This window comes from Aedes albopictus, chromosome 2, assembly GCF_035046485.1.
Source record: "Aedes albopictus strain Foshan chromosome 2, AalbF5, whole genome shotgun sequence".
NCBI classification, from domain to species: domain Eukaryota; kingdom Metazoa; phylum Arthropoda; class Insecta; order Diptera; family Culicidae; genus Aedes; species Aedes albopictus.
In genome coordinates, this window is record NC_085137.1 from 326,957,693 (window position 1) to 327,010,096 (window position 52,404).

The 52,404-nt window shown below is 39.6% G+C and overlaps 1 protein-coding gene across 2 annotated transcripts; it reads left to right on the forward strand.

The window, feature by feature from the left end:
- Window positions 1–11,692: 11,692 nt before the first annotated feature.
- Window positions 11,693–47,060, forward strand: LOC115270450 (integrin alpha-PS3). Of its 2 annotated transcripts, none has more exons than XM_062852480.1 (7): window positions 11,693–11,945; window positions 23,430–23,900; window positions 37,032–37,399; window positions 37,473–38,195; window positions 38,271–38,985; window positions 39,058–40,354; window positions 46,692–47,060. In XM_062852480.1, exons 2-7 carry the CDS (start codon window positions 23,704–23,706, stop codon window positions 46,734–46,736), a joined length of 3,345 nt encoding a protein of 1,114 aa, XP_062708464.1. In that variant the 5' UTR covers window positions 11,693–11,945; window positions 23,430–23,703; the 3' UTR covers window positions 46,737–47,060. The 2 variants fall into 2 exon arrangements, with proteins under 2 accessions (XP_062708464.1, XP_029736043.2); XM_029880183.2 differs by having other exon boundaries at window positions 11,693–11,908.
- Window positions 47,061–52,404: the final 5,344 nt, after the last annotated feature.

Sequence of the window (52,404 nt, forward strand, 5' to 3'; positions counted from 1 at the left end):
AACATACCATTAACTATTATATTGTATATTTCAAGCATAACTTTTCAATTCGACGTATCTCGCAAAAGTAAATAAATCCGGATTCTCAGCTGTGTGTTTGGTCCGCAATGGATTCTATTTGATGCACATCAATTTATGTTAATTTAGAACTCAAGCAATTAAAAAGTATACACAAAATAAAACTGTTTTTACATTGATTGATGAACTAAAATTTTATTGAAGAAAAAAAAAAGAAATAGCTCATTTTACCTTTCTTCTGCTACTTTGAAATAATAACTGAATATACCATTATTTTAAAATTGAATTTGAACAACTAAACCTACCATTGTTTTGATCGCCACATAAACAGCTAAATTTGTTCTTATTCTGTTATCAATAACTCAAGAATGTCATATTTTGTTATTCACCGATAACAATTAATTTGGGTCTTATTTTGTTATCAATATCTCAATAATAACTTATTTTGTTCTTCAATTTAATCCGCATGCTTTACCATTACTTTGTTATTACAATGGCAAAATAAGTTATTTTTAAGTTTTCCTGCTACCAAAATTTTGTTATTATTTTTGTTATTTTAACTCTTATTTCAAACAAACAAATAACACATTTTGCCATTCAAACATTCTGTTTTAATGGTAAAATTTGCCATTCTTTTGCCATTTAGCTCTACTCGGGAACACAAATTCTTCAATAATTCCAATGGACCCAAAAGACGTTGTTGGTATATTTGTACTAATTAACGTGCATTAAAACTGTTTCAAAATTTTTACATTCCATATATTATGCATATAATGAAAAGTGTAGCAGATCTTCATTTACTGCGTTTCACGGGGCAAGTGAGACCTATTCAGAGTTTTTGTTCAAAGAGCTTAATATAAGTTGCTACAAATAAGGTAACATAAATCATAAATCTCTTATATGAATGACTATGTTTAGAGATTAAAATAAGAAGAGGTTTATGGTATCACGCATAAATTACGTAACACATAAAAAATCGCTGGGGAAAAAACTTAAATCAACTCTAGCAGCTCATACAAAATAAATTGATTTTTTTATACAAAAAGCGCCGTAAAGTGAAGAGACAAAAGATTTCGTAACTTGGTCTATATATTATATAATTGATGAATCTCGCCAATAGTAAATCTGGGGTTTCGAGATTTTCAGTCATATCTTCTCCTTTACATAATCTTACGATCATTAAATAATGTTTTTTTTTAATCATAAATTTTGAAAAGGCCATTTCCCTATTTTATTTTTTTATGGACGATTTTTGAATGCTTAGAAGAATGCATTATGCAGCGTTAAGTGGAAAAATATTGGAAGATATTTAGAATAAAAAACATGCTTTTGTTTTTTTTTTTCTGTTTTGCCCAAGGTTTCACCATTTTAAAAGCAAGAATTTCTAAATAGAGGTAATAAAGTATAATTCGACAGTAGATTACTTAACGCGTCAATTTTTATTGACTTCTGTGTTGATTTCATCTTAGGCTGAACAAGGCGAGATGAACCCATAAAATTGTGTTTGTTTATTCTCATAGGTCCCACTTGCCCCAGATAGCGAAAAGCACTGGGACAACTGAGATCAGTAAACTAAAGGTAATAGATAAAAATAAAATACAGGTTTTTTAGAATAACAAATCTATTTTTAAACGACGAATGTAGTAGAGCACGTCAATCTCACCTAGTGAATTGAAAACTACATATGAACTACAATAACGTATACGGTCTCGTTATGGTTGAAACAATAACATTTTTTGTATTCAAAATATCCGTAGGTGTGATACCTATGTTTTCCATGAAGAATGTTAGTCTTAAAAATAAATAATAAAAAACTACTAGCTATAGGTCTCACTTGCCCCCGATTCTCACTTGCCCCGGGGTACCTTACCGTTAATAGTTAAAATAACAAAAAATCTATAAAATCTTGTTCCAATACAAACAAAAATATAACAAGTTGAGATATAATCACAAGATTATATCAAATTTTGTTAGGCTAAACATGCGAAATCATAAAAAAAAGCTATAAACAAGTTCTGTTATATATTTAAGAAAAAAAATGTTACAAGTTTTGTTATAAATCCACCAAAATAACAGAAATTATCAATCTTTTTCGCGACAGCACCAAAAATCTTATAAATTATGAAAAAAAATTGTTACAGAAAATATAACAAAGATTGCAATAAACGTGTTACGAAGTTTTGTTAAAGACAATTATAATAAAATGTATAATATATCAAATGTTATTATATATTTGTTTTAATAAATGAAAAAAGCTGTGTTATAATTTTGTACAAAAATTATGACATTTGTAATTATAAATTTGTTACATGGAAAAATCAGCAGAACAGAACCATATCAACTATGTTATTTCTAACAACAGTTGTCATAATTTAGTTATGATCTTGTTATATGCTTCTAGTCGGGAAGCCATGCTTTTGAATGGTAGATCCAAGGTATATAGTGCTCTCGAGACATGTCTCGAGAATTCTTTGAAGAAACTTGAATGATGATGAAGATTTTTAACGATTAGCATTTACACTACATATTAGTTTTCGAAATTATTAGGCAGTTTCGCGGAATTTCGTTTTGTTTCGTCGAAAAGTAATTTTTGAAGGCGAAATTTTTAGAATTTGACGAAACGAAACGAAATTCAAAATCATAAATTTCGCCTACTTGAATTCCATGGAATTCCGCGGAATTTCGTTTCGAGGGGTAATTGGCGAAACTTTTCGGTATACCGCATACCCTTAGCAATTTATGCGTACGTACTTTCATAAAAGCAGGTCGAAAAAAGTTTTTAAAGCGTGTTTCTACAATTTCCAAAAAATCTTTTTTAAGCAAATATTATTTTTGTGTTTATCATTTCTCCATCTTCTATTATGGAGCCTCGTAGCCGTGCGGTTAGAGTCACCAAGCTTCTAATCGCACCATGCTGTTGGGGTGAAGGTTCGATTCCCGCTCCGGGCGATGAAACTTTTCGTAAGACTAGTTTCTTCCCCGTATCCACTGGTGCATTGTCCGTGTGTCCGTTGTCTAGTGTTAAGTTTCGTTCAGTCTGTACAGCCTCTGGCTGAAGACGGTGCCCATGTCTTTTTTTGAATACATTTTTTAAGATGCATAATTGTTTAATAAGTTTTATTCGTGTAATCCTAGAGATTGCCATTGTTTCCTTAAAGCTAGTATGGAACATGCATCCATGAATCATTCCGTTCATATCGTTCGAACCCACAGGCCTATTTTCGTGATCATAATAATTTTGGACCTGAAAAATTCTTCAAACGCCTCGATTTCATCACCGTCGATAGAAATTCGGGGTGGCGGGCGCGGTGATTCCTCCCTGGAGCCCTTTGTCATCATGTACTTTGTCTTCGACACATTAGTGACTGATCCGATTCGCCTGGCTTCATTCTTCAGTAGGATGTACGTTTCCGCCATCATCTCAAATTTACGAGCTATAATATCAATATCATCAGCGAAACCAAGTAGCTGAACGTACTTCGTAAAAATCGTCTCACTCGTGTTTATCCCGCTCTCCTTATTACACCCTCTAATGCAATGTTGAACAGCAAGCACGAAAGGCCATCACCTAGCCGTAAACCTCTGCGAGATTCGAAGGGACTCGAGAGTGTCCCTGATACTCGAACTACGCACTAAGGGTATGCGGTATACCGAAAAGTTTCGCCAAATACCCCTCGAAACGAAATTCCGCGGAATTCAACTATGTAGGCGAAATTTATGATTTTGAATTTTGTTTCGTTTCGTCAAATTCAAAAAATTTCGCCTTCAAAAACTACACTTTGACGAAACAAAACGGAATTCCACGAAACTGTCAAATAATTTCGAAAACAAATATATAGGGTAAAAGGGTATAATACGCCCCACCGGGGCAAAACGCCCCCCTTCATTTTCTAGCGATTCAAGCGCTTTTTGCATGCGGGATCGAATGGAAATCTCAAATATTGATGATTAATTGCCATCAAGCTGATCCGTTAGTTGATTGGTATAGAAAAGCAATAAAAATATCGAAAAGTCTGAAATTGAGGCTTTTGGCGTAATATTTTACCTCTTGCAAGCTGGCTTCATTGTAAACGAAGCCAGTTCTGTTCGCTTATGTTATTTTGCAACTTTTATGCAGTTAAACACTTGTTAAAAGGTCCTCCTAGGATAAGCATGTGGTAGAATTATCCCCTGGTACAGTTTTATCACGGGGCTGGACGTTTTCCTTTGGATGGGGCGTATTGCCCCGTTTGTTTTGATAAGGTAAATTTTGGAACGTTTTCGGAAAACGTTTCAAAGCTTCCATAGCCGCCCCTCCAGAGGTAAAGTTCTCATGCAACACTTCACTGACTTTAGAAACAACAATTTGCAGTGGACAATAGATGGGATAAGGCGCCAATTTTAGATATATTGCCATTTCTGCTTAGGGGGGGCATATTATACCTGTTTACCCTAGTGTGAATGCTAATCGTTTAAAAATCTTCCTCATCTAAAGTTACTGATAAAAATTATAACAATGTCTCGAAAAAATTGAAGTGATAGGATAAAGTATAAAATACAGGATAGAAGATAGTTATTGTTCTAAGCCAATTTCATGAATGCCATAAAGAACTCAACCACGTGGAAACGCACCTGGATTGTTCTAAGAAATGCTAGATGACAATAGACAGGGTCGCGAGGCTCATGTTTGGGAAACGATGCTATTAGAAACGAATCGCACCCAAGAGATGAGATATCTTTGGGAAAATATCTTTGCAAATTCAAAAAAACCGCAGTTGATATTATAAAAGTTTTCGATTCTGGAAGGAATATTTTGACAAAATTGCAAAATCCCGGAAAACTTTATGTAGGGACTTATAAAAGTAAAAACGCCCCCTAGTCACCTTTGCAATAGTTCCCGTCATTATTAAATATTCCTATGCACAATATTGTTTCTGAGTAGCTTTCCCCAGGGCATAAAAAGGTGCATAAATCAAAAGTGCATAAGAAGAGGTTATAGTGTATATTTTGACAGGAAGCTCGAACCAAATGCAAAAAAAAAATGTTCAGCGGACTTTCAGGAATATTTTATGTGTATTGCGCATTTCCCACCCCACTCACTGGACCCCCTTCGCAGTTAGTATAAGTGCGGGATCGTGAATAAAACTCCGATTTTGCATCGAATCATTTCGGTGTCTTCTGCGCACTTATTCAGCACCTTGTAATGCATAAGTGCGCAGAAGACATCGACACGATTCGATGCAAAATCGGAGTTTTATTCACGATCCCGCACTTATTATACTAACTGCGAAAGGAGTTCAGTGGGGTGGGAAATGTGCAATATTTTACCGTCGACTCTCCACATGTCGATGTTCTACATCTCGATATCTCTCTCTATCTCGATGGTTTGGTCGGTCCCTTCAATCTGCATAGGGGCTGTCCATTAATTGCGTAAGGGCTTATGGAGGGAGGGGGGGTTTGAAAAATCTTACGCGCCATACAAATTTTTTTGGGTTCTCATACAAAAAATCTTACAAAAATTGCTAAAATTCCCTTACGTAATTAATGGACAGCCCCATACATGTTACCTTTCTACATGTCGATATCTTTTTATCTCGACATCTCTCTATCTCGATGCGATCTCGTTTATTTTTGCTCCAGATTTTCTCTCCATATGTCGATATGCCCGTTTTTACAGGTTTTTACAGATTGCCAGATCTAATTTCTTAGGTGCAAAACATTATGGGAAGGCAAAGTGACATCTGTTTGTTGACGGTTTTTGCTAGTTACGGATGATTTTTCAATCTAGTGTGCATTACAAATTGATTCTTCAATTCAATCTCTCCCTATCTCGATGGTCCCTTCAACATCGAGATGTAGAGAGTCAACTGTAGTAAGATAAATAATGACAAACGCGAAAAACCTACTGAAATCGTAAGTTGATCGTAAAGTAGGTTAAAAAATCGATCATTTATAGGTTAACAGTGAGGTGACGGTAGATTAACGACTGATACCAAAAGGAATGGCTATATAACACAGCTGAGTACACTTTGCTCCATGAAGTATGGAGAATTAGCTTCAGTTAAAATTCATGAATAAAAAGAAATAAAAATAATTGCTCCATGAATACCACATTGCTCCTTTTCTTTCATCAATCATGTTTTAGAAAGCATCAATCTAACGGTTAAGAAAAATGTAAGTACACAGTACCAATTTTCACAAAAAAAAGATTATACTTACAATATTCCGCGAAATTTTTACAGAAATTTCGTTTCGTTTCAAAAAAATGCCGAGTGAATCCGAATTTCGTATCGAACTCACGAAACTTTTTAAAATTTCGTTTCGTTTCGTACCGCATCGTCCCAAAAAATTTTCATACCGTTTCGTTTCGTATCGCTTTGAAAAAATCCCATACCGCATACCCTTACCAAGAACTCTCTTGCAATAGGTGATAGACGGCGGCATAAAATTTGAGAGTGTACCTTGTATGCAGCGCTCAGTAGTGTGATCGCGCGATAGTTCCCGCAATCCAACTTATCGCCCTTTTTGTAGATGGGACACACGATACCTTCCATCCACTCCTTCGGTAATACTTCCTCCTCCCAAATCTTGGTAATGACCCAGTGTAGTGCTCTCACCAGTGCTTTTCCACCGTATTTTAGTAGCTCGCTTGGTAGTTTATCAGCTCCAGCGGCTTTGTTGTTTTCCAACCGGCCAACTTCCTCCTCATTGACACCAATGCACCATAGCCAAATTGGGTGCCATGACAGTTACAGGACCAACAAAAGTAGAGCTTCACGCCACTTAAGAAAAAAGCTAACTCCTATTCCCTGAAGAATGTTAAATAAATATAACCGAAATGTCGGATGTAAAAGCAAAACAGCCTTTTGCTACCCAATCAGACTTTCAGAGCTGAGAAATTCCTTTCAAGTGTAGAATCAACAGTCGTAAACCTAAACGTTTACATTTACAACTTAATAACCACACAGTTATTGAAGTTGTACGTAGTCGCTTAATAACCACACAGTTATTGAAGTTGTACGTAGGGCTGCAAAACGGTGAGTCGATAAGGAGAGCGTCCAATATAGCTCTGGTCCTCACAAGTTCCTACCTCATGCTTCCACGGGTCAAACGATGACAAAGACCGCCAGCTAAGAGTTGTGTGCTTAGCTGGTAGCGCAGCCTGGGCACTGTTGTCCTTCTGACTTCAGCTAGATTGAGGAGGTACGATCCGAGTTCACCAAGGAGGTGCGGCTCAAACAGCGTCTGTTCTGGCATCCAGCGGCTGAGTAAGAAACGCTGCACCACGCCCAGCTAGATCCAAGGTGGTAGCCCCATCAGCGTGGTCGTCCCAGTGTTGGTTGGGACGTTAAACAGAACTGGCACGATGGCCCTCCGGCGAGACAGGAGTGTTGGCGTAGGCCCAATAAGCCACCCGTAAAAATCCCCATTGCGAATAACATAGGAGAAAATACGACTCGATACAATCGGCAAAGACCCACGCGACGAAATAAGGACTACGATTGGAAACTTGGAACATGGAATTGCAAGTCACTAGGTTTCGCAGGATGTGACAGGATAATCTACGACGAACTACATCCCCGCAACTTCGACATCGTGGCGTTGCAGGAACTTTGTTGGACTGGACAGAAAGTGTGGAAAAGCGGGCATCGAGCGGCTACCTTCTACCAAAGCTGTGGCACCACCAATGAACTGGGAACAGGATTTATAGTGTTGGGCAAGATGCGACAACGTGTGATCGGGTGGCAGCCGATCAACGCAAGGATGTGCATTAGCGTGGTTCAAAAAATCGTTTTTGCTCCACACCGCTTATTCGATTCCTAACCAGATTATATGCCTTCTCACAAAATTTGAGCTCATTTGGTTGAAAATTGAGACTGCACAAGCCCGTCAAAGTTTGTATGGGAATTACTATGGGAAAACGATGTTTTTTATTCAATCAACCGTAGCATTTCCCCAAGTGCCCTAGTGGGTTAGTCGACCCTTGGTAATCCTTGGCTACTCTATCAGCTACAACTTTGCCGAAGACCGCATTCCAATCGGACGCCTCATTAATTAGTTACCGATTTTTATCCAGAATCGAAATCTTTACTCATGATGGTTAAACTATTCGGTGGGCATCACTGCATTCTGCAGTGGAACATAGTAGCCATGATTTCAGTGTGCTATCTTTGGCGCCATATGCAGCAATGTTGCCTGCTGGGAAGCTGCAGGATCATAGCTTAAGTTTGCCCAGTTGGATACAAATCGATAACTAATTAATGAGGCGTCTGATTTGAATGCGGTCTTCGGCAAATTTGTAGCTGATAGAGTAGCCTTGTATAACCAAGGGTCGACTAACCCAATAGGGTACATGTGGAAATGCTACGGTCGATTGAATGAAAAACATCGTTTTCCCATAGCAATTCCCATACAAACTTTGACGGGCTTGTGCAGTCTCAGTTTTCAACCAAATGAGCTCAAATTTTGTGAGAAGGCATATAATCTGGTTAGGAATCGAATAAGCGGTGTGGAGCAAAAACGATTTTTTGAACCACGCTAATGTGCATGTTGAGAGTTAAGGGCCGTTTCTTCAACTACAGCATCATCAACGTCCACTGCCCACACGAAGGGAGACCCGATGACGAGAAAGAAGCGTTCTACGCGCAGTTAGAGCAAACATACGATGGTTGCTCGCCGCGTGACGTGAAAATCGTTGTCGGCGACATGAACGCGCAGGTAGGAAGGGAGGAAATGTACAGACCGGTAATCGGGCGAAACAGCCTGCACGCCGTATCGAATGATAACGGCCAGCGATGCGTAAACTTTGCAGCCTCCCGTGGTATGGTAGTCCGAAGCACCTTCTTTCCCCGCAAAGATATCCACAAAGCCACCTGGAGATCACCCGACCACCAAACAGAAAACCAAATCGACCACGTTCTAATTGACGGTAAATTCTTCTCGGATATAACCAACGTCCGCACATACCGCAGTGCGAATATAGATTCGGATCACTACTTAGTCGCTGTATGCATGCGCTCAAAACTTTCGACAGTTATCACCACGCGTCGAAGTCGAACGCCGCGGCTCAACATCGAGCAGCTGCGTAACGTAGAAGTGGCTCAAGACTACGCGCAGCAGTTAGCAGTTGCCCTACCAACGGAAGAGCAGCTTGGCGCAGCTACACTTGAAGATGGCTGGAGGGACATCCGATCCGCCATAGGTAGTACCTCGGCTACAGCACTAGGCTTCGCGACTCCGAATCACAGAAACGACTGGTACGACGGCGAATGTGAACAGTTGAAAAACGAGAAGAATGCAGCATGGGCGAGAATGCTGCAACACCGTACGAGAGCGAATGAGGCACGTTACAAACAGGCGCGGAACAGGCAGAACTCAGTCTTCCGGATGAAGAAGCGCCAGCAGGAAGAACGAGATCGCGAAGTGATGGAAGAACTGTACCGCGCTAAGCACTACACTGGGTCATTACCAAGATTTGGGAGGAGGAAGTATTACCGGAGGAATGGATGGAAGGTATCGTGTGTCCCATCTACAAAAAGGGCGACAAGTTGGATTGCGGAAACTACCGCGCGATCACACTACTGAGCGCTGCCTACAAGATACTCTCCCAAATTTTATGCCGCCGTCTATCACCGATTGCAAGAGAGTTCGTGGGGCAATATCAGGCTGGATTCATGGGTGAACGCGCTACAACGGACCAGATGTTCGCCATCCGCCAGGTGTTGCAGAAATGCCGCGAATACAACGTGCCCACACATCACTTGTTCATCGATTTCAAATCGGCGTATGATACAATCGATCGAGAACAGCTATGGCAGATTATGCACGAATACGGATTCCCGGATAAACTGATACGGTTGATCAAGGCGACGATGGATCGAGTGATGTGCGTAGTTCGAGTATCAGGGACACTCTCGAGTCCCTTCGAATCTCGCAGAGGGTTACGGCAAGGTGATGGTCTTTCGTGCTTGCTGTTCAACATTGCTTTGGAGGGTGTAATAAGAAGAGCGGGGATAAACACGAGTGGGACGATTTTCACGAAGTCCGTTCAGCTGCTTGGTTTCGCCGATGATATTGATATTATTGCTCGTAAATTTGAGACGATGGCGGAAACGTACATCCGAAAGAGGGAAGCCAGGCGAATCGGATTAGTCATTAATGTGTCGAAGACAAAGTACATGATGGCAAAGGGCTCCAGGGAGGAATCACCGCGCCCGCCACCCCGAATTCATATCGACGGTGATCAAATCGAGGCGGTTGAAGAATTCGTGTACTTGGGCTCACTGGTGACCGACGACAACGACACCAGCAGAGAAATTCAGAGGCGCATTGTGGCAGGAAATCGTGCCTACTTTGGACTCCGCAGAACTCTACGATCGAATAAAGTTCGCCGTAACACGAAGTTAACCATCTACAAAACGTTGATTAGACCGGTCGTCCTCTATGGGCACGAAACATGGACCCTACGTGCAGAGGACCAACGCGCCCTTGGAGTTTTCGAACGGAAGGTGTTGCGTACCATCTACGGCGGAGTGCAGATGGAAGACGGGACTTGGAGAAGGCGAATGAACCACGAGCTGCATCAGCTGCTGGGAGAACCAACCATCGTCCATACCGCGAAAATCGGGAGGCTACGGTGGGCGGGTCACGCCATCAGGATGTCGGATAGCAACCCGACTAAAATGGTTCTCGAGAGTCATCCGACCGGTACAAGAAGACGTGGAGCGCAGCGAGCTAGGTGGGTCGACCAAGTGGAGGACGATCTGCGGACCCTACGCAGAGTGCGGAACTGGAGACAAACAGCCATGGACCGAGTGGAATGGAGGCGGCTACTATGTACAGCGAGGCCACCCCGGCCTTAGCCTGACCGGTAAGGTAAGTAACGTAGTCGCATTCTATCAAAAATGTCAACGGAATTCCCCACGAAATGAGCGCAATAATTCATTGATGGCATTCCTCTACGTGCGCGAGAAGCTGCAGTCGCAAAGCACCATGAGTAATATTCAAGTTCTGAGTAATCGACGCTTGTTTCACGTTTATTTACCTTTCATCTGATAGCCACTCGTCGGTGCCGCAACGCGCCGGGTCGGCAAACTGCCCTAAGAAACAACAGAATCTCACGCTCTCTTGACGGTTTAACTCTTGGCGCGCGCGCGATGGGGTTTACCTTTTCTGCGTACTACATCGTTATTACTGCCGCCGAGCTGTTGCAGTTTATCACAGGTGAGTCATCTGGTCGAGTACCGGTATGCTTAAATTAAGTTGATTGTTAAGCAAAAGTTCAACATTTCGTCGACGCACCATAGTAGGTACGTCACAAACCGGTACTCGTGTGGAGACACCGAAAATTCAAAACAAACCTTGCGTGAAAACAAGTTTTGAAATTTGCATACGCAGTATCTTCTGTGGTGAGCATGGTGCAAATTCTCTTGCGAGTAGTATGAATGAACTAGCACGTGTTTGTTCATTTATATCAATAAATGTTGCTCAAGGGGGTAGTTCAAAGAACACGTTACGAAGATCTGTTCAGAGCATCCCAACCAAATGAGCGGATAACGCTTCAAAGGCTAGTACCTAATTTATGAACCGTATGAGACAACAGTGTTCATTCAGCCACGGTATCAAGTGAAACGTTTCTCTCCCATATCGACAGCCTGTGGTCACTCTCTCAGTCAACTTCAATCAAAGCTTGACTTTTAAGTCTTAGTCTTGCCGGTTTAATTGTCGCGAGTGGTCACAATTTCTCGAGCGCAAAGCGTAACAGACGATAAATATTTGCTTTCGGTTATTATCTGCTCTGCTCACCATTAGCTGTCCGTTATCAGTAGATAAATTCGCGATAAGTGATTTGTGAGTGCAGTTTTTTGACGGTTTTGGGTAACCAGTTGAAGCAAACCAACGACTCGGAAAGGTGTGTGTGATTGATAAGAAATTAAAATTTGTGAGAAGTGAAAATAGGCAAATAGTTAAATGCAAGCAACTACCTGATTCAGGATTCCTCATAAAACAATCCAATAACCAGTTTGTCAAATAAACTTTTGCCAACTTCATTAGTGATTCATGAAAAATACCTTCCCTGAAGAACTGGCTGACGACGGACGGTGGTATGCGGTGATTTGCGTGTTTGGGCATTGTTGTGTGCAAAGGAAACGAACCCAATTTGGGATGAATCATAGCGCATTGACAACGTTTTGTTGACTTGATCGAGGAGAGAGAAAGTTGCAGACTTACAGCTGGGACAGATTGACGAGTAACCTTCACCGGTCTCTGTGCGACGACAGGAGCTCCATATGGGGTCAATTAATCGGTTGCGTAATCAATCAAAGCTGCATACGAGCAGTGGGTCAAGCACGTGATTTGAATTGCAGCAGTAGTTTGATTGAGCTGAGTTGTTACAGTGCAAGACGATTTCGGATGTTCTGAACGAGTGAAGACAATTAGAGTTGACGTCATTTTATCTGTCGATAATGTTAAGTCATTGAACATATCGAGCATGATTTCATGACGCAAATAACTTGGTTTGAGGTTTGTGGCATTGAATATTGTTCAATGATTGTAAACTGCTATACATTTTTTTGTTGTGATTGAACTAATCTCGAATCGAAGATAACTCCTTGTGGTGTTTCAGTGATAAGCAAGCAGAAGTTGGTGCACTCTCCACAATGGTCCAGGAACCGAATGTTCAAGAAAAGATAACCTAAGCGTGATCAAATGATTTCTAGATAATGTAGCCTTTTACAAAGTTTGGGAACATAATATGGTTCTAATAATGATCAGCATAAGGGTTACATATCAGTTTCAGTTCAGTGCATCCATGGTGGTGCAGAGTGCCATCGTAAATGATAGTCAATCTTCATTGTGGGCGATTTCTCGCCATCGCTTTGACCTGTGGCCAGATCAAATTTTCATCCACATCTTTTATTCCTTTATACAATCTGCACTTTCATAAAGCTCTGGGCTTACCTCTGCTGAGATATTCTGCAAAATTGTGGCCAATCCAGCTTCACTTTTGCTCCCGAATGTATGTCCTCATCTGCGGTGACATCGACGAAAGAGCTCAGTGTTGTTACGTACCGAATGTATCTGTTGGTGAAGATCTGCATCCGTTGAGTACCCAGGTAATACACTTGTCACAGACAAGTGGTTGCGCAGAAGTCACTGTGACTTACTTCTAAAAAGTATTTATTTGTACACTTTCGTGACTTTTCGATGACAAGTGTGTTACTTCGGTGTTCTCCACTGATACACACCAGGATTAACTGACGTACCGTGATTTCGGGTGAAATTGATCAGTGGGGTGAAATTGATCGACGAGAGGTCCATTTTTATTTGTTAAAAATAACGTTTTAAACTTAAAGCAATTTGTGGAAAATGGCCATCACCTGGCTCAAGGGTTATTGAATGATGTGTTTACATATTTTACGGCCAATTAGTCACATATTTCGGTATGAAATTCAATATTTTTTGAAAATGCGTATTAGGCGATCTTCACTCTCTAAAATAAAAACTTTCATTTTTGAGTAGCGCCCGTGCCGCACAGGGACTGTGTTGGAAACACACATTTTTTTAAATTGCTCGTACGCCCACATTTTTGCAAAATATCAATATTTTTCGGTATTTGAAGGTGGTTTATAAACCCAGTGAGGTTGCCATGTCGAAATTACACTGTTAGACAAAAAAAAACTTTTGCCGTGATCAGAGACCCCATTAGTAGGGCATAGAAGCGCATGGAAAATGTAAAAAAATGCCTTTTTCAAATCTGTTGGGGCACCCCTAGAAACTTTTTGAGATGAGTTTGAATTTTATTCATTTTTGAAGGTTTGACACGAGCTTTAGAAATCATCATAAACACATTTGAAATACAATATCTTTGAAATGCAGTTCTGTGCACCGCTGAAATTTTCACAGATCTGAGAAGTAACTTTGATAAATAACTAGCCAAAATTTCAGCCTATTATCACATTCCATTTCATTGATACATATCCGGGAAGAATCAAATATGGCTTATATAATACAAATCCTTGAAGTTTTCTCTTGATTCAATCACAAAAAGCAAGCCCCAATCCTTATCTAATCATAACAAAATAACTATTTTACTTTGATTTGACTTCGAAATGCTACACTTATGATCTAAATAATTGAATTCAAATTTTCGAGAAGAAAATCCGATCGATTTTTCAAATTACTAACGTGGTAAGCCTGTGTAAAAATAAAAATAAAATCTAATATATTTATATTTTGCGATTAGTACAAAAAAAAAAACGTTTCCAGTGTTTTCGTGGGTTGTCTATATTCACATAATGTTTCGAAGAACCTCCTAGCCATACCAAGGTGGTAAAATGGATAACTTTATTGAATAAAACGAACCTATTTCAATACAATGAATTGAAGCTGGCATTGCGCAGAAAACATGGTTGAAGTTCACGGCTGTTCAAAACAATGTAACCCTAAAAAAAGCAAGCCAAAAATGAGAACATTCTCCATTTACTATTAGTAATCGTACAAGCACTGTTGTTTTCATCACATTTTAGTTAGTTTCACAATAAAGAATGTGTATGTTGGGGCATTACCATTGAAGACACTTTTATGAAATAAATTGAATTTGTCATGTAGTAAAATATTTCCAATCATAATTTCAAGCTCAATAATGTCCTCCACGATTGTAAAATTGCTTTATAAGCTCCAGCGGCATAGGATCTGGAACCATTTGGGCAGGATCACTTATTTTGGGCACTTATGTCTATAACTCAGTCAATTTAGAAACGATTGACTTGATTTTTGAGACACGATCAGATACGCACAGTATCTAGCTATATGCAACAATTCAAGTCAATCGGTTTAGAATTGACTGAGTTATAGCAGCAAGTGCCCAAAATAGGTGCTCCTGCCTAAACGGTCCTAGACCTTATTTGTCAATACTATACTATCTATCCAGAAGCACTAAGGCGAATTAATATAATTTATTTACTTAAGTCCAAATTTGTTCCAATGCAGAGGTCGTTGGAATTTGAATATATTTTTCGCATCGTATTTAAATTTTTAAGAACATGGAACTGCTTGATACCCACCAGGTCAAGCAATCTGGTATGGTTTCTTAGGTACACATCAAACCATTGAAAAGCATTCTCATCCATACGCGATATTTAAATTTGGGCACGACTCGAAATTCGATCAAAACAAAATACTTCTTTGAATTAAGTGAACGTAGTGTATTTTGCCTGAATTGTGATCCTAATCCATCGCATTCAAAATCTCAGTATATTGGTATTTAAACATGATTATGAAAGTAACATTTGATGTCAAATGTTACAATGAACTTTGTTCATTTTCATAAACGACAAAAAAGTTTTTGAAAACTGCAATTACAACATTAAATTTATTTGGACAAGTTTCCCCTTAAAACACTCATGCTGACCTCAATGAATTAATCTAACTTTCTTCCTGTAGATCCTTTGTAAACATATCCTAAAATTTTTCGTATAGCTTTTCAGAATCATATTTAGTTCAACCAGATGTTTGAAATACAATTTTTATCTTCTTCAATTAGAGACTGAAAAATACATTAACACTAGAAACCGGACGTCACATCTAGTGACCTAGTGGAGAACTTGTAAAGAAACGTTTTCTCCTACTGGAGCGGAAATTCATCCAATATTTCGAGGCGTTCGAAGTATCCGAAAGACTGACGCTGCACGGCATTAACGCTTAGAAGTTTTTTTTTTAAATGGATATGAATATGGGTGTGCTTTATGGTATTAGATTTAAAAAACTAAAAGATTTTCACTGTATAAGTCAGAGTTAAGCCTTCGCGGATATGTATAAATGAAACGGAATGACGTAATAGGTAGAAATTTTAACTAGTTATTTATCAAAGTTGCTTCTCAGATCTGTGAAAATTTCAGCGGTGCACAAAACTGCATTTCAAAGATATTGTATTTCAAATGTGTTTATGATGATTTCTAAAGCTCGTGTCAAACCTTCAAAAATGAATAAAATTCAAACTCATCTCAAAAAGTTTCTAGGGGTGCCCCAACAGATTTGAAAATGGCATTTTTCTACATTTTCCATGCGCTTTTATGCCCTACTAATGGGGTCTCTGATCACGGCAAAAGTTTTTTTTGTCGAACAGTGTTATTACAAAATACATGCTCATGTGAGCGTACGAGCAATTTAAAAAAAAATGTGTGTTTCCAACACAGTCATGTGCGGCATGGATGTTTACTAAAAATGTGCAGGCCGAACACATTTTTGAGTGTAGCCGTTTTTGCGTGCATAGACACTTTCAATTTTTTGTTACCGTAGTTGTATCGCACATGTAATGAATATTCGAATGAATGTTTGTAACTCTCAAGTATTCGCCAAACCAGATTTCGTCATCACGAGTTCTATAAATATTGTAATTTATGTATAAAATTGTACTATTTCGGAAGTTCACTATTGATACACATAATTAGTGAGAAATTTGCATACTTTCAGGCGTTTTCTTTTGATTTATTAAACATTAAACTTATGTAATTTAAAATTTAGTAAACTTGTAACAGTTTTGCATAGCTTTTCGCATTCTAGGGTAGTCAATTCAAATTGAAAAAATATTTTCAGCACTTACAAAAACATTTCACTGACTGATCAATTTCACCCCGAAAGTAAAATTTTAGATTTTTTATTAAAAATGGTATTTATTATAATAAAATGATTTGCTGTAAATGTTTCAACCTCGTTGACTGATGAAAACCATGGTCGTACTTGTTTTAAAGCATTGAACTTAACCATATCGACAAAAGACGCCAAAAACTACGAAAAGTGATCAATTTCACCCGAAATCACGGTACATCAGAATAGATCACACATTTGAGCTGATTTTTCAGACGTTACGAAATTAGATTAGTCGATTTTCTACATATTTTTAAACACAGTGATTAGTATTTTTCCTTATATTTTAAAGCTCACATAGCAGCTCTCGCCTTTTTGAACAATGCACCTCTACATATCAATCTTGGAGCAGCTATCGATCGCCATTTCAATACCAAGTTTTCAACATTCTTCACTGATTGCAAGATAGGTATCGTAAATCTTTCATGGTTGACCGCGTTTACAGTGTATTCTAGTTATCGTTGATGGTGAAACATGCCGCCGAGTGCCGTTGAGTTGGAGAGCAGAACCAGTGATAGTTTATATTCTTGCCCCACTCCAACAGAGACCCGGTTAGGATTGGACAAGGCAAGACACCAGTAGTTCTCTGCACGAAAAAGCCTCGTACTGTGCTTCAATGAGGCACATCCTTTTCTTAGGAACTCACTTTGGTCTTTGGGATCCCCACATGCTTTCGTGAGAGAGATGGTGGAAGACTTGTTTTGTGACCAATTGAATACTAGGAAGCGGAACTCATGCAATTCATTAGCTCTTATGAATGAAAAGTAGTATACTTTACTACTTATAGTATCAACTCATCAGTAAAGTCCACCTAGTAAAGAAATAGTTTTCCCGTTATACTGAAGGTTATTACTGGAAACGTGGCTTCATGAAGAATTTGGTTTCGAAAAGCAAAGTTCCATCACGAAGGAATCTGGATAATAGGGATAACAGTGCAGAGAAGGGCTCCTAGAACAATTTTCCGGCAAGCACACGATTTCAATAAACTGCTGCAAATTCCTTGCGGACGTGGATTGTTTTTTAAGTTAAAATTCATCCAAAAATTCCCCCACAAGAATTTAACAAGAAATTTACTTAAACGTTTATTTCTGGACATATTTTGAAGTACCTCTTGGAATGACTTCCAGAATTACTTCCTTATTTTTCACAGAATTTTTCTTAGAACTCTTTTTTGAATTTCTCCCTGAGGTTCTTTCGGTGTCCTACTCCTGAATTCCTGAATTCTGACTGATTTCTTATGAAGTTTTCAGGGTGATCTTGCAAAACGTTTTGTTTTCAAGAATTTCTTCCAGTGTTTGTCCAGAGTTGTTCCCTGAACCCTTCAATGGGATTTCTTCTGAAATTATTCCAGTAATTTCTACTGGAAACTTTCGTGAGTTCTATTCTATAGTTTATCTCGGGATTTCTACAGGATATTGAATGAATGTTCCCACAATACTTTTCTTTAAATTTCACTCGAGATTGCACTCGGAGTTTTTCAGACACTCCAGTTAACAGACTCCTTCCGGAGTTGCTTCCAAGATTTCTCTCAGTGTTTTTAAGTATTTACCCTGGGTTTTCTCCCAAGATTTTTTTCCGGGGTTTCTTACAGAAATTCCTTTTGAGAGTTCCTTAAGGCTGTCGATATTTTCGTGGAGCTCTTCCCTCAAATTCTTTCGGATGCTTCCCAAGGTATTCTTCGAAATGGTTTTCAGAATTTCTTGCAGTGATCCTCTTGATTTTTTGGGGATTTCCAGGGGACACTCTTTGAATTTTTATTCGGAATGACTACTAGAAATTTACTTTGGGATCAATAGTTGTTCTCAGAGTTCTTGCACAATTTTATCATGAGACCTAGTAAGATCTAGTTCTGTAAATTATCGTAAGCGTTATTTAAATTTTTGACATTTTTTTTGGAATATATATGGTGAATAAATAACACTGTGGTATACCTGCCTTGTGGTGGATTGCAAGATCTAGTCGTTATTAAGCAAGCATCTATGAAAGAAAACTTAAAGAATAAAAAGAAAAAACAAGCTGCATAATTACCACAAAAGTGTAGGCATTATACATACGTGCATTGGCGGGACAATAGTAACACGATATCTTATACAATGTATGATGAGCAGCGTAGCATTTTATTCGATTTAATAAAAATATTAAAAAGAAAACAATTCTTGTCACTTTAGTGTCGGTCTGAAGACTTTTAGATTAACGAGTCACACTTTCCACTTAATCTTGTACCGACTTTTCGAACCCTCTACGCAGAATACCCTCTATGAATGAATGTACCGTAAAATGGGGTATCTTTGATAATGCGGGTAACTTTGATAGTGTGACAGGCATGGTATAATTTATCTTTTAACTATGATTCCTTCAATCAGTTAAGAAAAAGGCAAACGTAGATCAAAACTATACATAAGAAAGACTATTTTAAACGTATTTTCATTAAAATCGAGTTTATATTAAACTTTTTGGGCAAATAATAAAAATCGTTGATATTGTTGTCACTTGTCAACCCCTTCAAACAATCTGCTGTACGACTTTGTTTCAACTATTTTTTCAATGATTGGCCGCTTGTTCTCGGTAGATCCGATTATAGATTCCAGATCTGCCCTTGAATCTCTTAACAAAGTGTGCTTTAACAAACTGGAATCAATTTTGTAAATTGGGACATATATCTCCATACACCAATAAACGCCTAAAAGTAGGCAATGCCATTGTACTTTCATGTAAATTATATTGTTGTGCTTAAAATTTTCTTATGATACATTCAGAAACAACATAAAAAAGAGAATTTACCATGAATAGCATGTAATCATATGTTGATGTACCATTAGAAATATATATTTTACAATGATAATGATTTTTGATAGCTTAACTCACAGTTTTTTTTAGTCAGTACTCAACAAACTCATTTTTATATGTAGAATTCTGTTACAAAATACATATTTTACTATAAAATTTCAATCTACTATATTCCACAAGGCTTCTTTCATCATGTTCATACTCCTCAGATTTCAAGATATGATGATTTTTTTTAGGATTTGATGTGTTTTTCAGGGCACTATCAAAGTTACCCCAAAATGAAAATATGATTCTTGCGGAAATGAAAAATTAAAAGTCACTCAATATATTTAAAATTATCGGATCTTTCAATTGCAATTGATAAATGATACCCCAGTACTTGTTTTAAAAATATAAAACTAGGGGAAATACTTTTACACGGAATAATATTTGGAAAATTCGCTGAAAAACTATCAAAGTTACCCCATTTTACGGTAATCAGTTTCGTACCTTTTAACTGACACTGAGGAAGATTACAAGTGGTAGTCGAAATACGCATATCTGTCAAAGGATAAGCAACATAGGGCGGAATTAAAAGGTACGAAACTGATTACACTCATTCATAGATTTCCACTTAATACCAAAAACTACTTATTGAAACACGTTGATCAATTACCATGTCATTTTAACTCATCTTAATGTTTGTTTCAATGCACTTGGTTTACCTGTACTGTGCGTGTTTTGCAGACTTTCTGGAGTTTATTTTAACATTCATACGATTTCATTCGGACACCAATGCGAGTTAACCCTCTAATACCCAAATTTTTTATTTTGATCTAAATATCATTTTTCGTCATCTAAAATCGATTTAAACATGTTTTGGAAGATGATTCTTTTTAATTCTCGATTTCGTGAATTTCAGTTTTTGATTTTTCTAATTTTTATGTTTGAACATCCCCACACTTTTATATTTTTTCTGGAAGCCTATTTGGGGTACGGATTTTTTGGGATGAAAACATTTTGAAATTTTGTGATTATTGTTGAAATATTATTTTTTTAAATTTTTTTCATATAAAATTTTATTTTCCGTGTAATTTTAAGGAAAATAATTTAAGAGTGTATTCGATCCCCTTAAACTATTAAACAAGGATAGAATGGTTCGGGAAAAATTTAAAATATGTTAATTGTAGCGATTCAATACAAAATAAACAATGACTTCTAAAAGGTGACCAAAACATCAATTTTTCAATGATTTTTAAAAAATGTAAATACGCTTTAAAATATACTAAAAACCATTTTGAGATACACAAAACAGTCCTAAATATCAGCCAAAAATATAAAAATTTTCATTTCCCACGAAACAAAAATTACAAAAATGCTCAAACTATACCCCGTCTAAAGGCGGGGTTGGGTATTAGAGGGTTAAGAAAAGTACCAAGTGAAGTGGTATAAACATCGCAGTACGCACTTCATGCGAATTAATTTGAATCTTTGCGAATTCACTCGCTTGTTCGTGTGAATCAGTTGAGTTCATGAGACATCAGAATATGGTTAACTACTAGGTTTACTATGATGTGGTCATAACTAATGAAAGTTAATTTGTATTTTTATACGACTTTACCAGATACATCGCAAAAAGTTCAAATGATAACATCATATGCGATGAAAATTGTATATCCGCTGTACATATTTGCGATATTAACTTAAAGTGGCAATTTATACGACTCTTGTTCGTCTGAGCACTTTGTAGAAAAACGGCGGTATTTTAGAAAACACAAGATGAACTCACGAAAAAAAAAGAGACAAGCTTGGATATCTTGGAAAAAAGATGGAAATGATACCCGGCTAAAATATTAGGAAACTTCTATAAGGAAATCTAAAAACCTCTAGAGGAACTTCAAGAAAAACTCCGAGAAGCTCTAAAAAATTCGGAAGGAAGACCGGAAACATCAGTAGAAAGCTCTGCATGTAATCTTGGGATGATCTTGAAAAAATAAAAAAACAAAATTCCTGATATAAACAACATGAGAGTTCTTCAAGGAAGAACTCCTTAACCCTAAAAGGGATACCATCATGGCCTCAGTTTCATCACCTCTCTGAGTGTGTTCCATCAAAGACGAGCTCTGAAAGGCGCCTGCGGTCCAATGGACCCCAGGTATCCCTTTTAGGGTTAAGAAAGCACGGTTTGAATTCTATGAGAAATTGCTTGGGAATTTAAAAAAGAAATTGCTGTAGAAAAGCAAGGAATCCTGGGAAGAATTCTAAAAAGGTATACAAGCGAACTTTTATACTTTTAAAGTCTGAATGAATTCCTCCGAAATAATCGAGACTGTCAGTTTTTGTTTGAAATAGGACATGATCGGAGAAGTACTACATTTGCAGTTATTAGCTGAATTTTAGTACGGTGAGAAGATAAATTTTCCGTTCCTGCAATGAAATGGCGTGAAAAGTGAGGGTATTTTGATTCTTTGACTAATTTAAGGGCGTTGTTTTAGAGGCGTTTGAGTATTTCAGGAGTGCTTCAATGAAGTTTCAGGTGCGTTTCAGGGGGTTTCTGGAGCCTTTTGAAGACGTTCCAAGGGCTTGAAGGGACATTTTAAATTGACCACGGAGATTCTATTTAAGGGCGCTTCAATGCAATTATGGAGATTTCTGGGTTGCATCAAGCGGGTTTTAAGGTCGTTTCACGGCGGTTTTAGAGGGGGTTTTTAAACTTTTTAAAAATGTTAAAAGGAGCTTCAAGGACAATACAAATGGATTACGGGTATTTCAATTGGATTATGGTTTCAGGGACGTTTCAAGGCATTTGAGGTTCATTTCAAGGGGTTTCTTTGAGTCTCAGGAGTTTAAGGACGTTCAGGCGTATTGTTAAAAGCTTACGGCAATTTCAGGAGCATTTCAATAGTATGAAGTGCCGAAAAGGCCCCCTTGAGACCCCCTTGAATGCTCTTCGAACCCTTGGTAGTCCCTGAGAGCCCTTGATATGCTCCTGAGACCTCCAGGTACTTCCCTAAACCCGAGAAAAAGCGGATAACAAAATGATATCACTTTGATAATTTGCTGTATTATCGGTGTTATCATTTTGTTATTTTTATTATCATATTTTCAAATTGATGATAACCAGTTGATAACAAATTTAGTTATCGATAATTTTGATCTATCACGATAACATAAAAATACTAAATGATAACAAAACATGTTATCAGTTTTCAAACGCATATTTCAAAGCTTTCCCTAAACTGAGAGTCTGATGAACCTCGAATCTAAAAATAGATTCCGTTTTCCACCTTTTATGCGAATGTGGTACAAAAGCATAGCTTTTAATTACTCTCACTCTCACTGTGTATCACCCCTTAATTCAACCTGAATGATAACAAACTCAAACAAAGGATAACCAGGTAAGAGAACTTGTAATCATTTTGTTATTCGCCTTTGCTCGGGAAGCCCTTTGGGACCCTCTGAAAAGTCCTAGAGATCCCCTGAAGTATTCCCGAGACCTTCTGGTAATGGCTGAACCCTCCTAAAAAACCAAAAAGACCTTCAGGTTCCCTCTTGAAATACCCTCGGAACCACTGAAATGTCCCTGAGAACCTTGAAACGATCGACCCAATGAAATCCCCTGAGACCTCCAGATGAGGACGAGAACAGTAGGTTGTTAGTCTAAGGTCTCTTGTCCCCCATTCTGGCACAGCCACCTTAGATATGCCACCAGTTAATATTTACCCGCTAGTTGCTAATCTGTTTGAGCCTAAACGGAAGAAGGTTTTTTTTTGCAAGGTGTACAACAAAGTCAAAAACAAAAACCTAAAATTTGTCATCCTGAAGGAATAGTGTCATCACCGTTGACATCCAACATCTTCGCAACCAATTTATTTGTAGTGCAAAGTGAATCACCATCCGGTGGCAAGCACGCGCCATGCTTCCTATATGCCCGTTGTAAAACCGCCGTCATCGCCCAACTCACCACCGTAAAATGATTGATGTGTAACTAAACGTTTTCCTTGTTTCTTCCTCAGGGTGCCTCAGCTCCAGTTCGCCGCCCAGCAATGTGAATTCTTGCATGATCTGTCCATCTCACGAAGCAGACTCACTGCCCCAGGGCTGCCCTGTAAAATAGCGTCGTCGCGTCCCGGTAGCCCATGAAGCGATGAAATCATCCGTGCCTGTGTGAACAAAGTGGAAGTGTTAAAAAGTGAAATTGACAACATCGAAAAATCCACCGTGTGACCACGTGTGTGATCAGTTTGGCTTCGAGTCTAGAGTGTACAAAGCAAGCGTTAGACACGCTAAATGGGGTTGAAAATGAAGAAATCAGCCGAAATGTCTGTGATATTAGTGTTATTAGTGCTCTTGCCGGTGATCAAGGTGAACGGATTTAATCTGTCACCACAGCCCAACTATGTGTTCAGAGAACCAGCCCTCAATATTTACATGAACAAGGTGCGTTCGTCTTTGTTTGGATTCTCGCTGAACCTGCGGCCTGGAGGGTAAGTTAAACTTAGACCACTAAATCGTCATAAAGATTGGTGTTTGTTTGAAGCTTTATTTATTTGATAAATATGATTACGTTGTAAGCAAAAATCGGCATTTAAGCAACACACAATTTTGAATGAGACAACGTCGCGAATTGATAAGGCGAGATGAAAATGCAGTACATGTTAAGAAATGTCTTAAAACGGAATTTTGACAAATTCCATTTCATTGGAATAAATCAATACTTCCCCAGAAGAAATGTACGACATTCCATCACATATTCAACCAGACAACTCACTGCAGTTTATCTGGAAGTTATTCACTTTGCACTTCCCGCCGGCATGCGTTTTGTCATATGGTCATATGGTGATAGTGATGGTGCCTGTATACCATAGATAAGCGGAAGGAGTGCCCTGGGCGGTGACAGCGTTGTAGCTCACTGATAATAACCACTTGCAAAATGGAATTGCGTTTCTTATCGTTTGCCAATAAGAAGTGCGTTCTTGGAAGAAATCAGAGCGAGACGTGTGTATTTTTTCTTCATGCTTGAATGAAATGTTTCCATCGGATATCAATAATGGGGAAGAAGTTGATTAGTCAATAGTTGGGCACGCTTTACAAATAGTTGTTTTTCACGTGATTCACTTCCGATGGTATTAAATAATGTGTTCTCACTCTTGCGGTCATTATAACCTAATAATTGGCATTGGGTTGGGTACACAGCTAGTTGCGTTCGGTAATTTTTACCAAAATCTCTGCTACTGAGCGTTCGGTAACGGATTTTTACCGAAATTCTTTAAAAAATACAAAATTTCGGTAAAACCTTATCGTTTATCTGTCAAACTCTAACGAAGTTCGGTAAATTTTGCGAGCTCTACCGATTTTTTTCGGTAAACTAAACTTAACGGTTGAGATTTCGGTAAAGTATTGCCGAAGTCGGTGATTTTTTTTTAAGTTTGTAAGCAGAACCCAACTTGCTCGAAGTTGCTGCATCCTTTTTTTATCCATTTGCTAAAGAAATGGTAAGAGTCAAAGATAGAACTAACTTTTACAAGGTGTGAAAACAAAAAGTTTCAGTGTTGTCATTCAGTAAACCATGCTGTTTTATATCTGTTAGCAGGTCGCAAAATTTTCGAGCAGACGAGTTGAAGTTTACCGTGCGGCAATTTTCATTCACTTGCCTGCATATTCATATTCATCTGCTCGATACTCATTTGTCAACTGAATGAAAGTCAATGAATATTTGTAAATATCTTACAAAGTGTTAAATTTCTGATAAAATATTTTAGGTTTCGATTATATTTAACGGTGCTTTACACGGATCTTTTCCCATTTGATTGTTGAGGAGTGTTTTTGGAAGGAATCGTAGCCATAAACGTAGGTAATTATGAAGATGTTTCTCGATCGGCTTCATATTCAATGACTACGAATTGACTGACTGTGTGAAGAGGGTGAGCGAAAATGAGTTTGTTTGTTTTGAATGTTCAGTGCAGAATCATTCAAATTCGTGCTGTTTTCAGTCAATGACTATGAACATGTTTCACTCTGTAGCCTTCAATTTTTTTAGATGTCGCATTTCACGCAAACTCGAATAAATCTTGGCCCCAATAGGTAGACTTTGTCACCAGACAACACTTTGCATAGTTATGCATGATTTTTATGGTACAAGTAACTTTACTCAAGTTCATTTAAAATGCCCAATTCAAATGCGAATAAATAACACCAATAATTTCCCTTCAGCAACTCAATTGACCTGAACGAAAGTTAAACGTGTGTTTTAACCTTCCGTAACTCGCGCGGTTGACTACCTGCGTCAGCACCACGCTAATGCTGAGTACAAAAAGCGAGATTTTTTCAATGTGTTGTACAAAATACAACAGCGTGATCGCTCGAGGGTTAATCAAGTCAAAGGAATACATCTTACTTGCCCCCGTCTAACGCTTGCATTAAAAAATGGACTTTTTTTCGAAGTGAGCTAGAAAATTGTATAAGCTAAATATAAACAAGTTGTTATTTTTGTTTACTAACAGCATCTATTGGTTATGCTAAAAAAAATTGGTACAGACCTTTAAACGCAGTTTTATTAAAATTAGTGAGGATGTTGGTTACAGTAATCGAAAACAAACGTGTTGGCATATTTTTCGATATTTTTACCGTTAGCTCAATATGTCTTTGAAAACTATTACATATTTAGTTGCGTATAATCCTTATTTCACTTCTTTTTATCAATTAACACTTCGAAATTATCGAGAAACTTTTAAGAAATAAGAATTCCATGTTGCCCCAAGTGTCAAAAAACAGCAAATTTCGACTTATAATTTTATCATGCTAAACATCGTTGGAGAGCCATGTCAAAACAGAATATAATCACCCCTATTATGTTCCCGAATGAATAACTATATCTCTCGTGAACATTTGGTGCAATTGATGCAATAGTTTACCAATTTTTTAAAGGAAATTTTGTTACCCAAAAAGAAATATGATGTGACCGAATTTTCTTAAAAGTGCCACCCTACTTCAAAGTCCCAGTATAATGTGAAATGATCACAATCATCTAAGTTTTTCATATATTTTCATCAACCATGCAAAGATATACTCGTACAAATTTTTGAGCAATTTTATCTCAATGGAGCACAGAGGTACACTGCAATGCAATGTATGCCCTCAGTAGAAAATCATTTGGAATAACATGAAATTTTTCAACATGGTATCACATTTATTGGAATAACTCCACAATTAATGCATATATCGTTATGAAAATTGGAATGGAAATAGTAAACAAGTTGTAAAATCGGGGAAAATTTTTAAATATGACTCTTTAGTGTAAAACAACTTCATGAAAAATGGGTGAAAAAAGTCAATTTTTTTTTTAAATGGGTAACTCTCACTGAGACCGGCCCACTATTTACACCTTGTCTTCAAAAATGTTTAAGGTGCCGATTTTCTGAAAGCCCTCGCTAAAAAAGTAAGAAAAATGCATTTGGTTACTCAAATTGATGGACCTCCCGTTAATTAGAGCCACAACAATTTTTGCAGACCCCCCGATTTTGGTCAAATGGTGGCTCACTTAAACCGTTATAACTCGAAAGTTTATCCAAAAACCACCTCAAAACGAATTGTTGTTGAAAAGAGGAAAGATAGAGCTACTATTTACAATAATAAAAAGTTGGGTCGGTCATATTGATTTTGGCCGCCATCTTGGATTTTTATACCAAAACATTTCTTTCACCATGATGGCAACCACCGATTTTCAAAATTTTTGCATCAATTGAAAGCTGAGACATTTATACATAACATATCAAAAAATTAGAGATGTCTTTATACAGATATAGAGATACAGATTATAGAGCATCCGTACAGATTTCGTTTTATATAAAATACAGATGTTTTAACAAAAGAGGCTCTTTTAATTTTGTATGGGATACAGACTTTTCACCCAAAATTTGGATGGGATGCACCACTCGAATTGAACAAAGTAAACACTTGCTTCAACTAAGACGTATTCAAAAGCCTTCAAGTTTGAATTGAATCTACAGTATGTGCATCCATCTTTAGTCTTTGCTCCCGTGATCATTTTATTCCAAAATCACCAGCACCAATTTTTTCGTTCTTTTTGTTATCATGCATGCTCACTCTGAACCAGTGAATCAAAATTCAAATCGCCATCATATCGGACCCATGCCGAGTACCCGCCGGCAACGGCAACTGGGTCGCGGATGGGACCAGAAAAATGGCGGCGATATGGACGACGGGTAAATACCCCGTTCAGGTGTCTACTACCTATGAGGGCTTTGTGGTCGCCAAAGTAAACGGGGTCTTCTTCTGTAGCTGTTATGCGCCTCCGCGGTGGCCAATCGAGCGGTTCACGCAAATGCTGGACCGCTTAACGACCGTGCTAACAGGGCGAAGGCCGGTGGTAATAGCGGGTGACTTTAATGCCTGGGCCGTGGAATGGGGAAGCCGTTTCACGAACCAGCGGGGTCTGATCCTGCTAGAAACACTGGCCATCTTAGATGTCGACTTGACTAATGTCGGTACCAAGAGTACCTTTAGTCGAAACGGAGCGGAGTCAATTATTGACGTGACCTTTTGTAGTCCTGGCCTAACAAGTAGTTCGAACTGGAGAGTAAATGATGGCTTCACTCACAGCGACCACCTGGCGGTTCGATACAGTAAAGACTACAACAACAGCAGACAGCGGATAGGAGAAGAGGCGGCTAGGCCAAGGCCAAGCCCTCGCAGGTGGAAGACATCATACTTCGACGAAGGGGTATTTAGGGAGGCGCTCCGCCGTGAGCGAAACTTATTCGGTTTAGACGGCGACCAGCTGGTAGCTCTCACGTGCGTGTGATGCGACCATGCCTAGGCGATTCCACCCTAGAAATGGGAGGCCACCGGCTTACTGGTGGACCGATGCGATTGTGGACCTGCGCCGCGCCTGCCTACGGGCTAGGCGTCGGATGCAGCAAGCACGATCAGAGGAAGAGCGAAACGAACGGCGGGTGGTGTTCGCCGCTGCAAAAGCCGCGCTTAAGACCGAGATAAGAGCAAGCAAAAAGGCATGCTTTGAGGGTCTCTGTCAGAGTGCCAATACGAACCCGTGGGGTGACGCCTACAGGATCGTTATGGCCAAGACGAGAGGTGTGATGGCTCCTACAGAGCAATCTTCAGAGATGTTGGAGGGGATCATTGGAGGACTTTTTCCGCGTCATGATCCTAGTCCTTGGCCTCCTTTCGTAGGACAGCCGGGGACTGGGGCTGGCGATGAGGAGAGGATCATCGATGTGAAACTTGCGGGGATAGCTAAATCTCTTAGCGTAGGTAAGGCCCCAGGTCCGGACGGAGTTCCGAACCTGGCCTTAAAAGTAGCTATTGCAGAGGCTCCCGAGATGTTCAGGTCTGCTATGCAGAAATGCCTGGACGAGGGAGTTTTCCCAGAAGCTTGGAAGAGGCAGAGCCTGGCACTATTGCCAAAGGCGGGGAAACCACCCGGAGACCCGTCGGCATATAGACCAATATGCTTGATTGACACGGCGGGGAAGGTGCTCGAAAAGATCATCCTCAATAGAATGTTGAGGTTCATCGAGGGCGAAAATGGTCTTTCGAGCAACCAGTACGGCTTCCGGAAGGGGAGGTTCACCGTAGACGCTATCTTGTCGGTTACAAAAACCGCCGAGAAAACACTCGAGCCTAAGAGGAGGGGAATTCGCTTTTGCGCGGTAGTGACTCTGGATGTAAGGAATGCGTTTAATAGCGCCAGCTGGTCTTTTTTTTTTTTCTTCTAAACCATAGGGGGATAATCTGCTCAACAGACACCCCAACAGGAAGGTTAGGGTAGTGTGGGGCTGAGGCCCTCTTCTAATCTAATCTAATCTTATCTTTTCTAGTACAAACGCAGCCAGTACGAGAAAGCATCCTGGAAAGTAATCAGGTTAGATTGGGCCTAATTACTTTTCTTGTCAATATTGAGGCTTGCAGCATATCAAAGATATGATGCAAGCGTCAAAGCTGCCAGGCCTACTGCGTTGTATTTGCCGCAGAGATGATTGTTCGAATTGTCTCGAGTTTTACTATTGTTTTCCGTCGAAACAATTCTAGAATCTACAGGGGAGGATGGATGCGTACCGTACCGTGTCACACGACGCTCTCTGCGTCATTACTGGTATGGTGCCTATCAGCATTCTTATCAGTGAGGACATGGAGCACACGGCACAAGAGGCATACGCAGGACTGCCAGAATGGCCTCTATGGTCAAATGGCAGCGCGCGTGGGACAATTCCACCAAAGGAAGGTGGACCCAGAGGTTGATACCGAGGGTAGATAGTTGGATTAATAGACGCCATGGGGAAGTTACATTCCACCTGACACAGGTCCTTGTAGGGTCTGACTCTAAGCATAACGTGTTGGGTTCGGGAGAACATAGTAAGCGTTGAGATTGATAGGCAGTTAGACTCGGAGAGTGACAGCGAAAAGAACGATAATAAACATGTGTGCCAAAGATGGGATATTATTCTAAACTGTAAGAACTTGGTATCCCTAAATATTCCGAATACCTCGTATTCTACAATTGGCGACGAGGATAAATAGTGAAACACACATCAATCAAGTGACGATTTAAATGTACCCTAAAGGAGAAGTGATGATGAAGTAATTCCGTTTTCTGTGCGAGAGTGATTTTGATCAGCCGTGAGAGTGTCATTGGTTTGAAATTTAGTTGCTGACAAGTGAAGAGTTAAAAAAAATGATTTGCTGGCTAAAATTGCAGACAAGAGATGAAAGAAAAAAAAAAACGCGTTTGATAAATAATACAGTTCCGATTGAGGATTTATTATGAGTTGCCGAAGCCGAAGTATCCGGTTCCATTACAGCCGTTCGCTCAGAAGGGAGTCATTGCCAGCTGCTCTCGGGGGGGAAGAGCAACTGACGAAAGTACCGGGGCTGGAAATCAAACCCATTACCATCCGTTTAAGAAGCGAATATGTGACCACCTGTGCAACGGGCCCCGATTAAGAGACTATTAAAGGTATGTTGTTGTTATTGTGAAAATCTAGCAGGAGTAACTGTAACCATGGCAACGGCTCCGCCAACCCGTTTACTTAACTGTGTAGTGTGAAAACCTGACGATCTATCGGATTCAATAAGTACATAAAGGAAATTGACGAAAACGCTGATTGGTCAGCGAAAGCACTGGCTTTTTGATGTGGTTGTTTAATATTTTTGGCAATAAAATTTGGTGCTTTCTACATCAGCATATTCTTTTCCAAAATAAAACTAAAAAAAATATTATAATGAGAAATTGTTTATATTTTATTCATTTCTAAGAAGTGATCGAATGATTGTCTCGGTGTTAAATTATATGGTTCGTGTGGTATTTTCTACCGCATTCATTGTTACACTGATATTTATGTAAATGTCTTGATTGCATTTGTCCAAAAGTTGGTGGGTGAACCTTGAATATTGTTAAGGTTTATATAAGATGTTCAAACCAGAAAGAAAAAAAAATAACAAATATATTCTAAATGCTTTCTTAAATAAGTAAATTTGGGTATACACCGAAAGTGAATGCTAGTTTTTTATTTATAATGCGTAATTGACTTCATATACCATTCATAGAACATATAACATAAGCAATTATGGCTTGTCAAACATATAAACTGGGAATGAAATTAGATGTATTTAACCCGGGAAAGGTCGCCACGGATACTGAGTACACGAAAAATGTGGGCTTGTGGTATACAGCGTGAGCGTGTTGTCGCTAAAAGTAGTCGAAAACGCGATTGCTTGATAACTAATGATAGTTTCTAAACATAACGGTAATCTTAGAAAGGTTTGATTTTATTTTGCTGGAAGTGTTGAGTTCATATTAGTATCAAGAAGTTTCTGATACCTTGTCGAACTAAAATGTGAATAGAGGAACATAAATTGGATTATTCTTGAAGTGTGAAACTAAACAAATTGAAGGATAATTGGCATTGTAACTATTTTAACCCAAAGTATTTGTGTGGACAGGGTTTGTTTAACCGTTATCTGTCCGACAAACTTTTTGATTTTTTCCACAGGGCGCAGGGTACACGGGTACCTTGTCGGCCACATAAGGGTTAATAGGTTTTTGGAACTCGGGGCGTTTTTGGTGAGAGCTGTAAAACCAGCAGCGTTTTGTGATTAAAATGAGCCAGTAACGCTCAAGGTTGAAATGAAACAGTAACGTTTATGATCACGAATAAGCTAGTTTATACAACTGGTTTGTAATGAACCAGCAGTATTCATGTATTGAAATTGACCGGTAGGGTTAACAAATTGGCATGAACCAGTAGCGCTAAGGTATAGAGAAGATTCTAGTAGCGTCCACCCTGGTAGGATGTTGGGAATATTTATGACCCAGACAAGCACGCTGAACGTGCACTACGCCATCGTAGGTGCGAAAAACCTAACAAACCATTTACGTTCAGATGGAATGAATTGAGATGAAGCATCTATTGGAAACAACTGATGGAGTTTCTGTATTATAGAATGAACTAGTTTTCTTTGATTGACATGAACCAGTAGTGATCACGGATTGAAACGAATGAGTAGCGTTCATGGTTTGGAACGAAGTAGTAACATTCATAAAAAGGAATTTTCCATTAGTAGTAGTTGATGTTTAACAAAGCTCGAATAAGGATGAAAATTCATCAGCAGTGTTTGTGGACCTTTTACAATTGGGAAAAAATCGGTAGCATTCACCTATTTTTTATAGTGTTAGTAGTGTTAGAAAAATTCTTATTTTGAACCAGCAGGATATGGAGGATAATCGAAATCGAACCAGTAGCGTTCGAAGGATTGTCGAAATCGAACCAGGAGCGTTCGAAGGATTATTGAAATCAAACTAGGAGCGTTCGTAGCATTTATTGAAATCGAACCAGGAGCGTTCGAAGGATTGTCAAAATCGAACCAGTAGCGTTCGAAGGATTGTTGAAATCGAACCAGTAGCGTTCGCAGGATTATTGAAATCGAACCAGTAGCGTTCGAAGGATTGACAAAATCGAACCAGTAGCGTTCGAAGGATCATCGAAATCAAACCAGTAGCGTTCAAAGGATTATTGGAATCGAACCAGGAGCGTTCGTAGGATTTATTGAAATCGAACCAGGAGCGTTCGAAGGATTGTCAAAATCGAAACAGTAGCGTTCGAAGGATTGTCGAAATCGAAACAGTAGCGTTCGAAGGATTGTCGAAATCGAACCAGTAGCGTTCGAAGGATTATTGAAATCGAACCAGGAGCGTTCGGAGGATTATTGAAATCGAACCAGGAGCGTTCGAAGGATTGCCAAAATCGAAACAGTAGCGTTCGAAGGATTGTCGAAATTGAAACAGTAGCGTTCGAAGGATTGTCGAAATCGAACCAGTAGCGTTCGAAGGATTATTGAAATCGAACCAGGAGCGTTCGGAGGATTATTGAAATCGAACCAGTAGCGTTCGAAGGATTGTCAAAATCGAACCAGTAGCGTTCGAAGGATTATTGAAATCGAACCAGGAGCGTTCGGAGGATTATTGAAATCGAACCAGGAGCGTTCGGAGGATTATTGAAATCGAACCAGGAGCGTTCGAAGGATTGCCAAAATCGAAACAGTAGCGTTCGAAGGATTGTCGAAATCGAACCAGTAGCGTTCGAAGGATTATTGAAATCGAACCAGGAGCGTTCGGAGGATTATTGAAATCGAACCAGTAGCGTTCGAAGGATTGTCAAAATCGAACCAGTAGCGTTCGAAGGATTATTGAAATCGAACCAGGAGCGTTCGGAGGATTATTGAAATCGAACCAGTAGCGTTCGAAGGATTGTTGAAATCGAACCAGGAGCGTCAGAAGGATTGTCAAAATCGAACCAGGAGCGTTCGGAGGATTATTGAAATCGAACCAGGAGCGTTCGAGGGAGTATTGAAATCGAACCAGTAGCGTTCGAAGGAGTGTCAAAATCGAACCAGTAGCGTTTTGAGGGATTGTCGGAATCGAACCAGTAGCGTTCGAAGGATTGTTGAAATCGAACCAGGAGCGTCCGAAGGATTGTCAAAATCGAACCAGGAGCGTTCGGAGGATTATTGAAATCGAACCAGGAGCGTTCGGAGGATTATTGAAATCGAACCAGGAGCGTTCGAAGGAGTGTCAAAATCGAACCAGTAGCGTTTTGAGGGATTGTCGGAATCGAACCAGTAGCGTTCAAATATTTTTGTAAAAAAATCGAACCAGGAGCGTTCGAAGGATTATCGATATCGAACCAGTAGCGTTCGAAAGGTTATTCAAATCGAACTAGTAGTGTTCGAAGGATTTTTCAAGTTGAACCAGTAGCGTTTGAAGGATTTTTAATATCGAGCTAGTAGCGCTCGAATATTTGTTAAAATCTAACTAGTAGAGTTCAAAGGATTGTCAAAATCCTACTGTTTCGATTCAAGGTTTATTTTATTGGTTTGTTCAAGGTATCGAAATCGAGTTATTAACATTCAATGAATCGTTAAAGCTGAATCTTTAAACGAAAGATTGTTGAATCCAAACCCGCATGCGTTCGAAGAATTGATGAAATTGAATTAATATAGTTCAAAGGATTGTTAAAATTGAAACAGTAAGTTGCATACCTTCAATTATTAATATAGAACCAATAGTGTTCAAATGATTGCGGAATACAAACCAATGACGTCAGGATTCAGTGAGGATCAGTAGGGTTTGAAGGATTGACTAAATCGAACTAGAAGCATTCGAAGGATTGTTGAAAGTCGAATCTTTTGAAGAATTCTACAACCAAACCTGCAGCGTTTTGAGGTGCTTAAGTAGATAAAAGAATTATTCATGATAAATATGCAGCCGTAGGCGCTTTACGTGAAACAAGTCTTTTCAAAACGCAGATGACAGTTTCATTATTAGTTTATTAGGAGAAATAGAAATAAAAAGAAATTCTATTCGAGCAAATTATAAACTTCGTAAAGCATTTCTGTATTGATGTTTTTTTTTTAAATTTATTTAACTTAATCGGTAATTGTCTTAAAAATTATATTTGAGGGATCTTCTGGTGTTAAACTTAAAAGAATTGGTTAGAAGTGAACAGAATACAAAATAAAAAAGTATCACTGGATCTACCGACTGTGACTACAATCTATCGATTTTTAATATTTATAATATTTATATATTTTAGTATCCAGTCCCTGTCGAAGATATTGTTTTAGAGGTTCCCTGGATGAGTTCGTGGTCAGGTGCATGAAGATATTGGTTTGCCTTGAATATTAGTTTTGAGTAAGATACGTAATATACCTCTATACACCCGACTTTTCTCTTGCAGCCGAAAAAAACAACTTAAAGAACATGTTTCAAGAAGGAGAAGAATAGACCTTGGAACTTGGAAGAGCCTGATTGATGTGCATGCAGGCAGAACAATCACTAGCAACAATATACTGAAGACTGAGGATGAAGATATACAAAGCCACAGACGTGGAGGTGTACATGCCTCTGGAGCCGATCTACTGATGCTTGAGGCTACAAATGTCCAATAAGAACAATGCTTTCACAGATTAAAAAATGTTATATGTAAGAGTTATAGAATAGGTTGTTGGAATCGACAAGCATTTATATTAAACTAGTTATTGAATGATTCGGAAGACAGCATTGGAAAAGTGTAATTCAACGGTAGGAGAGCTAGGTGGGTTATAATAAAGGAAACACGATTTATGCCAGAATCAATAGCATATAGTTGGGTTATAGGATAGTATTGCAATACACATACATAGTTATACTCAACGGTTATACTATACTATAGTCGAAACAATACACAACTAGGGTTTCAGTATTCTAGTAGCATTAGAGCATAAAAATATGTTGCGTATATCTCAGAACAAATATCATTCGATGGAAATAATTGAGCACATGAACTATTGAAATAATTATTATTATAAATTATTATTATAAAAGCCACATTATTATTATTAGTAGCCATATTATTATTAAAGCCACATTATTATTATAAAAGCTAGGGGGGATTGTAGGGTCTGACTCTAAGCATAAAGTGTTGGGTTCGGGAGAACATAGTAAGCGTTGAGATTGATAGGCAGTTAGACTCGGAGAGTGACAGCGAAAAGAACGATAATAAACATGTGTGCCAAAGATGGGATATTATTCTAAACTGTAAGAACTTGGTATCCCTAAATATTCCGAATACCTCGTATTCTACAGTCCTTACAAGTCATGGTTGCTTCCGACAGTATCTACACCGTTTCGGGCATGCGGATTCTCAAGAATGCCAAGTGTGCATTGGTTTAGAGAAAACGGCGGAACACGTTTTGTTCGTGTGCCCGCGTTTTCGCACAATGCGTGACCGCATGCTTGCCACATGCGGCGAGGACACAAACCCGGACTACTTGGTCCAGAGGATATGTAGGGATGAGTTTGGCTGGAACGCCGTTTCAACGGCTATCACCCATATCATCTGGAAGCTACAAGAGGTGGTCCAGGGGTTCGGAGTCAGCTTCGTAGGTCATACCGGTGCCCTGCGGTCGAGATCGACCCTTAGACCGAATAAGTGGCCGTGGAGAGGAAGTCCCGGTAGCGGTGCTGTCGTGGCGTCGGTCTACTGGGTTGGATCCGAGCCCGCGGTTGGAAGGGGTCCCCGGCAATGGTCGGGGCAGGTGGAGACCCTGCTGTCAGCAACCTTCTGGTGCAGCTATCCTATCCTGAAGGGTAGTGATACCCTAGCCTTCAGCAGGTCAGATCGGGTTGCACGTGGGCATCAGTTCTTGATGTCTGCAAAGCAGTTGGGCGTGGGCGGGGTTGACCCTGCCCGCCTTCCGAGGACAAAGGGGGTGGCGAGGACCACTCGGGAAACTGGCTAAGCGCCAGCATGTTACCGTGATGGACTCTCCAGAGCGTGTCATCGATGTTCGTTGCTGCTAGGCTACGCAGCTAACCTTGAGGGTGCGATGTGCACTAGCCCCTCTCTAAAGCAATACCTTCGTGATGGTTCCGGAGAGACTTAGGGTTTGGCGACCATAGGAGGTACGAGGAGAGAGTAGTCCTGGCTTTTACTTTTGTTGTAGAAGACGGCCTCAGCCCCACACTACCCTATCCTTCCTGTTAGGGTGTCTGTTGAGCAGATTATCCTTCTATGGTTTAGAAGGAAAAAAAAGACATCATCTCAACTCGTCGAGCTGAGTCGATTGGTATATAACACTTGACCCCTTCGGGGGCTCTATCAAATTTTCGTTCTTGGAGTAAACTTATAGCCTTTCGGTACACCTTGGTGTACGAGAAAGGCAAAAAACAAACGCTATCCTCTAAATAACTTTAACCCTCCTTGTGCATTAGCGTCATTTCTGACCCAAACCGTTCTCTACGTCAGTGAGCTGATCCCAATGTTATGCATTAGGAAGTTTAAAAGTACAACATGTTCTTGAGAATTTCAAAAATATTTTGGATACTGATTCCCTGATTTTAGAAATGCTGACCATACCATACATATTCAGTCGTTGTTTATCAAATGATGGAATTATGTGAATAAGAACTCATTATTCACTTTCTGCTGTCTCAGAAACTCATTACAATTTGCAAAGCGATAATACATCCAGTTCAGCTAACTTTTGAAATTGAATTCATTACAATTAATGGGTTTTAAACATTTTCTCTTCTTCTACAGACTTATTGTCGGCGCTCCTCGTGCCCAGTCCAACCTGGCATCGCAGCGGAAAATCAATGAAACCGGTGCCATATATAAGTGCCACTATGATGATGGAGAGTGTGCTCCGTACTACTTCGATCGCAACGGAAATACCAACAACGAAAACGAACCCTTCGCTTACAGTTCCGAGAAGAAGGACTACCAGATGCTTGGGGCCGCCATGGATGGTCACGGTTCTGATGGCGACCAGTTTGTTGTTTGCGCACCGAAAATCGTAAGTGAACTAGTGGACTACTATCTGCTGCACGGTATCTGCTACCTAACCGATGGAACAGAATTGAATGAGCCCAAGTCCATTCGACCCATCTATCCGCTGCGCGTTAAAGGTGAGTCATTTGACTTAGCGGGAATTAATTGAGGGAGCACACTCTGACCAGTCTATTTTATGATTTGTTGCAGATAAACAACTTTATAAAGATAAGTACACGGGCCTCCAGTCCTATAACTATATGTACGGTGAGCAAGGTCTGAGCGTACATATTACGGATGACAACGAGGAGATTCTAATCGGTGCTCCAGGTGTGTTCAATTGGCGCGGTACGGTTATTCGTTATAGACGGCAAGTCAATGAGGATATGGGAGGATTGAGCAGAAGAGATGATCGCCAGAAAGGGCAGGAGCGCCCTAAGCGACAGATCATCAGCTATGTGACCGATGTGCCGAATCCGTACTTCACTGCGCTGGAAGATGATTCTTATTTTGGCTATTCTGTGAGTTCAGGATTCTTCCAAGATAAAACAAAAATACTGTACGTGGCTAGCGCACCACAAATGCGGGTACAAACTGGCGAGGTGTACATATTCGATATCATTAACGCTGACACGTTCCGTGAAACGCAGATCAAGATTTTGTACACTTTTCCCGGACAACAGCAGGGAGAGTATTTTGGATATGCTTTACTGACGGAAGATTTCAACGGAGATGGGCTTCCAGATTTAGCCATTTCAGCGCCGATGCATAGTAAAAACTCCGAACAGGAAAATGGAGTAGTGTACGTTTACCTGAATGAGGGTGAACTGAGCTTCAATCTTCAGGCGGTACTTTCCTCGGAATATGAACTCGGTGGGCGATTTGGAATAAGCTTGGCAAAGGTGGGAGATTTGAACATGGACGGATATAATGGTAAGTTGTGTTGAATTCGTCATTAAGGGGTTAAATGTAAACTATATGCTAATATATTTATTGCCATCTTTTCAGATATCGCCATTGGTGCTCCATTCGAGGGCAACGGTGTAGTGTACATTTACCATGGCTCACCAAACGGTTTACAATCGAAACCATCTCAACGGTTGCTTCCTCCGGAAAATGAACTCATGGACCCGACAACGCAACCCATGTTCGGTCATGCCATTTCACGAGGCTCTGATATTGACGGCAATGGTTATCGTGATCTCGCGATAGGATCACCCAACTCAGAAACTGTGTACGTGTATAAAACTTACCCGGTAGTGCGAGTTTTTAGTATTATCACATCTTCGAAGCGAGAACTGTCACCAGAGGATACGGCGTTCCAGCTGACGGCATGCTGGCGGTACGAATCCACTACCAATATTCAGCACGATGTCGGATTCAGCTACTCGTTAAAAGTGGACGCCCAGAATGGCAGAGCCCAACTCAGCGATGGCCAGAATGTGCTGAACGGCACAGGTAAAATAAACTACGATGACTTTTGCCAGGAGTTCGACGTGCGAGTTAAGCCTTCGTTTGCGGACATCTACAAACCGATTTCCATTGAGTTTTCATACAAAGTTCTGAGCAACATTCCAACGAACAGCGAGTTTTGCGAGACTTGCGTCATGGCAGATCCGAACATTCCGAATACGGTCTATGAGAAGTTGTCCTTCAAAACGGGTTGCGCAGGCGAAACATGCGTTGCAGAGTTGAAGCTGAAAAGCTCGTGGCTGGATATCAAGTAAGATAGTCATTCCCTATAGTCCAAAGTTGACTGTCATAATTGAATCTAACAAACTTATATTCTTTACAGGTCACCCTATATTATCGGCAGTGCTAGAACAGCTTCGCTACAGTACGAAGTGGAGAATTCTGGGGAAAATGCCTTCTTGCCGCAGCTGAACGTTACACTTCCTTCGATGCTATCAATGGCCAAGCTTCCGTCATACTGCAAACAGAATAACCTCAACGAAGGGTTTAATCTTTTGTGTGATCTCAACAACGGGCTTCCGCTTCGGACAGACGCTTCGACGAAAATGACACTTGTACTGGATGTGACTAAAATTGAAGGTACTACATTTTCAATAGAAGCAGAGGTGTTCAGTACAAGTGAAGAAACCAACCATGACGACAATGCTCTGTTCACAACAGTCCAGCTCCAAGAGTTCAGCGAAATTGAAGTTGTCGGCAAAGCGTCAGTAACTGAATTGAACCTGGAAACCCAAACTGGAAAAGTGAACGTGACATACCAAATCCAAGTAATGAATAACGGACCGAGTAGTCTGCGGGATCTTACATTCACTTTGAAGGTACCTCTGAAATATTACAAACCAAGCTCAACAGACATCCTGAATATAATCAACTTCAACGACATACAAACTACCGGATACTACAACTACAAACATCTAGATTTCACGTGGACCCAAAACAATGTGATCCTCGTACCGAATGTTAAAGAGTACTCTACGCAACCGCCGGAGGTAGACAACCTCTACAAACAGTCGATGGATTTCGACCTTCTCTCGTCTTCTTCTCACCAGGATTCAATGACTGACAGCAACAGTTTCTCAACTAGACGTCGTCGCTCTATCGAATCGCAATACAACCATTACACCAATCAACTATCCCAACACTCGAGGGTGCGCCGAAGTCTCGCCACCGTCAATCCAGCCATCCTAACCGGATTGCCCGAGAATCGCACCCTGTTCTTCCACTGTGACCAGGAGGCGGTTCAGATCGAGTGCGCCGATGTTAGCGTGCAGGTGGCCAACTTCAAACCGGGCAACATTCCCATCGTGATCAACATGCAGTTCGAGCTGGATCTGGACCTGGTGGCGGTGAGTTTTCTGGAGCGCGAGGACATCTTCGCGTTGCAGATTCTGTCCCAGTTGCATAAACTGGAGGATGAGGGCGAGGTGGGATTCTCCGTGGCCAAGAATAATCCCTTTACGGTGGTTTATAAGCACTTGGATGCCAGTACGCCGATATGGGTGTATATCGTGTCAGCCATTGGAGGACTGCTGGTGCTTGTTCTGATTTCGTATGGCCTTTATAAGGCCGGATTCTTCCAGCGGGCCACGAAGGAGGAGATCGAGAAGCTCCATCGGGAGGTGAGTTGAGATCAATTAATTACAAATATTTTTTCTGCTAACAATGGTTCTTGACTGAGGGGCATTTTTTTATTATCGTATAAATTGGGCCGAAGTGTCTCAGATTTTCATTAAAACTTGTCCACAGGCTGGGCTCATGAATATATGAACAAAAAAAAAATGAGAAAAATTCAGGGTCGTCTATTTTTCCGGAAAACTCAGGTGGAAATTCTTTGTTTTCCCCTGACACTGCTTACTTTGAATAATCATATGTCAAGAACGAAGCATCATAGAAACAAAGTTTCTTTTAGGAAAAGAAAGCAAATTTTCTCAGAAATAAAAAAAATATGAACTGGAAAAAGTTTTCCACAAAAATTTTCACAGTTGAGAAAATTCGCAAGGAAAAGTTGGAAAAACAATGCCTGAACTCGAGGAAAATTTCCAAAAAAAATTTTTTAGTAGGTAATTTCATAAGCTTTGATCGCTGAATTTTTTTAAATGGACTTTTTTTTCTTTCTTGAGTTATGGTCAATTTTATGAAAATTAATCATGTACGCATATATTATATGGTCATTTTTCACATAATTGGCCATAACTCAAGAACGAAAAACAAGTGCAGTCCAAAAATTTCAGCTATCAAAGCTTATAAAACTACCTTCTCAAAAAATATTTTTTTGAAAATTTCCCGCGAGTTTGGGCATACTTTTTCAGGCTTTTCTCTATGAATTTCCTCAACGGTGAAAAACTTTGTGGAAAACTTTTTCCTTTTCATATTTTTTATTTGATTCCTGAGAAAGTTTGCTTTCATTTTCTAAAACAACTTTGTATCTACGATGCTTCGTTCTTGAGTTATGATTTTAGAAGGAAAAGGCTTTTATGACACGTTTGGACATTTTTCAACAAAATTGGCCATAACTCAGAAACGAAAAAAAAAGTGCATACCAAATATTTCAGCGATTAAAGCTAATGGAATAATCTTCTCAAAAATATTTTTTCACGAGTTCGGGCATTGTTTTTCCGGCTTTTTTTACGAATGTTCTCAACTGTGGAATATTTTGTGGAAAACTTTTTTCAGTTCATATTTTTTTTTTTGATTTCTGAGAAAATTTGCTTTTATTTACTAAAAAAACTTTATTTCTATGATGCTTCGTTCTTGAGTTATGATTTTTCGAAGTTAGTAGTGTCAGAAGAAAACAAAGAATTTCCACCTGAGTTTTCCGGGAAAATAGGTGACCCTGAATTTTGAGGCAAGCTCGCTAAAAGGAGTTGCAAAAGCGAGCCTGCGACACGTTGAAGCGCCGCAAAAACCGAGTTTGGGAAGCGCTGCCGTACAGTAATAAAAAAATGCCCGAGGCTGATTATGACTAGGGTACGGGTATACTTGCAAAAACAAAAGATATTATTTGATTTTTACTGACCTATAAACTGTTTAAGATTAATGGAGCCATACGCTTGTTAGTAGAGCGGACCTGGTGTTATAGTTCCTTCCTAAACCCGTTGATCTCTTGAAAAACCTTCCTTGGCCACTCATTTATACCCCCTAAATTATTTTTTACTTCTTACTCCCTTGGACCTTTAGATCTCCTCGATACCATCCAACCTGCTTTGCAGAGTTGTTGTCACCCCTCATGTCACACTACTTTGTGCCTGTCACACGATATAACTACACATACAAAATGATCATTGACAGAGGAAGCTTTCAGGTAATAACTGTGGAAGTACTCAAAAAAACAGCAAGCTGAGAAGTAGGCTTTGTCCAAGCGGGAACGTCACGCCAGGAGGAAGAAGTTGTCATGCCAGGGTGTATACTTATGAGACAAAATAAAACTTCTGATGTTTTCCAGGTTTTTTTTTTCAGGGGGGATTTTTGAATGTTTATAATTAAAAAACTATCCCAAATTAAAAAAAAAATCACAAATTTATCAAAACTTTATAAAATATCCTCAGAAAATTAAGTAAATATTTCCTCCCGGGATTACTCCCAGAATTTTCAAGATGTCCCAGTTTTTCTCATGATTTCTTACGAACTTCTCTCGAGGTTTCTCCGATAAACCTTTGCGGATTTTCTCGCAAAATTTCACCAAGATTCTACCCTTACAAGAAATTTTGTAAGTTATCTAGGAAACATTCTGAGAAAAAAAATTCTTGCAAGAACTCCGGGAGCAACTATTTAAAAAAAAGCAGGAGGAGCATACTGAATCTCCGAACAATTTCTGGTGGGGATACCGGAAAGAGCTCTGAAAGTAATCCCTAGAAAATCTGTAAAGATAATCTCTCAGGTGGATCACTGCAAAAAATACAATAAATAACAACAACGAAAGTTTTAGAAAAGTTCTGAAAGAAATCACGGCAAGAACTTCATGAGATATATCAGCAATTGCTTCTTCAGAATATCCCCCTGGGCTTGGATTATATCTTCCAGGAAGCTTTGATTTCAGGCATGTGGTCGATGTGTTTTGAAGTAATGATTGGAATAGCTGAATGTATAATCAATGGCAAACAATTCTGTAAAAATTAGATCTTCAAGTCATCTGATATAGTTATACTGATCATGATGCTGCATAATATAGCGAACATTTGTCGAAGTCATTTTTGGAGCTCGATTTAAATAGGTCGTATGTGCTTTTGTCGATTAAAAATTCGATCAGTTGGATTCGCTTATTGTATCGAAAAACGATGAATTTGAACAAAGTTGATACATAGGGTCTTGTACCATTTGGGCAGGTGTACCTATTTTGGGCACTTGCCGCTATAACTAAGTCAATTTCAAACCGATTGATTTGAGTTTTTGTACAGAGTTAGATATTGTACATGTCTTACTCTGTTCAAAAATTCAAATCAATCAAACTAAGTTATAGCGGCAAGTGCCCAAAATAGATACACTTGCCCAAATAGTACAAGACCTTACAGCAGAATCCTCACAATATAAGCTTTCCGTTCCATCATTAAAAGTCTCAAAAATATCTTCCATATTGCTACAATAACTAAAATAAACTGATCGAATTTAATATCGACAAAAGCACATACGAAGCCAATGCAATCCAATAATTAAAAGCACATACGACCTATTCAAATCGAGCTCCAGATTTATGTGCCGGGAAAATATAATTCTAAGTTGGTGAGAATATTACAAACTGAGGGAGGGTAATAGGCCCAGTCAGACCCCTGAATGGGCAATGTGGGTTAGTGTATGGGAATGCCATTGAAGGTTTGTAATATTCTCCGAGGATTTCGAAATCCAACAGGGCGCGTCCCCGGGTTGCGGATAGGGGGAAAAGGGAGATTTTTCGCATTTGTACTGCAATCAGCCAATGCGATATTATCTCCTATGGTGTTGTAGTTCGATCTCATTCTATGGGAATTCGAACCTTGTAATGCATTGTTTATTAACTTCAATTTTCTAAGCTTGACAAGGTTTTGAAGACAAACATGAGATGAGAGAATTGCCTAATAGGAAGTCACACCAGCAAAGCTTTTACATATGCAAATGCTATCCATGGGGTCATGTCTAGCATTTAATATGTATTTATGGCAATGACTGGTTCTTACCTAGTAGGTGTACTACAAGACCACGCGGACAATTCGAATAAAGGCTTAATTGGGGATAATATATTTTCCAGAACTGAAGGGACATTTTTTCCGGGATGACTGGCGAGTCGGAGAGGGTAGAAGCTTCCGTTTGTTATAATTGACAAAATAAACAATCGGGCGCTTTTTCTTTCTATGACGTACTTGGTATTTTGTGGATTATTATTTATTGGCAGTGAATCAAAATTCAATCATCGCGCAAAAATAATGACAATGTCGCAACCTGTCTCTCTCTCTCTTCTTGGCGTAACGTCCTCACTGGGACAAAGCCTGCTTCTCAGCTTAGTGTTCTATGAGCACTTCCACAGTTATTAACTGAGAGCTTCCTCTACCAATGACTATTTTGCATGTGTATATCGTGTGGCAGGCACGAAGATACTCTATGTCACCTGTTTTTGTTGCGACAATCCACCCAATGCGACATAAGATTGTCCCAACTTGAAAATAGGGTAGGGCGGGGCAAGATGAGCACCCTAAGGATCACGTTGAGTTTCATGAAAGTGAACACAATTTTTCAGGGTAACTCTCAGTAGTTCTTTTCTATATCATGTTTTCTACCACCCCTAAACATGGCAGGGTTCAAAATTCACAATAAGGATGATTTATTTGACTAATCAAAAAAGATGTTTTATGGTCAGTTCGAACATGCTGCGGGGCAAGACGGGGCAAGAAGAGCACTTCATTAAAAACCCAATATTTTAACTATAAATTGGCCATACAGTGATTGATATAGCAAATCTTGTTCATAGCTATGGTATCACGTTCCAAAATTATCAGTTTCTTTTACGATTAATAAAAAAATGCGTTTTTATAATACTTTATACGAAAACATAGGAGGAAAAAACACGAGAGATTCTAGGAAGAATGCCATGAATACCCATGAAAAGAAATATTCCGAAAAAATGTTTGAAAAATAATTAAGAATTCTTCCAAATTCAAAAATTTCCCTTATTACTCAAGATTTTCCCTGAGTATTCCAAGCTTTTTCCCCGTTAAATAAAAACCCCTGAGGATTCCCGATTTTCCAGGTTTTTCCAGGTAGTAGACACCCTGCATGTGGATCTCCTATCTTGTTCGGGAACTTTCCTGAAATTTCTTGAAAAATCTGCCAGTTTTTTTTTTATTAGATTGGCGCTTAACAATTAACACGTTAAGGAATAATAATAGCAATGAAATCTTGCTGATTTTGCGAAGAATGCCTAAACTTGACCAGAGCATCGTGGTCATATGCAATCAAATGAATTTTACTTGTAGTGTATTAAACAATTGTCCGTACAGCGGTTTTCTCGATCAAATCGTTTTCCATACAAATGCTCAAAACTTTTTTTACGTGCTGAAATTATGACTAATAATTATTTATTTACTAAAGCTGCACTTGTGAAATTTTGAGCATGATCGAATAAGTTTTCGAAAAGTTATAGAACCACAGAGAACAGACATCCAAGTTCAGTTCCAAAGCTGTGTAAGGAATTTAACGGTCATTTGAAATGGCAACACAAGTGGCAACTTCGTGGTGGCGCTGCTGTCGCAAAGTTCCCACGCTGTTGTCGCTGGTGAATATAAAATTTATCTAGATATGCGTACTCACCACTGACTGTGGCAATTTGTCGCATAGGTGACGCTAGTGTTGTCAACGCTAAAAAAATGGAATCCTTACACAGCATTCGAGAAAATTTTCTACAGGCTTGGATGTCTGTTCTCTGTGATAGAACTTTAAATTGTGTTTATTTGTTATATATACTTTCAATACTCCATATCTCAAACATTAGTGGATTAAATATTTTCAAAACTTATTGAAATCTGAATAGTATTTGAAAGTTTAATATGCAATCTTGTTTTGGCCTATTTTTACTACAAAAAATATGAAAAATCTGCTTGTGTAGTTAACGATGTTTATATATTTACCACAATTTCCACATTTAATCTGTCAAACGTTGTCCACAATTTGAGCCGCATTAATTTAATTAAAAATGCCTATTCTGTAAATATGGTTTAGTAGGTCCTGTATAAAAATGTTACAATAAAATAGTTATAGAAAGTTGAAAGCATTTCGCATTTTTATTGATCAAAAAATGAAATGATGTTTTGAACATGTACAGATTTTTCATATTTTTATGATGATTATAGAATCACAAACAAAGCACCTAATGGAATTTTTAATTGTTAGTGTTAACATAATAAAAAACTGTTTAATTCAGTACATACTAAGATATGTCGTTTTAAAAATATGTTCAGAAATCGTCAGTTTTAGTTCTATAATTTTTTTTGAAATTTCATCTAATTCTACTCGAAATTTCAGTAAACCCTCATCAAAGGTATCTCATGGTTAAAGTTTTAGCAGATTATATTAACCCTTCAGGTCGCGCGCCGTTGTAAAAAGTACAACACTACCAAAAAACCGCGCTTGTCGTATACAGCGCGGGCGCGGTGCAGTTTCAGCTGCTTGATGGTGCACGTCTTGAAAGGTTAAAGCCAAGAGAAAGTTGTAAGCATTTGAATAAAACAACGGACAATTGTTTGGTACACCGTATATATGTCAGCTACACAACTATTTTCATATTTTTTCTTTCTCATATTTAAGACAGTGTCAAAATTGTGTCATATCATTCTAGAGGGATGGGTGTGGTCTGACCAGTGTTTGTCACCAGAAATCATTAATTAAGTTTGAAAATCTCTGAAACAAAATGAAGCTGTGACAAACAGTCGATCAATACAACGCCACAGATATAAAAATACGAATCTAACACAAGTCTTGCCGTTTCCTTTCCAGAGTGTTCGAATGAATCAACCACAGGACACCGATGATGATAACTAGTAGCCACGAGACGTTTTTGTTCCTGCGGCATGTATGTAAATATCATACCACAAGCCATACACAAGACAACCGAATGCATTACCAAACGTACGAAATTGTACGATTAGCCAGTTAGTGAGTTCAAACCATTACGATAAGACTTTGATAGCTGTATAGTTTAGAAATTAATTAGGATTAGGCCAATGCCATGTAAAGTCATTATATTTTAAGATCAGACCATCACTTACGCGGTTAAGGTTATTTATTTGACCAAACGTTAGATATCTTTTCGGAATGCAATAAAACGCACCCAGCCATATCCTGTATGGAGCAATAAAAACAAAACTTCAATATATTTTCTTCCATATCACTTCCATCTCAACCTACTTAAAATCTGTACAAAAAAGTTTGACTAAAACTTCGTAACAACGTTTCGGTTCGATTTCTCTTTTATTAGGTTTGTGGAAAAATGAGCCACTTTGTTTTTATCGTTTTGCATTTTGTCTAGTTGGCTATGAAGCGAATGGAATCGAGGGTGAAAGTTGACGCGGCGGCGTCTGTGCAACGGTGAAACGGGTCTAAAATCGTGGATGGAATCCTGCGCGGCACACTTAAGCCTGTTTGTTCTGATATGATTCAAAGGGGGTCGATTTGGGTTTAAGTAACGAATTTTGCATATAGAATGCAAAGCAGAAATAAGTACCAATGAGGGGCAGCGAGGATGATCTACTTTGCCGTTTTCACATTTTTTAATGATTCAATAATATTGTCTTGTTATTACCATCCGTCTTGGTTTCACAATTTGTCTTAATCTTAGCGGATTTGATTCCATTAGTTTAATGCTCAGTACAGTTACACACAAGTGGGTGGGTATGCTTTTAGCAGATTTTCGTTATTGATATTGTTTTACAATTTATACTTCCTCATAGCTACCTAGATACAATTTATGTGAAGGTAGTGATTCAAATGTTGAACGATATCTAAAATTTGAAGAATAGTTCAATAACTACAGGGAAAACAGATGGCTGCATTCGATGCATTTTAATATATGCTCTAGTTTTAAACTTTCTGTGGTACGAGAAGGATGATCTAAAAGACGAATGAGTGGATTTGTTTCTACGAAATTCGCAATGATTTCACTACCAAGTTTACGGAAGGCTTCGAGAATTCTATAGTAAGTACAAAGTTTAGGTGCGTGTTTAACGAGGAGGCTCACGAGTACACTGGAGCAGCGTTTGCTTAAAGATCCTTGCTTGTAGTAAATATCGTCATTTCAATGAGTAATGAAGTTTGTTATCCTTCAGATGTTTTGATTTAAAATGTTCTACGTTTGACAAATTGAACGAACGAATGGTTTGTTTTCCGCAAAATGGTCAATTTATTAGTTGTCCTCCCAAACTGCCAATCCCGTCTAAATGTGGCTAAAATAGAAACTAAGTTCAGTCATGTTCGTGTGGTATTGGCAGTTTTTTCATCTTTCCGTTTGCACCAAAAGATTTAACCTGTATATTTGCGATATATGCATTCCTATTTCACTTTGTGACAAACATGGTAAATCGGTTTTTAACACTTTAGTCCAACGCGATTATGATTCGTTTCGGTAGCTCTCTTTAGGTTCATAATCAGTGTTCATATGTTTCGGTATCCTTTTACAATATTGATATTGTTTCAACTAAACTAGGCTCATTTATTCCATTTCTCTTTTCGTTTCCGCGTTATGCCCAAGGACGTATTATTTGTATGTTCAACCGTAGAGTGCTTTAATGAGTTGTAATGAGTAATGATTTCTGAATGAAAACCAAGAAGAAAATCAGCAGATGTCTCGAAAGAATATTGGGATGCAATCAGGATAAATGGTCTGAAGAACTCCCGGGGGCATTGTTTTATTATTCGAATATCGATAAAACACATCTTTCTCACCAAGCTCAAAAAAAATCTCCTTAAATATGTTCTCTTCATCGGAAAATACCTAGCAAGTAATATTTTGATGACCAATTATTCTTTCAGATGTTTTGAGAACTATCATGAAACCTTATACCTTTTATTTTGATTTTATGATGGTTCTAAGAACCACTTCTAGTATATTTGGCTAAAAAAGTTCACTTGGGCTACCAAGTTGGTTTTTGTGAGAGCCGATCAATGACGAATCAGTTCATGGGGATGATTCTAAAAAATCAATAACTGGCAGAATCTGTCACACTTGAACGAGAAAGCCGATCTACTGATACCTGAAGCTATAAAATATGTTTCATTAGAAACATTAACAATTTTTTTTCATTTTAAATTATTGGCAACTAAAATTAGTAGTAGCATGGTCTCTGGCTCTTCTACCACAAGATTATGGGCTCAAGAAAGCTCGGATAGAATATTTTTTCAAGACGCAAGAAAAAGTTTCATTAACCTTCCGTAACTCGCGCGATTGACCACTACCGCCAGCACCACGGTAATGCATATTAGCTACCTTTAGCAGTAAGAGGTGACGAGAAGAAACACTTAAATGACGTTTGGGCGAATTATTATTGAAATAGTTCAGAGGAACTTTGGTCATACGACATTCGGCCATATGACATTCGGCCAAATGACTCGGAACCCTGGCTCAAAAATCAAGCTACCCTAAACATATGGATAGACAAAAGAGTGTTGAAGTAGTTGAAGTCGATCAGCAGTCACAAATTGGTACTTGGATCTACAGCCAACGAGCACGGAGTTCTCGAGAATTCTTTTCAACTTCACAGACAATATTGACCTCACCAGCTTCACTGAGCTACCAGTAAAGGAAGCTCTTGTTCCTATGAAGACGGACATAGTAAGGTAAGGAATTGCAATAAGCTCTACTAAGACGAAGTAGGGTGCCTGTACCAGTTATCGCACTACCTAAGAAAAACTATTTCTACAAAAATAAGAAGAAGACCGACGAATGTAAACAATAAGTCAAATGATTGATTTGTTTCAATACTTTACAGGAAAAATATAGAAACGGAGCCAAAACTACTTTTAGTATTTATTACGGCGTGTGCCAATGATAGGAACCCTGTACCAGTTATGGACACATTTGGTAATTTGGGTTCCACTTCGCACTATTTACATGCATTCCTTATGGGAGTTGCCATAACTGGTACACTATGGCGAAAAAGGGTGCAAGGAGGCCGAAAAGTTAAGGAAAATGATTTATTTCTACCATAATTTGAGCAAATTGTGAAGTTTGAATGATTGCAATCATCTTTTGTGATCGTGATCTGTTGTTCACGATTTTTTTTCTTGTTGATTTGAATCTTTAAAGGTCGAAAATCAACTATGGTGAATTTGAGGTACTATAGCCATAACTGGTACACTGAGCCTACATGAATATGGGTATTGGGTAAGGACAGAGGCAGGACAAGTGATGTTGATGCTGAGGTAGCAGGAGTACCAAATGGGTCATATTTGGGAGGAGGTATGGGGAGTGCGGTGTTGGTGGTTGTAAAGCCTGTTTTTCTTCAGATTTTTAGTTTGGGAAAAAATAAAAATCGTCAAGTATTGGGGGGGGCAAAACCATACATGTCCCTCTTCCCCCCAAGCTTGAGCCTATATGAGATAGTGATTATCGTTACACCTGGAGATCACCACAGCAGACGGAATCTCAAATCGACCACGTTCTGATTGACGGACGGCACTTCTCCGACATTATCGACGTCAGGACCTATCGTGGCGCCAACATCGACTCCGACCACTATCTGGTGATGGTCAAACTGCGCCCAAAACTCTCCGTCATCAACAATGTACGGTACCGGCGACCGCCACGGTACAACCTAGAGCGACTGAAGCAACCGGATGTCACCTCAGCATACGCGCAGAATCTCGAAGCCGCGTTGCCAGACGAGGGCGAGCTCGATGAGGCCCCTCTAGAGGACTGCTGGAGTACAGTGAAAGCAGCCATCAACGACGCAGGCGAGAGCACCATCGGGTACGTGGAACGGAATCGACGAAACGAATGGTTCGACGAAGAGTGCAGAACGGTTTTGGAGGAGAAGAACGCAGCGAGGGCGGTAATGCTGCAGCAAGGGACTCGACAGAACGTGGAACGTTACAAACAGAAGCGGAAACAGCAGACCCGCCTCTTTCGGGAGAAAAAGCGCCGCCTGGAAGAAGCGGAGTGTGAAGAAATGGAACTGCTGTGCCGTTCCCAAGAAACACGGAAGTTCTATCAGAAACTCAACGCATCCCGCAACGGCTTCGTGCCGCGAGCCGAAATATGCAGGGATAAAGACGGAGGCCTCTTGACGGACGGACGTGAGGTGATCGAAAGGTGGAAGCAGCACTTCGATCAGCACCTGAACGGCGTGGAGAACGTGGGCACGGGAGCCCACGGCAACGGAAGGAACGACGACGCCAGTGCAGCGGAGGACGGAAATGAACCAACTCCCACGCGAGGGAAGTTAAGGATGCCATTCAACAGCTCAAAACCAACAAAGCAGCTGGTGAGGATGGTATCGCAGCTGAACTTATCAAGATAGGCCCAGAAAAGTTGCATCGGCTGATAGTCAGGATCTGGGAAACCGAACAGCTACCGGAGGAGTGGAAGGAAGGGGTAATCTGCCCCATTCACAAGAAAGGCGACCATTTGGAATGTGAGAACTTCAGGGCGATCACTATTTTGAATGCTGCCTACAAAGTGCTATCCCAGATCATCTTCCGTCGTCTGTCACCCAAAACAAATGAGTTAGTGGGAAGTTATCAAGCCGGCTTCATCGACGGCCGATCGACAACGGACCAGATCTTTACCGTACGGCAAATCCTCCAGAAATGCCGTGAATACCAGGTCCCAACGCACCACCTGTTCATCGACTTCAAAGCGGCATACGATAGTATCGGCCGCGCAGAGCTATGGAGAATCATGGACGAAAACGGCTTTCCTGGGAAGCTGACTAGACTGATTAAAGCAACGATGGACGGTGTGCAAAACTGCGTAAGGGTTTCGGGTGAACTATCCAGTTCATTCGTATCTCGCCGGGGACTGCGACAAGGTGACGGACTCTCATGTCTACTCTTCAACATCGCGCTGGAAGGTGTGATGCGACGAGCCGGGCTCAACAGCCGGGGAACGATTTTCACAAAATCCGGTCAATTTGTGTGCTTTGCGGACGACATGGACATTATCGCTAGAACATTTGGAACGGTGGCAGAACTGTACACCCGCCTGAAACGCAAAGCAGCAAAGGTCGGACTGGTGGTGAATGCCTCAAAGACAAAGTACATGCTGGTAGGCGGAACCGAAAACGACCGGATCCGTCTGGGTAGGAATGTTACGATAGACGGGGATACTTTCGAGGTGGTGGAGGAATTCGTCTACCTCGGATCCTTACTGACGGCTGACAACAACGTGGGCCGTGAAATTCGGAGGCGCATCATCAGCGGAAGTCGGGCCTACTACGGGCTCCAGAAGAAACTGCGGTCGAAAAAGATTCACCCACGCACCAAATGCACCATGTACAAAACGTTAATAAGACCGGTAATCCTCTACGGGCACGAGACATGGACCATGCTCGAGGAGGACCTACAAGCACTCGGAGTTTTCGAGCGACGCGTGCTAAGAACGATCTTCGGCGGTGTGCAGGAGAACGGTGTGTGGCGGAGAAGGATGAACCACGAGCTCGCTGCACTTTACGGCGAACCCAGCATCCAGAAGGTGGCCAAAGCCGGAAGGATACGG

Coding starts and splice junctions, on each gene's coding strand:
- LOC115270450 (XM_062852480.1), top strand. CDS start 23,704: ATGGGGTTGAAAATGAAGAAATCAGCCGAAATGTCTGTGATATTAGTG. Junction 23,901..37,031: donor CTGAACCTGCGGCCTGGAGG/GTAAGTTAAACT, acceptor CTTCTTCTACAG/ACTTATTGTCGGCGCTCCTC. Junction 38,986..39,057: donor AGCTCGTGGCTGGATATCAA/GTAAGATAGTCA, acceptor TATTCTTTACAG/GTCACCCTATATTATCGGCA.